At 39.5% G+C, this 60,948-nt stretch overlaps 9 protein-coding genes and 1 pseudogene across 9 annotated transcripts; 7 read left to right on the top strand and 3 right to left on the bottom strand.

Moving 5' to 3' along the window:
* The first annotated feature begins 255 nt into the window (after window positions 1-255).
* Window positions 256-888, top strand: LOC115228999. Its single transcript, XM_029799430.1, has one exon. The coding sequence runs from the start codon at window positions 256-258 to the stop codon at window positions 886-888; it is 633 nt and encodes a 210-aa protein (XP_029655290.1).
* A 7,581-nt stretch (window positions 889-8,469) lies between these two features.
* LOC115228998 lies at window positions 8,470-10,167 on the bottom strand. Its single transcript, XM_029799429.1, has one exon. It carries the CDS (start codon window positions 10,165-10,167, stop codon window positions 8,470-8,472), a length of 1,698 nt encoding a protein of 565 aa, XP_029655289.1.
* Window positions 10,168-17,183: 7,016 nt separating this feature from the next.
* Window positions 17,184-17,657, top strand: LOC115228996 (spliceosome RNA helicase DDX39B-like). The gene has a single exon (XM_036499070.1). It carries the CDS (start codon window positions 17,184-17,186, stop codon window positions 17,655-17,657), a length of 474 nt encoding a protein of 157 aa, XP_036354963.1.
* Window positions 17,658-19,778: 2,121 nt separating this feature from the next.
* Window positions 19,779-20,345, top strand: LOC115228995 (POU domain, class 3, transcription factor 3-like). The gene has a single exon (XM_036499069.1). It carries the CDS (start codon window positions 19,779-19,781, stop codon window positions 20,343-20,345), a length of 567 nt encoding a protein of 188 aa, XP_036354962.1.
* A 2,904-nt stretch (window positions 20,346-23,249) lies between these two features.
* On the bottom strand, window positions 23,250-23,983 carry LOC118761288 (DDRGK domain-containing protein 1-like). The gene is made up of 3 exons (XM_036499068.1): window positions 23,971-23,983; window positions 23,547-23,818; window positions 23,250-23,516 (listed from the first exon to the last, which is right to left on the bottom strand). The coding sequence occupies exons 1-3, from the start codon at window positions 23,981-23,983 to the stop codon at window positions 23,250-23,252; spliced, it is 552 nt and encodes a 183-aa protein (XP_036354961.1).
* A 43-nt stretch (window positions 23,984-24,026) lies between these two features.
* LOC115228994 (grpE protein homolog 1, mitochondrial-like) lies at window positions 24,027-24,664 on the bottom strand. The gene has a single exon (XM_036499067.1). It carries the CDS (start codon window positions 24,662-24,664, stop codon window positions 24,035-24,037), a length of 630 nt encoding a protein of 209 aa, XP_036354960.1. The 3' UTR covers window positions 24,027-24,034.
* A 265-nt stretch (window positions 24,665-24,929) lies between these two features.
* Window positions 24,930-28,867, top strand: LOC115228993 (H(+)/Cl(-) exchange transporter 7-like). The gene is given in 8 exon segments (XM_036499066.1): window positions 24,930-24,939; window positions 24,989-25,663; window positions 25,666-25,746; window positions 25,782-26,111; window positions 26,144-26,626; window positions 26,682-26,861; window positions 26,863-27,078; window positions 28,805-28,867. Coding segments are annotated over 7 exon segments (1,851 nt in total). The 5' UTR covers window positions 24,930-24,939; window positions 24,989-25,165.
* Window positions 28,868-43,494: 14,627 nt separating this feature from the next.
* LOC115229006 lies at window positions 43,495-43,640 on the top strand (annotated as a pseudogene).
* A 6,854-nt stretch (window positions 43,641-50,494) lies between these two features.
* On the top strand, window positions 50,495-51,506 carry LOC115228992 (alpha-soluble NSF attachment protein-like). The gene is made up of 2 exons (XM_029799427.1): window positions 50,495-50,813; window positions 51,067-51,506. Exons 1-2 carry the CDS (start codon window positions 50,495-50,497, stop codon window positions 51,504-51,506), a joined length of 759 nt encoding a protein of 252 aa, XP_029655287.1.
* Window positions 51,507-57,397: 5,891 nt separating this feature from the next.
* On the top strand, window positions 57,398-58,955 carry LOC115228991 (solute carrier family 2, facilitated glucose transporter member 5-like). The gene is given in 4 exon segments (XM_029799426.1): window positions 57,398-57,677; window positions 57,869-58,218; window positions 58,250-58,681; window positions 58,712-58,955. Coding segments are annotated over 4 exon segments (1,197 nt in total). The 5' UTR covers window positions 57,398-57,442; the 3' UTR covers window positions 58,892-58,955.
* The last annotated feature ends 1,993 nt before the right edge of the window (window positions 58,956-60,948 follow it).

The following is a 60,948-nucleotide window of genomic DNA, read 5'->3' as shown; positions in this document are numbered from 1 at the left end:
TCAAAAGTTTTGGAGAGATTCATTTTGAAACACATATATTCGCAAATCAACCTGTCTAGATCCCAACATGGTTTCCCCCCATCTCATTCCACCTCTACGCACCTAACAAAACTAATGGAACTTCATTGCGGATGGTTTTAACAACAAAAACCACCACTTCGCACAATTCTGGCTTTGATCGACATTGCAAAAGCTTTCGACAAGACTTCCCGCCATCTACTTTAAAACAAGATTAAAGCGACGAGTATTCCTCCAATGATTCAAAAATGGCTCAAGTCGTTCATATCCGGCAGACTGGGTCGCACTTTGTTCATGTCGAAGACGTCGCACGCGCGATACTTACCGAATAAAGTCCCGCAAAGATCGGCCCTCTCCCCGGCCTTGTTTAACTTCCACCTGAGCAGTTTACCTGAACTGGAAGACACTTTGATCCTGTTTTATGCTGATGATTTGATCTTGGCGGCTCGGGACAAGAACATTTCAATTGCTTGCACACGCCTACAAACCCATCTGGATTTATTGGAGTCTTGGTTTGTAACCAACCACCTCTCACCCTCTTTCTCCAAGTCCAGTGTTACGTTGTTCACCAGTGACCGTCGCCAACTAGACCAGCATCCAGAGTTGAAAATCTTTGAAGAACGCCTCCCCATCTCAAAAACTCCGAAAATCCTGGGAGTGATCTACGACCAATGTTTTACCTTCTCTTCTCATGTTGACCACATAATCAAAAAATTAAACAAAAAAAGGAATGCCCTCCGAGCAGTGGCCGGATCCTCTTTTGGTCAAGACAAAGAAAAGCTAAGAATAATCTATAAACAATACATCAGGATCTCCCTTAACTACACTAGCCCCGCTTGGGCCGCTTCTCTTTCATCCAGCAACATTTAAAAACTCCAAAGGATTCAAAATGGTGCTCTCCGAACAATTACCGGATGCATGTTATTCACTTCTTCCGACCATCTCCACTGAGAAACCACCATCCTCCCTGTGGAAGATCACCTTCGCATGCAAAACCTGCAATTGTTCAGTGCGGCCATGGAATCAGACCACCCATGTCATTTCCTCTCCCATACAAAAAACAGCCGTAGTACTCACCATTGCAAATCTAACCCGTGAACTGTCAAAAATTCCTGAGCCTTCCTCCAAGGACAAAGCAGATACACGATCATGTCTCCACCAAGGCTATTCGAAAACTTGCCTGGAACAAACTGGGATGCTCGATCCACTTCCTTCCGCCAGATTCATGGGCCGGAATACAGCGTCTGTATCTTTGACAGGTTCCTCTGATGTCTTGTGGTGGCTGCTTCCTTCACTTAGTCGTTAATTGATTGCATGCGTTGCCGTTGTAGGCAAGAGTTTGTACTCCGGGCGCATGCTCTCGAGTGTTTTTTTAATTGCGATCGTCTGAACATTAGGGACCATACAAATAATTAATTTTATTGCGTCTATTTATTAATTATTAAATATGGTGGAACAAGTTAAGTAAGGAATGAACAAAAAGGAATCTCCAAGGGGCTAAAGCACGCGCACTCCTGCGGAAAATACCGCATGCGTGTTGCCACGGAGAATGGCGATGGATATCCTCTGCAATAGCCACGAAACCTCGCGTGGCTCTTTCGTCCTATGGGCCAATTTCCTCCGGATGTCGCTGATAAAGGCCGAGGTTAGAGGCTCGGCGACGCTCGATGTCTCCAATGCGATTGGTGTAAATATAAAGCGGCGTCCAAGTTCTTGGTATTATTTATTTTGGCCGTCGCCGCCTTTTCCGCAGCGGACCCGAGAGATGTGGCAGATGACACGATTGCCCATGGATAGAATGAATCAATGCACTTAGCATCCCAGACGAGACACTGTGTCTATTCCCATGCATATTAAGGTATATTGTCAGTTCGAATATCTTCATTATGCTTATTAGGAAAAAACTTTTATTTTCTTTTTTAGTCGATAGATTGAAATTGTGGAGTCGAAATAATAGCTTTCAAAATTTTCTTACCAACCCGACAGTTACAGGTACTGGACAAATTAAGCTCTTTTCTATTTTGCAAAGGATTCTAGCTTTTATCGAACTCAGAGAGCATTCGCACTCAACGATTGCTCTTGAACAGATTTTACCAAAAGTGTATCTCAACAAATACTTAGAAACTACTGAATAACAAAATCAGAGTCTGCCTCTGCTCAAAGATTTTGGTGTAAATAAAATATTTTCTTTGGTGTGAAATCTGACAGTAAAAAATAAATCTAATTCAAAATGTTCTGATATGATTAAGAAATTTTAATTGAGGATTTTATCTGAATATGTTTTCTTTTAAATGTTATAATGAATATGAAGATAAACAACAGAATTAACGAAAGATTTTTTTATTTTGGGAGAACGAACACAAAAATAAATTGTCAAGAAATTAGTGAGTTATATATTTTGGATAATTAAAATTGGATGATATTGCCTTAAATCAGTACTTTAAAAAATTCTTAATAATTCGGCTTTCTCGCTAAAACGATAAACTGATTATTTATTACATTATATCCCGTATTATACTGCTAATATGTCCATCGCCTTCGAAGCAGACAAAGAAAATATTAAGCCCTCTGAATTCATTCAAATACCTGTAAAGAAACATGATTGTAATGTACTAATTTAACTTAAACCTGTCAGAATGAAGGATGGGAGGTTTCTTGCCCATTGTGCGGTATGTCTAAATTCGTAATTTGGGATATTAAAATGGTGAAATGTAATTATTGTAAACACATATTTTGCAAGTATTGCAAAAAAAGTTCGCACATGTTCTCGATTGAATGTTATCCGGCTTATCACAGTGAAGTAAGAAGGAAGTAATACGCTTGAATACTAACATGTATTAGTGAAATTCTTATAAAATATGACTAATAAATATATAAAACTAACAAATGGCCAAAAACATATTAGAACAAAAATATCAAATTAGAGACGGAATATCAACAATATTCTTTTTAATCGACACGAAAGGAGACAAGTCAGACAAATTGTCCGTATTCTCCACCAACTTAATAAAATCTGGAACTGACCCAGCTATAGACCCCCCAAGCCAGGACATACAGTTCGGAGGGACCGGAGGTCTATGGAATTTAAAATTGAGTTCCATTCTTCCAAGACGACATATCTCGGCCTGCAACTCCGAAACAAGTCGAGCAGAGAACCCTCTCAACATAGCTGATCCGCCAACCACTACGATATTCCCAGCCAAACAGGAGCGCACATCAATAGGGGACTATGGTCTCATCAATTAAACAACATTAATAATCGAATCAACAACATTCCAAGCCAGTTCGTCGAAAAGACACTCACACACAGTCTCCCTTTAAAATAGAACACACATTCACCACCTTAACAAACCAGAAATGACTACCCCGTGCTTATATGTAACATCGGGAGGGGGAATGATGTATTCACCCCTCTTTAGAGATTCTGCTCGACTGTAGGACGTCACAAAACAGGCCATTGCTTCCAAATAGTCAAAAACGTGAACCTTTGATATTTTCTGCATCCTCTTCGTCCAAACTGGGGACTAAAAGTATTAAATCTCATTAACTTTCCAAAGATGTGAGAATCTTTCTAAATACATAACTAAATTGATTAAACTCGTGTATGTTTAGAGACCCAGTAGGCAGAAAACGACAGGCGGTGACAATTGGAAAGTTTTCGTAAATCTATGGTTTGAAATTGAAATACTGGAATTATTCTACTCTCAGAGTAGCCCACGTCGATGACGAGTGCCGACTGTATGCCCAGACTAAGCGGACACAAACAGCAAGAAGATACCGCGACCACCGAGGATACCTGCAATAACAAGAAAAATCTTGCTTGAAATTCGTCGAATAATATTTTGGCTGCCAATTTGATCATTTTTTGGAAGGGAGTGGAAAAAATGAGAATCGCTTTATTTCCCGTCGTGGTTAGCAACTCACTGGAATTATTTTTGAAAAAAACCGCTTAAAAATTGAACGGACAAAGCAAGAAAATTTCTTTTTATTAAAGTGCTTAGAAATGTTGAGCTTTTCTTGAGTAATCTATTGATAAAATTAGTATTATAAGCTGTAAATTCGTATAAATGTTGGTGGATAATACTGAGAGGCGCCGTATCCTGAGCATAGCCGACTCTTTATTTTATTATATGAGGAGCACTTTGTATAGACACTGCCGAACTCGACCACAGCAGTGGAACAGCTGCCATGATGGCGCATCGATAACATTACTTATTATTTAAATTTTTGGTCGTTTAGTTAAATTACTTTTTTAATCTATACATTTATTTTATAGCAGCGTTAATTTTTTTTCAATTTATGCATATTTACCTCGTTTTTTAACTATTTGATCCACATAAATGACATTTTGAAATCCTCCACAATATCTATGTAGCGAGAAACAACTAGACAATCCAGATGTAGCAATTTGTCCACAAACCATTGTATTAAACCTCAAATTTCCCCATCAATGGGCAAAATAACCCCAAACTTCTACACAGTCAACTCTTATCACAAATTACACAACTCGTGTATATTCACAATATCATAACCGAATAGCATATTATAGCAATATAATAATCTTAAGATTAAATAAAATCAGTTTTTGAGTTGATCAATCATTTTTTTGTTTTGGTCGAGAAGAATGTCCAAATCAGCCATAATTCGTCTACTCTTCTCGGCAGTATTTTTTGATTCGAGTTTTTCAATCTACAATAACGGGGACTTGTACTTTATTGTCGATTGAATTAGTCAAATCCTTAATCTTCCTAAGACTTATTGCAACGTCTCGAATCCTCTCCCAAAACTACAACAAGTCAAAAGACCAACTCTGTGAATATGCAAAATGACCATCTTGGCATTAGGAATCACTTTTTTCACATTTCGCGGATCCTATCAATGACTAGAGGCCGCAACCGAATCCAACAAGACGAACAACTCAGACATTGTACGATTCAACTTGTGCGTCAACAGAGATATATGTTCTTCCTGTAGACGACACTCCTTCACAAGCTATAAATGAGTCGAGGAAGCATCCACCTCGGCATACTCGATTCTGTCCTGATTCAGCACTCTTTGAGTGGAAAAAATTCGATCAATGTAGATTTGACGTCTGGGAAAGGCCATTTCAGAACGAGCCTGATGATGTCATTCAAAGTAAGACCAAAGATCGATATCTCTTGTCCATTTCAGCAATCATTCGGCGTAGTCGATCACATTCGGTTATTAACTGGTTTGCCTGGTCAGCTTCGTCCTCCCCAAGTTGAATGACCTGTCCTTGTTCCTCCAATGAAACGTCCTTGTGGATTTCCCACTCGGTATGCATGGTTTCCAATCGAATCCTTCTTTTTTCGGCGATTTTCTACCGAGTTAAAGAAACAAGTACTTGGGCCTCATCCAACTCACTTGATGAAATATTTCCGGCTTCTCTCAGTCTTTTGAGAAGTGATAAACTGGAGGAATATTCTTTCTCCAGTGTTTCTAATGAGTTACCCATCTTAAAGTCATAAAAACCTTCCAACCTGGTTTTGTCTTTCCTCCAAAAGGAGAACTTGTGCCTTCAACTGGGCCATTTCCTGGAGTGTCTCCCCTCCCAAAACTGGTACATTCAAAGTATCTTTTGACATTTCATTCCCAGGCAGACATGACGGGGTTTTAGATTCCTGGACTGCCTTTTCTACCCCCCTCGTGGGAACCGTGGGCTGATTGAAAGTGAGTTGAGGATATCTGCTCCGCACGACATTTGTAAGAAGAGAACAACACAAATTGTCGTCGTAGCGACAAGTGCAGATTGGTGCAAGTACAGGAGACACGTGTTCCACCACAAAGGAAGAAACCCTTCCTTCAGAAAACTTTGAATGAGGGGGACGGAGTTGGTGGGGCAGATTTTGGAGTGCCAGCTGATCCCGCAATTCGTCCCTCAGTCTGAGGAAGAACGAGTTATTCTCTGGGGGGCTTAAATGGGATTATTACTCGTTGAAGGGACTTTACTAGAGCGATGAGAGACTTTCTGAAGTAGGAAAAGAAGAACATTGCGTAGTTGGAGGGTATTTCCGTAGAGGAATGTCTCGAATCCCAAATCTCCACGGAATCCCATGCCCTGTCAGTTCAGCAGATGAGCAGACCTGAACAATGTCGGATAATTCTTTGCACTGTTTGAATCGCTTTTCGAGATGTGGAGACAGACTCGAAGTCTGGTTGGATGAATCGATGAGGGAAAGGGCAAAATGAGTAAGACGGAATGCCTCCTCTATCGAAAGTCCTTTCACGCTCGCTTTGCTGTCGAAGGTGCTACCATTAGCCTAGTCCAGACAACCAGCCATATTCTGACAAGGACGTGAATATCAGTTCATCCGTGCTTTCCATTTGTCCCACGAGAATTAATGTCTTGAAAATTTATTATGATTTTTTAAATTAATATTGTTGCCAACGATGGTAGCTACGTTCAAAGAGCCAGCTTCAATTCAAGGCTTTCCAGCCCGTCCTCTGATCCGCCCGTCCGAATCAGGTAACTTGATTCTTACAAAAATTGACAAGATGGTGCTTGGCTGACAGTCTATAGATCTGAACTGCAGGAATTTATTAGCAGGAAAAAAGACAATCTGCATAAAACAAAACCCCATTCATCGCCCAACGTTGAACTGACCTGCGATTTCATAGTCCAATAACTAATACAAATCCACGTAGCTTTCACAACTCGAAACATTGGACCCATCAAGTGTGGAGACCCTTCGTCTTGTTTCTGCCACTTTGACTTGGAAGGATGACGAGGATTTCAGTATTTTTTCTTCCCTCGTGGAGATCGACGCCACGGACAACAGACTTGGGATTGGTTCCACCCAAACGGTTATTTTTAGAAACTTTTGCGTCGTTTCCAGTTCTCAGCAGCCTCAACCTTACTCTCAATAACATCAGTCACTTGGTTCTTCCATTTAAGCCAGGCTTTGGAAACCTCAAAGTTAGGAGCAGATATAACTCGGCAGATTCTTAATTTGTCGTACAATAATATAATCGACCCAAATCTGGTTAAGTTCTTGGCTGGACTTGTTGAACTAGCCGAACTTAATCTTGACGGAAATCCCAGACTTGATTGGAGTTGTCATTTGGAGCCAGATGGCAAGCAGCCTTGGTATGTAAAGTTGTGTATTGTAGTTGGTTTCCTAAGCTGACTTGTCTGTCGTTGGAGGAAAACCAGATCTCAGATTATGAAATATTCAATCGACTGGGACCTCTACAAAAGTAATCAAATCTATTTATTTAGTTTAAAAACTTTAAAGTTAAGACACAACAACATCAAACAGATTCCTCCCATTGAACAAATCGAGAATGCGACGAGGCAATACCTTTCTGAACAGTTTGAAGAAAATTTGTGTCTGAATGACAACTATTTAAGTTTTCTTGACCTGATAAGTAGTAGAGTTAAATCAGGGTGATTATTTCCTGTCCTACAACAACTTGCAAGTCATCGATCTCTCTGAAAATCAAGTTACTTTTAATAGCATTGGCAGATCGGAGATGAGGAAAGTGTTTTGTCTTTATCCTTGTGGCCAAAAATAAGAAAAATCATTTTTCTCGGAAACCCTTTTGAAAACTTGTCTAGTGAACACGGAATTGTCGCAGAAAAGTTTTTCAAGTCGAAGAATATCGACTTTGTTAGGTACCGAATAATACTATAAAATCAAGGAATGGGAAAGTTAAAAACACACAAATTAAGCTCAGAAATATCAGAAGAGTTTTGCCGGTGATGAAATGTTCATATTTGTTAGAACAAGTTTGATGTGTACCTGGAAAACTACAGAAACCAAAAAAGAGAGCTTCTAGACTCCAAAATATTGGCAATTTCCCAAAAGTGTGGTATTCGAAGTTATATCGGTAAATCCATGTCCCGAATGTCCGACGAACTTTGGGAGAATACACAAAAAAAAGTCGCCGAGCAAGTCGACACAATGTTAAATCAGGAATCTTACCAGGAGACAGGCACGTTCACTACACAAGTGAGGCACAGTTATGGTCACGATAGTTTGGAGACATCGAGGACGGAGTTGAGGGACTTGTCGATGTCACTCGAATCAAACACAAAATGAATAAACTTTTACGCACCTCAAAGTTTTCAATGGATCGTTCGATAGACGAAATGTATGAGTATGCTCACTCGAAGAAGGTGATTTATTGAAGAAATTGTGCCAGAATAAAGTCAGAGTGAACACAAAGTCCACAAAAGTTCCCCGAGAACAGAAAATTGCTTCAATGGTAAGGACTACTTTGAAGGTGGCGCTGGCTTCTGATCAGCCTCACTTTAAGAAAGCTAAATCTGATTTTGAAAAGGTGGTTTTGTCTATTCTCGTAAATTACAGTTCAAATTGACTTATAAGGCCCTAAAGAGTAATGAGATTGAATAAATAACTTAAACTTTCTGAATTTACCTTCGATGATTGAATTGTTAAAGCTTTTCTTGATCGAAATAATGAAATATTAATCCGACGACCCGTCCGCATCTGAAGTCTGGAGACCAGCCTCCTCTGCTTCTGGTCGAAGGAATAGCTCTGTGAGAGCATTTTCCAGCCGATAATTCTGCCCATGTGGCATTAGGGGGCTGGATCTGCGCGCATCAACAGATGCACTCTCTAGAGTTCTTTTCAGGACAGTGGACTGCATATAGGCCTGAATGTACCTATCGACTCCCAACTGCCTGAGATAACCCTTGTGGTACTTAGATACAATTCCTTCCCATGTCATCACGCAAGGAATGACAAAGACCTTGCATCCGTGCATCAACCCAAGCTCGTTTGCAAGAAGGTCGTACTTACGCTTCTTTTCCACTTCCACCGTGGTCAAACGATCTAGACATGTGATGCCAACTTCTATGATAGGTATCTCGCCAGAGACCTTATCTTGTACCACAATGTCCGGCTTATTGTGCTGGACAAGTATCGAGGTGTGAATACTAGTATTCACTTTAATGCATACTCTAGCATTCTCGACCACAGACTGCACCTTATGAGTTCGCAACTTTCTGGAACGTCTAATCCCATACTTATTGCACAGCATTAAGTGTAAACTACGTACAACCTCGTTATGCCTCCACGTATAGTCGTGGTAAAGCATACGACCGCATTTCGTGGCTATGTGGTCTACGGACAGGCACCTCAATTTACAATGAGGACAGACCTTAAATCGATTCCAGAAAAAGTTTCGATCTTGCAGATAGGTAAATAATTCTTCGGATCGAGGGGAATTATTTCCATATCTTAGCCAAGTCGTTGACGACTTAACGTCAACATGCGGATTGTCCAAAGCTTGGAAGAGGGTCTTGTGAAGGACTTTTAAGTTGATCTTTTTAATCAAAGACTCTTTTTGTACTTTGATCAACCCCTTCACATCTACCACTCGTTCACTCTCGAAACCGTACTTAGCCAACAAATAGGCCTTTATGGTTCCAAGGTGACTAGCTCGTGCCTTTTCCGTTTGCAAGATTGCGTACATCCTATCTGATACACTAGCACCAGACACCAGGTGGTCATGCATCTTCAGGAGAATACGCTCACTTAAATGGGCCACTCCACAAAGCCCCCTTCCGAATTGAGCACGTGGTAGATATAGCCTCTCCTTGTTGGCTGCCAGCACATAAACATGGTTTTCCCTCAGTACTCTACGGATCATACAATCCATATCATCGTACTCCTGTGGCTCAAACTCCACAATACCTACATAATAGTTAAGCAATGATATTGCATATTCATTCAACGCATGGAATAAATTCCTTGCATTTAAATGAGTTTTGCATAACATTGCTGCCCGCTTCCGAACTCCCTCTATTATTTGGATCTTGGTTTCTGGGAGTATGAGCGATTTGGGGCTTTCAGTGATCCCGAGGTACTTATATCCCTCGTGATCTTCCAAGACCTTGACTAGATCGCCATATAATTGCAAGTTAGTCGCCGACTTGGAAAAATTAAGTTCCAATCCTATTTTCCCCAGGAATTCGTTCACACATTCTCCCATAGAGCGGAGTTGGTTTGAGGACCGATCGAACAATTTAATGTCGTCAATAAGCACAAGGTGGTTCGTGTTAAACAAACGTCCCTCATGAGTTATTGACAATTGTTCGTGTCTTCCATTGAGGAGCCTACTCAATGGTTCGAGACAGAGCACAAAGAGTAGCGGCGACATGCTATTTCCTTGTAAAATCCCCCTCTCCAGTTTTACCTCACCGATTGTGTGTTTGTTATACTCGAGATGAACACTTCACATACTCATCACAGCTTTAACAAAACTAATGAACCACACAGGCAGACACAGCTTGTGTAGACATTCGATGAGATATGCATGATCAACGGAGTCAAATGCCTTCTTAACATCCACCCACATAGACATACAGTGCTCGTCAAAAAAAATTGCTCAGCCATTTTTTCATGCTTTTATTGACAAATTAATAAAAAATTTAATCTTACGCTTCATTTTTTATTCTAATTCTTAAATATAATAATTTATTAATGCGATTTTATTTCAATATAAGGAATTTAAAGCATAAAAATTTAAATCTCGTGACAAAAAACATTGCTCACTTTTTTTGTTATTGCATATGCCACGTTCTCCCAAGAAACAGTTAACTGAATTTAAAAAAGGGATGATTATTGCGTACTTTAAAGAGGGTAAATCAATCAGAGAAATCTCAAAAATACTTAATTTGCCGAATTCCACAATTTCATTTAATATTCGAAAATTTCGAGAATTTGGAACACTGCATCGGAGACCGGGCTCAGGACGTCTTCCGAAACTAAATTCCCCCCAAATACAATTTTTATGTAATGAAACCGAATCACATCCTACATTGTTGGCAGTGGATTTGTCCAACAAAACTAAAGAAACTTTCAATATTGATGTTTCCCCTAGGACAATTCTGAGAACTTTGAATAAAAATGGGGTATATTGTCGTGTAGCAAAAAGAAAGCCATTGCTTTCTCAAAAAATATCATTCGAGATGGTCTGCGTCACTACGATTTTTATCGATATCTGATAGTACATGGAAATCGGTGATATTCTCAGATGAGTCAATGTTCGATGTTTTTAACAAAAGAAAACATCAGCTTGTTACAGAAAAAATAAAACGGAGTTAAAAAATGCACATTTGCTGCCGACTGTTAAGTTCGGATTAGGGAGAGTTATGATTAGGGCTGTATATCGTATAGTGGTGTAGGCAATTTGGTTTTTATCGTAGAAACTATGAACTCTGGATATTATATAACTTTACTGTCTAATAATCTGGACCAATCAGCTGAAAAAATGGGCTTATCCTCGTTTATTTTTCAACAGGATAATGCTTCATGCCATACATCTCGTATGGTTAAGGCATATTTCGAGACCAAAAAATATATATTCTTGATTGGCCATCGCAATCACCGGATCTTAACCCAATAGAGCATGTATGGTGCTTTATGAAAAGAGAATTAGCTAAAAATCCCCCGAAAAGTAAAAAGGATCTAAAGACAAATATTATGAAAATTTGGCAGTCAATTCCTAAAAGTTTTTTACAAAACTTAGTAAATTCAATGAGAAAAAGGAGTTATTCTTTATATTTAGCAAGGGGAGGACATATTAATTACTGATAATGAGATTTCCAAATTTGTGCTAATGTTTTTTGTCTTGCAATTTTTTGTTTTGTTTAAGTTTGTAAATCAAAAAGAAAAATTTTATTATAAAAATTAAGGTATAATAATAAAATACTACTTAAAGATGTTTACAAAAAAAATAAATCAGAATAATGCTATATAAAGACATAAACATTGGTGAGCAATTTTTTTTGACGACCACTGTAAGTGAGTTTCCATAAGCGTTAGAAAGACACTTGTTGATCAATGCCTGCTTCTTTGCTCCCTGGCAATTCCTCACAGTTCCGAGCTGATTCTCGGATAGAATGCCATTAACCTCAACAAATCCTCTGACCTCATTAGCCACCAACTTGGTCATCAGCTTGTATAAGGTAGGCATGCAGGTTATCGGGCGATAATCTGTCGGAGACGCTGGACAGGACACTTTTGGTATCAAATAAGTAACACCAGTGCACAACCAGCTTGGGATACTATCCGGGGACGCTATACACTTCTCGATTATATTAAACATACAATCGTGCAATGAGGTACAGCGTTTTATAAAGAAATTAAATACTTTATCAATCCCAGTAGTTTTCCAATCTGGAAGGCAGGAAACTGCCTCATCGAACTTCTTGCGAATGTCAAAGACACCGCAAGACTCGGCCATCAAGGGTCTGGTGGACTCTAGGCTAAAGTCCACTTTTCCCTTGCGAGGTCGGACTTTCCACATACTCCCCCATGTGGCTAACATCTCCGAGTCTTGTTGGCTACCCTCCTTCACCCCATCATCGTGTAAACAACGATAAAACATCCTGCGATTAAACTCAAACAGGTTGTTCTCTCGATTATGTTTACACCTCGATTCATAGGTAGAGAGTTTCTTCTTGTAAACAAGAATAGACTCTTCTACCTCATTCTTTGCCCTAACGACTTCATTCAGGTCCCACTTAGCGGCCCTGTGTCGGTGAAGTACGCACCAAGGGGGGAGTCTTGCCTTTGACCCCGTTTCCCACAATGTGCCCAATCAGTGCTTCCAGCTCTACCTCACGCAAAGAAATCTTTGCAGCGATGTTGTCCTTCCACTTACTAGGTTGTCTGGGCTCAACCGTCAATTCCTCGTAGGTAACTTGAGCCACTAGCATTCTTGAAAACCTGCCCAACACCTGGGAGGTTGTCTGTCTTGCCCATGGCTGCTGCTCCGTGCACTCAAATTGGGTTGTAATCCCTACCAGGCATTAGTGACAGACATGAGATGGAAACGCATGCATTCCTAATATACCAAACTGAGTTCTCAGCTTTGCATTCTCTGTTGGACTTCAGGGACTGTTGATCTAGCGCTGATTCAAAGTGGTTGATGATTGACAGATGATGTGAGAACAAACAGTCTGGGAAAAAACAAGGATACCTAGTTCATTGGAGAATTCGACAGTGTATTGTTAAGAGTGTAGAGAGCCCAGTCAGAGTCGAACCTTCATAATTAATTCACAGCGAGCTTTAGGTATTGATCTTAAAACAGAAAGTTCCTAAAAAGAGGAACAAATTAAGGTCTGTAAGGAAACTGTAAACTGTGAGAAATATAATTTGTTAGTTTAAATATGTCACATGGGCGACTATGTCGCTATGGGCAGCCAGTCCTTTCACGTGTTTCTATGGAAACCGCAGAAAAGGTATTAAATATTGAATATAGCAATTTATATATGGAAGAGTGTAGATTAATCAATTATTCTAATTTAAAATTACATTTGAATTATCTTTTAAAAATGGCTTACCCAAAAGTATATTAATTTTAACAGCGTGGTTACTCACACTTTGTGATGTCTGGGTTTAAGGGTTACGTCAGAAATATTAACGAATACAATCAAATTAAAGAAGCGTTAATCGGGATATTCCCGGAGGATATGAATGCTCGAAGCAAACACCGGTTGGCCAAAAAGGCTTCCAATTTTTGTCAAAAATGTCTGAAGAATCGTCAGCAGAAACATCATTTAATTTCGAGTTAGGGTTACGTTAGGGCTTGGGTTAAGGTTAGGGTTAGATTTTGAATATTTATGTTGTCACTTGCCAACGTTAGGGTTAGGGTTAGATTTTGAATACATTTATGTTGTCACTTGCCAACGTTAGGGTTTGGGTTAAGGTTAGGGTTAGATTTTGAATATATTTATGTTGTCATTTGCCAACGTTAGGGTTTGGGTTAGGGTTAGATTTTGAATATTTATGTTGTCACTTGCCAACGTTAGGGTTAGATTTGAATATTTATGTTGTCACTTGCTAACGTTAGGGTTAGATTTTGAATATTTATGTTGTCACTTGCCAACGTTAGGGTTAGGGTTAGATTTGAATATTTATGTTGTCACTTGCTAACGTTAGGGTTAGATTTTGAATATTTATGTTGTCACTTGCCAACGTTAGGGTTAGGGTTAGATTTTGAATACATTTATGTTGTCACTTGCCAACGTTAGGGTTTGGGTTAAGGTTAGGGTTAGATTTTGAATATATTTATGTTGTCATTTGCCAACGTTAGGGTTTGGGTTAGGGTTAGATTTTGAATATTTATGTTGTCACTTGCCAACGTTAGGGTTAGATTTGAATATTTATGTTGTCACTTGCTAACGTTAGGGTTAGATTTTGAATATTTATGTTGTCACTTGCCAACGGTAGGGTTAGGGTTAGATTTGAATATTTATGTTGTCACTTGCTAACGTTAGGGTTAGATTTTGAATATTTATGTTGTCACTTGCCAACGTTAGGGTTAGGGTTAGATTTTGAATACATATGTTGTCACTGCCAACGTTAGGGTTTGGGTTAAGGTTAGGGTAGATTTTGAATATATTATGTTGTCATTTGCCAACGTTAGGGTTTGGGTTAGGGTTAGATTTTGAATATTTAGTTGTCACTTGCCAACGTTAGGGTTAGATTTGAATATTTATGTTGTCACTTGCTAACGTTAGGGTTAGATTTTGAATATTTATGTTGTCACTTGCCAACGTTAGGGTTAGGGTTAGATTTTGAATATTTATGTTGTCACTTGCCAACGTTAGGGTTAGATTTGATATTTATGTGTCACTTGCTAACGTTAGGGTTGGGTTAGATTTTGATTAGATTTTGAATATTTATGTTGTCACTTGCCAACGTTAGGGTTAGGGTAGATTTTGAATACATTTATGTTGTCACTTGCTAACGTTAGGGTTAGGGAGATTTTGGAATAATTTATGTTGTCACTGCCAAGTAGGGGTTGGGTTAAGGTTTCGGTTAGTTTTGAATATATTTATGTTGTCTTTGCCAACGTTAGGGTTTGGGTTAGGGTTTTTTTGAATGATTTATGTGTCACTGCCAACGTTAGGGTTAGATTTGAATATTTAGTTGTCACTTGCTAACGTTAGGGTTAGATTTTGAATATTTTGTTGTCACTTGCCAACGTTAGGGTTAGGGTTAGATTGAATATTTATGTTGTCACTTGCTAACGTTAGGGTTAGATTTTGAATATTTATGTTGTCACTTGCCAACGTTAGGGTTAGGGTTAGATTTTGAATACATTTATGTTGTCACTTGCCAACGTTAGGGTTTGGGTTAAGGTTAGGGTTAGATTTTGAATATTTATGTTGTCATTTGCCAACGTTAGGGTTGGGTTTAGGGTAGATTTTGAATATTTATGTTGTCACTTGCCAACGTTAGGGTTAGATTTGAATATTTATGTTGTCACTGCTAACGTTAGGGTTAGATTTTGAATATTTATGTTGTCACTTGCCAACGTAGGTTAGGTTTTTTTGTTAGATTTGAATATTTATGTTGTCACTTGCTAACGTTAGGGTTAGATTTTGAAATTTATTGTTGTCACTTGCAAACGTTAGGGTTGGGTTAGATTTTGAATACATTTATGTGTGTCACTTGCCAACGTTAGGGTTTGGGTTAAGGTTAGGTTAGATTTTGAATATTTATGTTGTCATTTGCCAACGTTAGGGTTGGGTTAGGTTAGATTTTGAATATTTATGTTGTCATTGCCAACGTTAGGGTTTGGGTTAGGGTTAGATTTTGAATATTTATGTTGTCACTGCCAACGTTAGGGTTAGATTTGAATATTTATGTGTTGTCACTTGCTAACGTTAGGGTTAGATTTTGAATATTTATGTTGTCACTTGCCAACGTGTAGGGTTAGGGTTAGATTTGAATATTTATGTTGTCACTTGCTAACGTTAGGGTTAGATTTTGAATATTTATGTTGTCACTTGCCAACGTTAGGGTTAGGTTAGATTTTGAATATTTATGTTGTCACTTGCCAACGTTTGGGTTAAGGTTAGGGTTAGATTTTGAATATTTATGTTGTCACTTGCCAACGTTAGGGTTAAGGTTAGGGTTAGATTTTGAATATTTATGTTGTCACTTGCCAACGTTAGGGTTAGATTTGAATATTTATGTTGTCACTTGCCAACGTTAGGGTTAGGGTTAGATTTTGAATATTTATGTTGTCACTTGCCAACGTTAGGGTTAGGGTTAGATTTTGAATATTTATGTTGTCACTTGCCAACGTTAGGGTTAAGGTTAGGGTTAGATTTTGAATATTTATGTTGTCACTTGCCAACGTTAGGGTTAGATTTGAATATTTATGTTGTCACTTGCTAACGTTAGGGTTAGGGTTAGATTTTGAATACATTTATGTTGTCACTTGCCAACGTTAGGGTTTGGGTTAAGGTTAGGGTTAGATTTTGAATATATTTATGTTGTCATTTGCCAACGTTAGGGTTTGGGTTAAGGTTAGAGTTAAAGTTGTTACAAACTTTGCAAAAAATTTGATGTAAATTATAATTTGCTAATGTTGCAATTTATATTATCAAAAATAAAAATAATTCACATTATAATTTGCTAATGTTGTAAATAATTTTACTATTTTAAAGCAAGCATGGTTCAAATATAAAACATCATTTCCTCAAAAATTTAAAGTTCAATCATTAGTTCGGATTGCTTGTTTTTATATTATTTGGCCTTTTAGTAAATATTTGCTATGTAGTTGCCATGGAAACACGTAAAGGCCAGGTTGCCCATAGGGGTCTGATCACCCATGTGACAAAATATATAATTGAAAAATTTAATATATTTAGATTATTATTATTAAATTTAAATAAAAATATTTTCGATTTTTTTGTAGCAGCTAACCAAGAAATGTAATAGTAGTTTCCTCTTTTTAAATCATTTCCTATTTTTGCAAGGTCTGTTATTTGTTCATTCCGTACTTTCTTCCTTTTGGTGAAGATGTTAACTCAAAATTATAATTATATATGGACTATTCTCATTATTGATCCATTCTCTCAGATATGTCCCTCGACAACGACAGCTATTTGTTGGACTACGAAGAAGAGAATGAAGTGACTGTCCCCACGAAGACAGAGAATAACTCCCTCAAGACTCAAGGATCTCATGTGGCCATTCACAGCTCGGGATTCCGTGATTTCCTACTCAAACCTGAACTACTACGAACAATCCAGGAATGTGGATTTGAACACCCCTCGGAAGGTACTTGCATGTGCTAATCCGCCAGTTCAACATCAGTGCATCCCGCAAGCAATTCTGTCAATGGATATTGTGTGTCAGGCCAAGTCTGGGATGGGGAAGACAGCAGTGTACGTCCTGTCCACTCTGCACCAATTGGAGAATTCGTGCACAGATGTGAACACTCTTGTGTTGTGTCACACTCGGGAATTGGCCTTCCAAATATCCAAGGAATATCAGCGATTCTCCAAGTATTTGCCGAATGTGAGAGTGGCCGTGTGTTTCGGAGGGATTCCAATCCAGTCGGACATAAAAAATTTGAAGAAAAAGCCGCAAGTGGTGGTCGGCACTCCTGGAAGGATTCTGCAGTTGGTGGTGGAAAAACACCTCAATTTGAAAAAATGTCAGCACTTTGTGGTGGACGAATGTGACAAAGTCTTGGGCAAGACGGACATGCGATCAGACGTCCAGGACATATTCCGAAAGACTCCCCACGACAAGCAAGTGATTATGTTCAGTGCTACTCTCCCCAAATCAATCCGACCTGTGTGTCTCAAGTTCATGCAAGACGTGAGTGTGTCTAACTAATCCATAGCCATTGGAGATTTACATTGACGACGAGTCCAAACTGACTCTTCACGGACTCCAGCAGTACTATGTAAAGCTGGAAGAACGAGTCAAGACCAAAATGCTGTTCAAACTGTTGGAGTCTCTGAGTGTCAACCAAACCATCATTTTCGTCAGTTCTGTTAATCGATGTGTTGCTCTCACCGAGCTACTGTTTGCTGGGAATTTTGAAGTGATTTGTATCCACCGAGGAATGCAACAGGAAGAGAGACTCAAGAGATACCAACTCTTTAAAGACTTTGAGAAGAGAATACTTGTGGCCACGGATTTATTTGGCAGAGGAATAGACATTGAGAGAGTCAATGTTGTCTTTAACTACGACATGCCTGATGATGCTGACAGTTTCCTCCACAGAGTGGCCAGAGCTGGTCGATTTGGGACAAAGGGGATTGCTGTGACTTTTGTGGCTAACAGCACTGATAATGGAGTACTCAACGATGTGCAGAAGCGGTTTGAAGTGACTATCAATGAGTTGCCCGAAAAGATTGATCCCGACAACTATGGTTTATCACACAATAATATTTCTAGACCGACTACAATAATAGTTAATCATTTTTTATATCTTGTTCTGGTTTATTTCTTTGTGTCAATGATTAGTTCAATAGTAGTTAAATTACCAATTAGTTAAATCACCAAAAAAGACACTATTTACAAATTAGTAGCAGATTATCGAAATGCGTTCCACGAGAGCAGAGAGGGAGTTCCACGACTTGTAATGCCCCTTTTATAAACCAGGAAAATGGACTTTAAATGCGAACTCTCCAGAAGGCATAGCGAGAATTAGGTAATGACTTACCTGCATTTGGTCGACGTGGACAGAAAGAGAGTAGGCCCCGTGAACTGTCGTTGATTTCCGTATCAAAAAGTCTCCAACGTTTTGCTTTAAAAGTTTCTTTATGGCAGCATGTCTTAGAATTAAATTGTAAGACTTTTTACTTTGATATGTCAGGAAAAAACCACTCGCATGCTGATTTGTAGAATATTTTAGATTCTTCCCGTTCGAAGGAAAAATCGTGCCTTTGGATTTAGAAAGTTTAGGACCCTAGATTTGATCCTCCGAATATTCTCATGACGTAACATCCGGGGTTACTGTTGTCGTTTTCATTACAATTCGAGATGCAGTCAGAATCAAATATTTTGTTTCCATTTTCCTAAAATGTTAGGGGTTTAATACAAAAGTATCTGGTTTGACAAATTCAAACGATTTCGATGTTTCGACGAATATTTGGTTTGTCTTCCTTTCAGACTTTGAAATGGGATTTTTTGGACTAAAAATTTTGTTGATTATGCCATTTCTGGGAAGTAATAATTAAGGTTAATAAGTTACATGTCACTCAGTTTTCTAGACTGGAGAATTGTCGAAACTGGTCTGCTCTTCTTTTTTAGCATTTTGTTGCGTTTAATTACAAAGTCAAGCACACTGTTTACCATTTGAGTGGCACTCAATTGAAATGACGACGAATGCAACAACCTATTTCTTTATTATTCTGTTACGGCGTCGCAATCAAGTCAATTCATTAATAACAAGACTTATTGCCAGGTTCTCTTTTGACCTCATCCTAATCAACAAGTAATCTTGTTTTTGGTTGTTTCCCGTGTCATTATACAAATAAGGAAGTACTGGCTATTACTTGCTAAGCATGCGTCATCATTGTGCTATTTTCATGTTGCTAGCCCCTAATTTTGTACATTCTAATAAATCGCATTATTCACCATTCGGAATTTTCTTCCCCATATATTTTTTTAATATGAACTGAAACATAAGTATAAACAAGTCGAGTTTCTCTGCTGACAATATTTCTGAAGTTTCGTTTTTTTAAAATGAATTTTTTAATTGAGCAAAAGCAAACCTTTGACAGTTTGGTGTAAAATAACTAGAATCGATATAAATAAATGAATTGGAACATTTTCCGCTTTATTTGTGAAGGATTATAGCCAATAAAGTATAATCAATCAATTGTACTGTCTGGAATATAGTACAGTTCTATTCTAATTCATTCAACTAATTTATTGCCTTTCGTTAAAATAATAAATTATAAATTTATTATTCCGTCTACAGCAATGAACCACGCAAATTACCAAATGACGAGTCCTGAGAGACGGAAAGGGCCAAACTTTTACAATCCGTGTGATCACAATAATCAAAATCCATTCCAAACTATAAACAAACCAACAAAAAACTTAAAATCAACCGAGTGTATGTTCAAAAGTGCAAATTTCGAACCATTCATAAAATACTTTAAACAAGAACGAATCAAACTTGGCTACACTCAGTCGGATATCAGTCAATTGATGGAGGAAAAAGGGATCTCCATATCACAGACCACTGTGTGCCGTTTCGAGTCAAACCAACTGTCATTCTCAACTCAAAACAAACTGATAAACATTTTTAGAAAGTGGTTGCTGTCCTTAAGATCGTCAGACCAGAAAACCGCTTTAATATACTCATTCGAGGAAATCAAAAAACGAAAAAAGCGAACTTCGTTTGACTGTGCTGAAAAAACATTTCTTGAAAATTGGTTTCGCGAGGATCAAAGACCTTCCCCCAGATCGTTAACCGACATTGCCGAGTTGCTGTCCATTGAGGAGGACGTCGTCAGAATTTGGTTTTGTAATAGACGTCAGAGACTAAAAAAATATCATATATAAATTTCTTAATTATTACAAATTTCATGAAAGAAAAATATAGTTTGTCTAACTAATTCACTAAATATGGGGGAAGGTCGAGGATTCAAACAACAATCAGATCAGTTTGGTAGTAGAGTACTAAAACGAGAATTACTTCACTGTAGACTTCTTGAATTGGGTCCGCCAAAATAAGTGGAATAAACTATACCGTGAGTCCTTCATCAAATCCTGACTTGTTTACGGGATAAATTCTCAGTTCTACGATGTGTTGATAGTTTCCGAAGAGTTAAGCTTCTTGAACTTGCTAGCATTGTTGAGTATTTTAGGTAACAGTGTTGCAAGTTGTGCAATCGGTTTTCTCCGGTCATTACTGGTCGTCTGAGACGAATTCCCGTAAGACTGACTCCAACTGAGGATGGCAGTCTCACGCAAGATCATCGTGTTGTCTTGAATCGGTCTGAAATAAATTCAGGAGCAGTCGTTGGGTCAAATCCCGGTTGTCTACCTCGGCTAATAATTCTCAAATGATGATTATTGAGTCACGAAAAGTGAGAATTTGTTGTATTATTGAATATTAAAAGTTGCTCAATGAATTAATTTTTAAATAAATCAATTCTCAGATGTTGGGACATGTAGTGTCAAGGATGGTTTTCAATTCGTTTTCGAGAAAAGTGTCTATGATGCCTTATATAATCGAAAATGTCGGGGTTGGGGAGAGAGTGTACGACATTGGCACCAAACTGCTAAAAGACCGAATTGTGTGTCTGATGGGACCAGTTTGTAGCATAAATAACTAAAAGGTGAACGACGAACTCTCATTCAGCATAGTGGCCCAGCTGTTGTACCTCCACTCCGAAAATTCCTCTAAACCAGTCCACATTTACATAAACAGTCCAGGTACTGTCTGTAGTCCAGTTCAGGGGGGTCGATATCTGCCGGGTTGGCCATCTACGACACAATGCAGTTCATTTCTCCCCCAATTGCAACGTGGTGTGTCGGGCAGGCGTGTTCGATGGGCTCCCTACTGCTTGCTGCCGGGACTCGAGGAATGCGACATGCACTGCCCTCCTCCAGAATTATGGTCCACCAGCCCAGTGGATCCTTCCAAGTACTGTACACTCGGACTTATCCACGAGGGCCAAGCAACTGACATTCTTATCCAGGCTGACCAGATTCAGAAGGCCAAGGATCAGATTTCGAACATTTATGCTTCCCATTGTGACCAGACACCACAAGTCATTGGTTTTTTTGTCGGACTGATTTTTAAGCAAATTGGTTGGAGAGAGACACGTTTATGACCCCCTCGGAAGCAATGCAGTCGAGACTTATCGATTCTGTTATTAAACCATCCAAAATTAACAGTAAATAAATCTATCTTCCTGCTAATTTAACTAATAGTCAAAATGTTGTTTTAATCGTTTAAGTTCTGGAATGCCAATTAATTACAGATAGAAAAACATAATTTTGTAAATACACTAGGTGCAAAAAAAAACCGTTTTTTTAAATACGGCATATTTTGCAGAGATAACCGTGATTTTTCTTTGTCGATATCGAAAGGGATCATTAAATTAACCCTAAATCAATTTTGTTATATTTTTTTTGCATTGTGTTATATGTCTAAATTGAAAATTTTAATTACACGAGCGCAATAAAAAACCGTTTATTCTGGTGAGTGTGACATTTTTTACTTTTTTTAGAATTTTAATCCTCGATAAAATTACGAATGCTTGATGTAATAAAAAAAGGAAAGATTCTAAGCTTGAATGCGTTAAATTGGACCACTAAAAAAATATCTGACGAGCTTAATATCCTGCGATCAACTATCGCTGACTTCATCCGAAAATTCATTAAATATGGTACGACTGAAAGAATGAAAGGTTCGGGGAGACCAAAAATTCTTAATAAGGACGACGAATGCAGTTTCGAAGTTTTTAGTATTAAAGAACGGCAATATTGTTATCGGAAAAACAATACAGGCCTTCAAAAAAGCAACCTTTCGCCTACTGTAAAAATTGGTGGGGGGAAAGTTATGGTCTGGGGCTGTTTTTCCTATTACGGAATGGGCTCGCTTGCTTTTATACACGGGAATATGAATTCCGCACTTTATATCAACACACTATGTAACCATTTATGGGAATCTGCAAAAAAATGGAGCTTAGTGAATTTATTTTCCAACAAGACATGGCACCATGTCATACTTCCAAGATGACTATGCGATTTTTTCAAAAAAAGAAAGTAAACCTTTTACCATGGGCACCTCAATCACCGGATTTAAATCCGATCGAACATATATGGGCTCATATGAAGAGGGAATTAAACACCTTTCATCCAAAGAATGTTTCGGAATTGAAAGAAAAAATCGAAAATATTTGGAACGAAATACCGATTAGTTTTATAAAAAAAATTAATCGAAAGCATGCCGAATAGAGCACAAAAGCTTTTTAAGGCAAAAGGGGACCATATTGAATACTAACTTTAAATAATCAAAAATAAAACGGTTTTTTATTGCGCTCGTGTAATTAAAATTTTTAATTTAGACATATAACACAATACAAAAAAAATATAACAAAATTGATTTAGGGTTAATTTAATGATCCCTTTCGATATCGACAAAGAAAAATCACGGTTATCTTTGCAAAATATGCCGTATTTAAAAAACGGTTTTTTTTTGCACCTAGTGTAGGCATGTCACTTTGTGTAGAAACATTATCTATTTTCTAAACGACTGCATTATAAAAATCTGTCCGAATAAAATTTGTTCGGAGTACAAAATAATTAGTCCCTAATGAAATAAAACTCAACCGAGTCCCTACTATAGTGCCCTGGATAGATTAGTAGCTACACGAGCTACGAAAGATGGTCTTGCTGGTTAAAAGTCTGATGACGAATGTTCATTAAAAATAACTGTGACAACTAAAAAATATTTCAAAATATTTCAAAATCGTCTATCAAGTCAGTTATTTTCACAATTCCCTTGTCTTTGATGAAGGCAGCGATCCGTTCCAGCATCTCTGAAGAAACCCGGACAAACATTCCTGCCTCATTCACCACCCCGGAAACAAGACCTTCACCCAACAAGGACTCCACTGCAATGTTAACTCTTCTGAGGTCAAGTCCCAACTCCCCAGCAATCACCGACAAGTCAGCCACCGACTTTCCTTCCAACAACTCCAAGACTCGTTCATTCGCAGAATTATACTACACTCAATAGATGAGGACTACTTTCTCGAGCTCAAATCCCTCCTCCTCCACCGAAATGACGTGTTTGAAGCAATTAAATAGTTCTTCCTCTTGGTTCTCCACAATCTCCCCTCCCACGCTTTCATTCGAGTCACTCTCAGAAGATGGGTCAGGTGGTCGGGCATTGCATTCCAGTTTCTTCTCCCGAGCTTCGATTTGGGCCCTTCGCTGCGCTTTTAGTTGCCTTTTTTGTTCGATCCTCCTTTGCTTTTTTGTCCCAATTTTTTTGGAGGGGTTATTTAATGGGTGGTCCCCTAAGAGTAAGTCAGTCTATCCTTGCCAATTTCATCAACCAACTGATGAGGCTGACGGACCGGCTCACTAACAGTCGCCAGCACATTACTGATCTTGCAAAACAAAAAAATGAGGAATATCAAGGAAAATAAAAGGGCACAAAGAAGTGTACCCACATCGAACATATTTATTAATAAAAGAATATTTAAAAAAAATAAAGCCAAAAAAGTTAGATATCAAATATTTTTGAACACTCCAACAACGGCAGGTCGTAGAGTGCGAGAGTGGAGCAAATAGCCAACCTTGGCCACCTCAGCCACAGTCCCGTCCTCCTGGTCCTCAGTAATAGGCACCTGGTACTGGGCAAAGTGGAGGGAGGGATCGAACTTATCCCCAACAGCAGTATCCATGGAAACCACTCCATGGCGGGAAAGAATGTGCTTGAATTGTTCACTGGACATTTCTAGTCCCTCAAAAAGGTTCTTCAAGTGAAGGTTGTCGGGCAGGGAGGACTGTGGGACAGAAAGGAGGGCCTTTTGGAGGACGTCGGTCACTTCCAGGAGGTCATGAGAAAATTTTTGTATGGCAAATATTTTGGACTCTTCGATTTGTTTGACAAGTCGTTTTCGCATGTTTTCCTGTTCTGCGAGAGAGCGGATGTACTTGTCCTGCCATTGGAGGGGGTGACCAACCTTCAGTTCCTCCAGTGATTCCTTCAGTTTGCTATTTTCTTCCTTTATTTGTTCCAGAGGGTCAGTCGGCTCGTTGGGAGTACAGAAATGTCTTATTCCGAGGTAGTCACGTTGCCCATTTAATAGTCGCACGTGTCTGGAGAGGGTTGAATGACGCAAAAGAGATATCCACATGGACCACGTTAATTAATAAAAATATTTATTGATTTACTGCTTATTAATAAATAACTCGGACAAAAATAAACAAGGTGCTCTAGAGGTGTATCCAACCTGAATATCGAAAGTGAGTACTGGTCTCCTCAACTGGGTCTGTTTCAGATAGTACGACATATATTTATGTATAGATAGATTTTCAAAATAATTGTTATTTATAAAGCTGATATATAGTGTTTGAGTAATGACAATATTTCAAATTTGGAATAAAATTAGTTTGGATCAACAAAATGGCAGTATGTGGTCTATTATTAAAAACCGCAATTTGATTACCCATATTTCCAGCACATAATTGACCATGGGGGAGACATCCTGTGCGACAACAACCAGCACTCAATGGAGTACGAACAGGTCTCCGAACTCCACAAAACCCCCATATCCGCGAGATTCGAAGTACAAGCACACACAACCACTTAGTGCCTTGACTACGAGGAGTGCGAGAACTTGGTGTACCGGCGGGAAATGTCAGCAATGAGTGCTCAGGTGTGTTGTACGAATGACTCCCAGCGCTACTGGAAGATGAACATAATGCGATGGGGGATAAGTCTGCTGATCGGGATGTGCACGGGCGTGGTGGCCTTCGTCATCGACTATTTCATCAGCCTCATGTCCAACTACAAGTTCAGTCTCCTCATTAATCGTCCTCCCCTCCTCACATTCTCAGAAATGAACGAGGCCTTCCGAACGGGCACGTTTGCCATCCCCTACTTCACGTGGATATTCTTCTCCCTCTTCCTCGTGTCCATCCCCGCACTCCTGGCCGTCTGGGCGGTTGGTGTGAGTGTTCTACCCCAGCCGGCCTCCACCGGGAGTGGCATCCCCCAAATCAAGTGTTTCCTCAACGGAATCAAGATCCCCCAGGTCGTCCGAATCAAGACTTTCATCGCCAAGTTTGTGGGAGTCATTTTCTCCGTCTGTGCTGGTCTCCCAATCGGGAAGGTAGGCGTGTCCCCTCACTGTAGGAAGGGCCCATGATCCACTCGGGGGCCATCATTTCCGGTCTTTCCCAAGGCAGGAGTTCCTCCCTCAACCTTGACTTGAAGGTGAGGCTCGTCCTGATTCTCAGATTTTCAACGAGTTCAGACTGACGACCGAACAGCGGGACTTTGTGTCCATTGGAGCAGCCGCAGGGGCCTCCGCTGCCTTCGGAGCTCCCATTGGGGGACTCATGTTCAGTCTGGAGGAAGGCTCCAGTTTTTGGAACCTGTCTCTGATTTGGCGGACCTTTTTCGCGGCAGTAATGTCGACGTTTACTCTGAATATTCTGCGGAACATAGTCGACCCCCGCTACGGGTTCTCGTCAGTGGGACTGATCGACTTTGGGACATTCGATGTAGAGTATAGGGTGACTGGCAGGTGGTGGAGTACGGCATTCTGGAGATATTCATGTTCGCCATTGTGGGCATCATAGGTATGTCTGTCACCTCACCACAGGCGGACTACTCGGGGCATTGTTTGTCCAAATCAACTACTGGCTTACTGTTTTCCGATTCAAGTGATTTCTACTATAATTCCAGACATTTCCGATACTCGGCACTCAAAGTCCTGGAAGTCCTGCTTGTGGTGGGAGTCCTCTCTATCCTGTCCTTCCTGTGTGTTGCCACCTTTGATGAGTGCTACATTGGCAATCCGGACACCAAATTCGACTCCCTGGCCACGTGTTCAGGTGGGGAAAACAGTGTGGCCGCGGACTATATTTTCACTACTCCTGCCAACCTCGTCAAAAAGCTGTTTCACAACCCCGATGGTGTGCCTTTCCTTTATATCAGACTACTACTCGATCGGATTCTCATCAAAGTGTGCATTCCCTACTTCCTGGCATCCTGCTGGACATATGGCATCAACGTGCCCAGTGGACTGTTCCTCCCTTCCATGGTCATTGGGGGGACCTGGGGACGCCTATTCGCACAGATATTCAACGCCGTCGACCCCTCCTCTGTTTCCCTGTTGTTTGATGTTGCAGAACTTGGACGTCCAGTTGTTCGCACTGGTGGGGGCAGCCGCTCAGTTGGGAGGGAATCTGCGGATTGTGATCACACTGGCGGTCATCATCATCGAGGCCACTGCCACGGCCTCACTTGCATTGCCTGTCATCATCGCCCTAATCATGTCCAAGTGTGTGGGGGATTACTTCAATGAGGTAATATCCACGTCATTCCCAGGGCATTTTCGACATGCATATTCACGTCATGGAGATTCCACTCTTGGACTGGGAGCCGCCTGCCTTGACAGCCCACATTGATGCCTCGAAGGTGATGGCTCACCCAGTCAAGACCATTCGTGCCGTCACCCCAGTCTGGCAAGTTTGCGACCTCCTCAAGCAGAGTTGCCACCATGGCTTCCCAGTAGTCAAGACTCACGACTCCTCTGTCTTGGTACTGTGTGTACTCCTCAGAGTTAGATGGACAGTATTGAGAGACACGCCTTCCAGGGGATAATCCTGAGACACCAGTTACTCAGTCTTCTCAAACATAAGGTACATTCTTTGCACATTGGAGGCATTTGTCGAGCGAGGATATGACTGCAGCAATAGTCTGGGACTGGCCGAAATAGACGACAACTACTTTAAGCTGCGGGACTTTGAGGTCACCCAACCATTCATTTCAGAGTTGTGGTCTCGTGGACAGCGACTTTAACTGCACCATCGACCTCCGGCCCTATGTCAACCCGACTCCCTACACGGTCGACGTGGTATGTCTCCCCATCTCACTGCAGAACACGTCCTTCTCCAAAATATTCCGACTTGTGCGCAATTTGGGACTCAGACATGTGCTGGTGACGGACGACCACCACAGAGTCCCTCCTTTGCCTGTACTGTAGATTGTCGGGATTATCAGTCGTAAGGACATTGCTCAGTTCAGAAACTTCCGTCATGACGGGAAAATTAATTTGCTAAGAGTGCCTGTTGTTACGTAATATAATTTGTGTTAATTAGCCTGTTCCACTGACAGTCCCAGTGAAGCGGTCAAAAAAGTTACCAAAAATGTGTGAGAGTTGTTGTGTGTGCATTCTGTAATCGAAGGTCGTGGCGTTGGGGGTGTTTTGTATCCACGCCTTCTTCTCCGCACAGGCATTCTGACATGTGAGCTAGCAAGTATTAATAGTCACATGCCTTCTCGTCTTTGGCCAGTAATTTGACTTTGTCTGGTTGGGTTAGATAGCCTGCCATTCGGGCGATTATGCTTTCCAAGTCGTGTTTGGACTCTGTCGTGCGACAACGTGTTAACCTTGCCAATCGAGATAGGCAACGCAGTCCTCATGACCGTAGCGGGAAGCGAGGTCTCGGGGTCTCTCGTGTTTTAAGGTTTTGCGAAAAATGTCCCCTCCCATGTCAACGAGGTTCCTGACCGTCTGCGTGTCTCCCCAAACGGCCGCATAGTGAAGGGCAGTATAGTCTTGCGGTCAGTGAATAAAAGGACTTGAGAATGAGGCTGTGTTTGGATCAACTCCCAGATCTGCGACCACTTTGATCAGCGAGTGTTTTCCGAATATGGAAATATAATCCAGCAGATTTTTGCCATATTGGTCGTGATGTGCAAATATGTCGCTCACGCTGACTTGCTTTTCCATGTTTTGTAGAGCATTCGTCTGTCCATTTATTCATGATAACATTACAAAACTCGCAGAATTATTTTTGGTTATTATTCCTAAAAGAATAGAAAAGTTTTTTTGGAGTAAATCTTGATATTCACTTTCTTCCATTTTCAAATGTCATGGAAACATTATTAGAAATGTCTCAAAACATTATTGAGTTACATTATCTTCCATTCAAATTAATCTCCTCGCAAATAAATGATATGTTTCTAAATTTTTTTTTTAAAACGTTAATTTTTTTTTAAACAAGAAAGAAATTAAAGATAGCTAAGTTAATTAAAGGCCTCACGAGACACCCGGCCAGCCTCGCGAATGGCAAAGCCGTTCCCTCGGATCACAGCAATCGACAGACGTTCCAGGAGCCAAGAAAACTCTCTTGGATCGTGACTAGTCCTTGAAATCCGTCGACCGAGCGAGCGAAGGAAGCGGAGTGTCTTGGGGTCGAAGATCCCGGAGGACTCCACGGCAATTGGAGTAAAGGTTTCTAAAATTATTTTTATTTTTTAGGTAAGATTCGAACTAAAAATTATAAATGAGTGTGGTATGGATGTTAAGGCCGATCTGACTTAAACGTTACTAGTCAGCTTAGGCGATTTTCTTTTTGAACTTACTCTAACGCTCCGTAGACAAAATTCCAAGGTCCCTATTTGCTTTTTACCGAGGAAGCATCATCGAATCTCTTTTTAGAGGTTATTTAAATTTTGGAAAAAGAGCTTTTTGGGTACTTATCATTTTTTTCGTCAAAGCCACGTACCAGAAGGTTGGAAAATCAAAAATTATCAAAACAGTGAATTTTCAATCCTTAAAGAATAAAATTTAAAAAATTCGACTACTTGTGTTGCGAAAAGTAGCATTCAGAATAATTGATCTGATGATATTCCATATCCTCATTGCAGACGTTGAGGGGAATTAGTTTAGACCAGCGGTTCTCAAATGCGGCCCCCAGGATTTTTTTGCGGCCCCTCTAGAGCAGTGGTTCCCAACCTTAAGGTGCTCGCGGAACCCTTTTGGGCTAAGTTATTTTTTGCGGAACCCCTCCAATTCAATTATTATAATTTCACTTAAAACATAATAGTAATAACCAAAAACAATTTTAATGTGAACATTGAGGTAATTTTTTATCATAGCATAGTTGTGTAACGTTAGGAGTTATTGTTGACAACTGTATCCTCATATCAGCGGAAGCATTAAGTTTATTTCTATATTTTGTTTTGGTGGATGTATATATTGAAAACCTTGGTACAAATCCAGAAATTTTTCCGATCATACATTTAGCTCCATCGCTACAAACATCCACACATTTATTCCAATTTATGTTTTTTGCAAAAAAATAATTTTTAATAGTGTTGAAAATATTTTCCCCAGTACAATTACTCTCCAACGATTCGCTCATTAACATGTCTTCTTCAACAATATCGTCAAAAGGGTATCGAACGAAAACCAATAAAACTGCCAATCCTTCAACATCAGTAGATTCATCAATTTGAATAGCGAAACCATTCGAATTATTCAAACGAATTAGTAACTGTGTTTCAATATTTTTCGAAAGTTCCTGAATTCGCCTTGAAATAGTATTATTTGACAAAGGAACAAGATCCAGTTTCTTAGACATTTGTTCGCCATATGATTTTTTTGAACATGGCTTTATAAGATTTTCGGCAATTGTATGTGCCTCTCCACAAACGTGCTACAAGATAACTCACCTGTTTGATTAAAATAATTATATACTTCATAAAATGTTCTGGTCGATTTTAAATTGTCGTCTTTCGCAAAATTGGACATTTCCAACTTGCACCTTGTAGATGCATTTAATTTGTTTTAAAAAAAAGAAATATCTTTATCCTTTAAATGAGGATGCTTCATCAATAAATGTCTTGATAGTTTGGCAAGAACAAGAGATGTGTTAGGCATTATATGATGGCATATTACGCATTCTGCCGTATGTGGTAAATCAGATCCATTCTGAGAAAACACATATGAGACGTAGCTTTCATCATATTTTCTTTTCTAAAATTATAATTATAAAAAAACCTTTTTTTGAATATTTTTTGGAATCTCTTATGCAATTATTGTTTCTCATTAATCTTATAAAATTAACCAACTAACTCAAAAGAGAAACAAGATATGAGCGTGGATGTTTAATATATTTTAATAATTAAAAACTATTATTAAATAAATATAATAAATTTCGCGGAACCCCAAAACTGGCTCTGCGGAACCCCAGGGTTCCGCGGACCCCAGGTTGGGAACCACTGCTCTAGAGTAACTAACTTTTTTAATTTTTTAATAATGTTTAAATTTAATTATTCATTCTTAAGGTTAAACATATCCATAATTGGTGATTTCATTAATCAATTTGAAGCACGTTTTGGGGTACATTTATATAAATTTAATTTTTAGAATTTTAAAGAATTCCTTCCTTTAATGAAAATATTTGCAACTCCATTCAGCGTGGAAATTAAGGATGCGCCTGCAAAGTTTCAACTAGAACTCATTAATTTACAACATGATATCGAACTGGCGGCATTGTTCAAAAATGCGTCCATTATTAATTTTTACGAATTAATTCCTCAAGACAAATTCAAAAATATAACACACAATGTATATATGAATCTACATACATTCCTCGACATTAAAATTCGAACACTTAATTTTAAGCAAATTTTTAATCATTTTCAATAAAATAATTTATTTGAGCTTCTTTATTTGTATTATTATAACTATTTTAATATTTAAATATTTATTGAAACATATAATTTTAAAGAATAAAGCAAAAAACGATAATTTCATGACAAAAAAACCGAACAAAATTTAATTAGTAGCTTGAATGCCTTCCTTTTCTGTTATAAACTTCTAAATTACGATTTTTCATTGAGCTAACAAGTTTTCTGATGAATTCCGTTGGGATATTTCCCCAAATTTCCGATATTTTTTGCTTTAGATCAATTTTTTACTTTTTTTTAATTAATATTATTTATACTAATAGAGAAAGTGAAAAGGGTTAAAATGCGCAGCGGATCGACTGGCAATTCCCGCGCATCTTGTACTTGTTCTGCTTTCTGACGTATCATTTGAAAGAACGTTTTTAATGTGAGCCCAAATGTGTTCGATTGGGTTCATGTCAGGTGACTGAGGTGGCCAGTCGAGCAAATTAATATTTTGAGACGACATATATTCTTTAGTTGCCTTAGATGTGTGGCAAGGCGCATTATCTTGTTGGAATATATAGTCGCTCAATCCCATTTTATTCGCTGAATCTTCAAGATTATTTGCCAGAATATTAATATATTCCCCAGAGTTCATTTTTCCATCAATAAAAACTAATTTCCCCATTCCGAAATACGAAAAACAGCCCCAAACAAGAACTTTCCCTCCACCAAACTTAAAACTAGGTATTATCTTCGCATATCTCAATTTATTTCCTTTTTTTCTGTATTGATACATTCGTCTTGAATGGGAAAAAAGTTCAAAACTACATTCGTCGGAGAAAATAACTTTCCTCCATCCGCTGTCGGAAATTGCAATAAATTTTTTAGATATTCCATATCTGAGAGCAATATTTTTTGAACTTAGAAATGGTCGTTTCTTTACAACTCGTCCATACAAACCTTTTGAGTTTAGAATTCTTGTTATTGTGCGTGCTGAGACTTTTTTTGTGTAATTTTTTCCATTTCTGAAGACAAGGTAGCTGCGGTTCGAAAATTATTAGTTGATAATGATAAAAGAATCCTAATTTCATCTTGACTGAACTTGGGTGGCCTTCCAGATCCAGCCTTTCTGGACGTAATCCCGGTTTTTAGATATTTTTTAACAAAGTCCCAAACAGTTGTCTTCGGTATATTTACGATGTCCGAAATCATTTTATAGGAGAAATTTTTATTATATAAAGATATAATTTGTCCTTTTTTGAAATTATTCATTTTTGTCTAATAAAAATTGTATTCTGCGAGTTGAACAAAATACCGTTCGGAATTCTTTGTCACTAGAAAACACGTTTCTGCTTTAATTTTGAAAATTATATGTTCGAATATATATTTAAATATATAAATAGTTAAAATAATACAAATAAAGAAGCGCAAATAAATTATTTTATTAAAAATGATTAGAAATTTGCTAAAAATTAAGTATTCGGATTTTAATGTCGAGGGGTGTATTTATGCGAATCAATATTTAGTAAAATGGAAAATATAAAAATATATAAAATATTTTTGTGCGGCCCGCGAAGCTAATCTTAATTATCGATTTGGCCCTTGAGCTAAAAAGATTGAGAACCCCTGGTTTAGACTATTGTATTTATCAATGAATTCTGCCTGTCGTTCGTTTAAGAGAATTGGAAATTTTATTTAAAAAATAACAAAAACTAATCTGTTGAACGAAATTAATTTTGTTTTGACACGCCTTTAAATTTTGAAACTATAGTTGTTGATTCGTTTTTGTGACAATATTTCACAAAGTCAATAAATTCCATTTTTTTAGAACTGACTTTAAATTTTGAAATATTATTTATCAGTTCATCTTCTGGACAATTCTTACCAACATTAGCTCTTTTAACGAGCAGTTTTTTTATTTCGTCGAAATCCATTTCCTCTGCGAAATTACATATTAGACACGACTGGTTATGTCATGTGGTAACAAAATCGAGCTATACGTATATCCGTTAATTTTGAAGTTAAAATACAACCCAAAACCTTCCTCCTATTTCTGATCAAAAATTATTAACATAAGTGTATTCGCTCAGTTTAGTAATGTCGTATGGAATAGACATAACGCACGTGCTCCAAGACAAATCTGCTGCCGTTACATTCTTGTACCGATAGTCCACGAGTCTGCACAAGTAAATTAACGACCTCAATTTTATACGCAATCTCCGTCGCTGTATTGATGAGATCAGCCATATTGTCTATTTCTCGAAATGTGCCAGCTGAGCCACGCACCTTGCCAAATTTGTCTAAAAGTGTCACAAAACCGCGACTACATAAATGTATTCGAATTAAACCTGTTGATTCTTTTAAGGTGATTTTTCACAACGGGGCTAAATTCACCATTTGGTTTCAACAAGTCAAGTTTTTTCATCAGTTTTTGGAAAATGTAAATACACATATCAATGTTAGCACCGTATTCAATACCCATTTTAATAAACGGCATTAATGCAGAATATATAGTCGCATTTATTGCGTAAAATATTACAATTTTTCAAATAGTTGGATTTAAATTCTTAAATAGAGGTATGAGACGGGGAGTAAATTAGTCTTACAAACAATTGGGTCTTTAATGGACTGCACCAACTATCCTGCAAGATGAGTGCAGGCCATTTTTGGTACATGAAAATTTTATGGCCAATTTGAGAAAAATATTGTCTATCAAGTGGAAATGTGATTTTTGTATCTCCGTCGCTACTTTCAGGCTCTTGATCCTCTTGTAAACAAATTTCGTCTATATTTTGATCTCTGTATTCGGTATCGAAAAAGTCTGCTCCTTAAACGATTGAAAATATCATTCCTTCAACTTTAGTACATATTATTAAACTAGCTCAGCAGTTCGCTTCGCTCACTGCGAGCTAGCTCCTGCGGAGGCCCTGCTCGCTACGCTCGCAGTTTCCTTAAATAACTATAAATTATGTAGATATATAAATGCGACCTGCTTTGATATAACCTATTCTAAGGCCTGTTTAAACGATGTTTGCAGTCCGTCCATCCTTGGCAAATATAAATAAATTTCTCTTCTACCTACCCTTGAGCACCCCACATACAGCTGGCCATGTGAAAAGCACTCGTTCTCTAAAAATAAGCCTACTACCTTTAAAGACTGTCCCTGGGCCTTGTTTATTGTCATAGCAAAACTTATCTTCAGCGGAAATTGTAGTCTCTTAAATCTATCGCAGGCCCTTTCATGGTCCATAATAACGTCGACCGATTTATATATTCTTTCTCTGCCAGGGATTTTCATTAATAATCTAAATTTATATTAAGTACCTCATCATTAAGTGGAGCTAATATAGCTCGTTCACGCAGCCAGTCGAAATTCACGTAGTGTTCAGATAGTTCGGAATAGACGGCATTCAATAATTCTTCTGCTGTTTCTACGAAAATACATAATTCTTCCGGTAGCCTAATTTTCTGGTCGTGCATTTCTGAAGTGATTGCCCCATTTCCAATATCTAGAAGGATTTGTGGGAATATGCTATTAACGCCTTGTAAATGTGCATGTACATTTACATCTAAGCTTACCTTTTTCACGTGTGTCCACAAATATGACGATTTGAGGCAGGCATTCAATTCATCCGCAGGCGTCCCTCTTTGAATAATTGGCAGCGTCTGTCTAAAATCACCTGCCAATACAACTAATGCTCCCCCAAACAAATGGTCGCTACAATTCTTGATATCTCTATATGTTCGGTCAACTGCTTGAATGCGCCTTTATGAGCCATCGTACATTCATCCCAAACAATTAACCTAGAATGCATAATTCTATTACCCGTAGTTGAGTCTACAGCAGTCCTGACCTTGTTCAGCTGTTGTCTAAGTTCCCTCACCATTTAAGCACATCTTCCTCGTTTCTCTTTTTTTGTTATATGGTTCATATTCTCTTGTTTGTTAACATTCTCAGATCTCTCTTTATAGGACATTCTTATGATTTTGTAAACGCGAATCAGTAATTTATATTAAATTTTCTACGTAAATTTATTTAGTGAAATTTATGTAAAGTGTATTATCCAATCAAAGCCATTATACTTAATTGCCTCTATGTTTAAAGGAATTGAAACTTTAGCATAATCGAACTTGTCTGTTTCGGTAAAGAAAATGATAATCAGCTTCATCTTTGTAGTATTATAAGGAAAAAAATTAAAGCCTGTTAAATCAAGGAGATTTAAATATAGGCAAATTGAAATTTACATGACTAATTTAAATTTTATTTGCCTCTATCTTTTAAGAAATCTAAACAGTAGCATAATCGAATTTGTCAGTTTCGGCAGTTAAAAAGAATCAATTATGTAAATCTCTAATAATTTTTGCTTTTTCCTTTTTAGTGGTTTTCAAAATCTGATAATTGCACAGTCTATTCATGGTCGATAACAATTAGAGCTTTTATTTTATTTTTTTAACGAAAATTTAACAAAAAAGAATTTATGTCATCGAAAAAGATAGCTAAGCTAATTAATGGCCTCACGAGGCTTGAAGGTTGTGGAGGACCTCATCATGTGAGTCGAGGACTTTCTTGTCGTTCATTTTAACAAAAACGCAGAAAATATTTTTTTTTAATTTTTGGCTTGAAGGTTTTGGGGGACCACATCATGTGAGTCGAGGACTTTCTTGTTGTTCATTTAACAAAAACGCAGAAAATAATTTTTTTTAATTTTTGGCTTGAAGGTTTTGAGGGACCACATCATGTGAGTCGAGGACTTTCTTGTTGTTCATTTTAACAAAAACGCAGAAAATAATTTTTTTTAATTTTTTGGCTTGAAGGTTTTGGGGGACCACATCATGTGAGTCGAGGACTTTCTTGTTGTTCATTTTAACAAAAACGCAGAAAATAATTTTTTTAATTTTTACTTGAAGGTTTTGGGGGACCACATCATGTGAGTCGAGGACTTTCTTGTTGTTCATTTAACAAAAACGCAGAAAATAATTTTTTTTAATTTTTTAGCTTGAAGGTTTTGGGGGACCACATCATGTGAGTCGAGGACTTTCTTGTTGTTCATTTTAACAAAAACGCAGAAAATAATTTTTTTAATTTTTTGGCTTGAAGGTTTTGGGGGACCACATCATGTGAGTCGAGGACTTTCTTGTTGTTCATTTTAACAAAAACGCAGAAAATAATTTTTTTAATTTTTTGGCTTGAAGGTTTTGGGGGACCACATCATGTGAGTCGAGGACTTTCTTGTTGTTCATTTAACAAAACGCAGAAAATAATTTTTTAATTTTTGGATTGAAGTTTTGGGGGACCACATCATGTGAGTCGAGGACTTTCTTGTTGTTCATTTTAACAAAAACGCAGAAAATAATTTTTTTTAATTTTTTACCTTGAAGGTTTTGGGGGACCACATCATGTGAGTCGAGGACTTTCTTGTTGTTCATTTTAACAAAAACGCAGAAAATAATTTTTTTAATTTTTTACCTTGAAGGTTTTGGGGGACCACATCATGTGAGTCGAGGACTTTCTTGTTGTTGTTCATTTTAACAAAAACGCAGAAAATAATTTTTTTAATTTTTTAGCTTGAAGGTTTTGGGGAACCACATCATGTGAGTCGAGGACTTTCTTGTTGTTCATTTAACAAAAACGCAGAAAATAATTTTTTTAATTTTTTGGCTTGAAGGTTTTGAGGGACCACATCATGTGAGTCGAGGACTTTCTTGTTGTTCATTTTAACAAAAACGCAGAAAATAATTTTTTTTAATTTTTTGGCTTGAAGGTTTTGGGGGACCACATCATGTGAGTCGAGGACTTTCTTGTTGTTCATTTTAACAAAAACGCAGAAAATAATTTTTTAATTTTTTACCTTGAAGGTTTTGGGGGACCACATCATGTGAGTCGAGGACTTTCTTGTTGTTCATTTTAACAAAAACGCAGAAGAAAATAATTTTTTAATTTTTTAGCTTGAAGGTTTTGGGGGAACCACATCATGTGAGTCGAGGACTTTCTTGTTGTTCATTTTAACAAAAACGCAGAAAATAATTTTTTTTAATTTTTTGGCTTGAAGGTTTTGGGGGACCACATCATGTGAGTCGAGGACTTTCTTGTTGTTCATTTTAACAAAACGCAGAAAATAATTTTTTTAATTTTTTGGCTTGAAGGTTTTGGGGGACCACATCATGTGAGTCGAGGACTTTCTTGTTGGTCATTTTAACAAAAACGCAGAAAATAATTTTTTTAATTTTTTAGCTTGAAGGTTTGGGGGACCACATCATGTGAGTCGAGGACTTTCTTGTTGTTCATTTTAACAAAAACGCAGAAAATAATTTTTTTTAATTTTTTGGCTTGAAGGTTTGGGGGACCACATCATGTGAGTCGAGGACTTTCTTGTTGTTCATTTAACAAAAACGCAGAAAATAATTTTTTTAATTTTTTGGCTTGAAGGTTTGGGGGACCACATCATGTGAGTCGAGGACTTTCTTGTTGTTCATTTTAACAAAAACGCAGAAAATAATTTTTTTAATTTTTTGGCTTGAAGGTTTGGGGGACCACATCGTGTGAGTCGAGGACTTTCTTTTGTTCATTTTAACAAAAACGCAGAAAATAATTTTTTAATTTTTTGGCTTGAAGGTTTTGGGGGACCACATCATGTGAGTCGAGGACTTTCTTGTTGTTCATTTTAACAAAAACGCAGAAAATAATTTTTTTTATTTTTTGGCTTGAAGGTTTTGGGGGACCACATCATGTGAGTCGAGGACTTTCTTGTTGTTCATTTTAACAAAAACGCAGAAAATTGACTTGAAGGTTTTGGGGGACCTCATCATCGAGGATATTCTTTCTTATTAAAATTTTTTGACAGGAAGGTTCTTAGAGGATATCAACCTTTTATTGTGCCTCATTATCGAATAACTACAAAAGGGAAGGTTTTGACAATTTGATCTGGTTTGTAACAATTTGAATGTGGGTGTGCACAGACAGACAGACAGACACACAGACAGACAGACAGACACACACCATACCATTTTATTATTAAGATTTTGTGATTAGATTCATCTAAAATCTTTAAACAATTTTGAATGGTTTCAGTAGATACGTGACCCCAATCCAAATTAACTTTCTGGAAAGAATTGTATACAAAAACATTTTCAGTTTCGAACAAATTTTTCCGAGCAAATCAGTTAAATATTGTAGCTTTCTTATCATGAATGTTTTGAATGTTTTTATAATTCTAATATCCATTCGTTGTAGTAATTACTTCTGGTAATATTTGAACAAAGCATAATAGACGCATGGTCTTTAAAATTTTGATATCCTTGGAGTCGGTTTTTGCATATGTTTTTTGGTAGAATAAGCTTTTAGTATAATGCAGTTTCATCCAGATTATAAATTTGTTCAGGCTTATACAATTTAGAAATCTCCACTCTTCTTGACGATGAAGCGGTAAGGATCGGAGTCTCTCTGAGCCTCGGACTAAGACAATGTGTCCCGCACACGTGCCGCTGTGGCTGCACTGTTGACCCTTTCGGTCTGCACCCTTTATCGTGCAGGAGGAGTGCCGGACGTTTCCCGAGGCACTCTGCTATGAATGACATCATACGGAGGGCCCTCGACTTGGCGGGAATTCCTTCGGTCCTCAAACCACCGGGTCTTGACCGCGGCGACGGGAAACGTCCTGACGGGATGACCCTTTTCCCCTTTGAAGGCGGAAAAGGCCTCGTATGGGATGCAACCTGCTGGGACACCTTTTCTGCTTCTCACTTAACTTCGTGTGCTCTGGAGGCTAAATCTGCAGCTAAGAAAGCTGAAGATTTAAAGCTATCAAAATATTCTGCCCTCTCGGAGGAGTTTTCCGTGATGCCGATCGCGGCGGAGACGTCGGGTGCTCTCAGTTCAAAAACTGAAAAGTTTCTTCGCAAGCTCGGAGCCAAAATCTCAATGCGCACCCATGATCCTCGGGAGGCGGACTGGCTAATGCAACGGTTCTCGATCGCCATTATCCGGGGAAACAGTTTGGCAATCCGCCAGGCTACATATCTATCATAAACATAATACTAACTTGTTCTAAATTATCTGAAATATTTAGAAATTTCTTTAAATTCTTGACAAAAGAATTCTTTAAATTCTCAACGAAAAGAGCAACATTGTAAAATCATGTCTCTTTTTGAATTTTGCCAGAAATCCGTTAGAATTTTTAAAGTTATTAAGTTGTAACTCTTCGGCAAAATGAGCAGCCTAACACGATATTAAAGAATAATTCAAAAAACCGCCTAAAAACTAATTTTCAATTAATACCTTTAGACTTAATTGTATTCATTCATTTTATTAATACCTGAGGATTTACCAAAAAATTTTGTCGCTGGATTCCTTTTACAGAAAACAGTTAAGAAGAATCGTTAGCATATATTGTCCAAGATTTTAATATCATCACAAACTAATACGACCGTTTAGAAAATGCAATCATTATTATTAAGGAAGCTGAGATCCTTGCCCAAAACTCCCGGGAAGGTGAATCTCGGTCTTCCACGATATTTTTTGCCATACTCCATAAAGTATTTGTGCATGAAGAGATTAGCGGGAGTGGCTGGGCTCAGTCTCAAAATGTGCCCGAATAGTTTCCAGCGACCTGCCTCAATTCCTGCAGACAGCGGTGTAGTGTTTGCAAACTCAAGAACTGTCGGGTTACTGAACCAGATCACATCAATGCAGAGCTGATTAAGTATGGTCCCAAGTCGCTTATGGACAAAATTGCGACTATATTCAAAGGACGCATGCGCAATAAAAGAAAAATGTTAGAAATTGAACAGTTTTCTCTTGTCTGCTTGGCTCTTTCTTCGGATTAATTAGAAATAACTGTTCTTTCTCTTAAAAATAAAGTGTGTTGTCCTGCGCAAGCAAAGCCCACTGCAAAAGCTTTGGGCAACGCGAATGTGCATTAAAAAAAAATTCAATGACATGTTCACGACCCACTCCCGCTAGGGACTGGCACCCTAATCCCTATACAAAAAGCCAACAAAATCCCGCCCTGTCATACTTCTGAATACCCGAGAAAACTCCTTTCGCTAGTTGTACTGAGCCGCATAAATGCAAGAGTCTGGTTGCAAGAGTCGTGTCGCTTGCCTCCGTGCAGGTCGCTGCGAAGGCAGCGGTGTCTGGTTGAAGGCTCTCCCTCTCCCTTCCATCGGGAACCTGGTGGACAAGGAATGCCTAAGAATGGCAATTTCCCTCCGTGTCGGGCTGAAAATCTGCCAGTCGCACAAATGCCGTTGCGGGGGAACTGTTGACGAGTACGGTTTGCACCCCCTCGCATGCCGGCGAAGTGCTGGTCGCGCCCTCCGTCACAGTGAACTCAACTCGATCATACAGAGAGCCCTCGCTTCAGCTGGCATCCCGTCAATCCTTGAACCTGTTGGACTGGATAGAGGGGACGGCAAACGCCCAGACGGGTTGTCCACCTTCCCATACGAGCAGGGGAAATCCCTTATTTGGGATTCTACCTGTTCGGACACGTTCTCGCTTGGAAATCTCGCTCAGTCCGCCGCCAATCCTATGCACGCTTCGAGGCAGGCCGAGGACCGAAAGATTCTCAAGTACGGCCATCTTTCCAACTCGCTGTTCTTTACTCCAATTGCCGTGGAGTCCTCCGGGATTTTCGGCCCCAAGACACTCCGCTTCCTTCGCTCGCTCGGCCGACGAATTTCAAGGACTAGCCACGATCCAAGAGAGTATTCTTGGCTCCTGGAACGTCTGTCGATTGCTGTGATCCGAGGGAACGGCTTCGCCATTCGCGAGGCTGGCCGGGTGTCTCGTGAGGCCTTTAATTAGCTTAGCTATCTTTTTACTTTTAGATATCGTTATTTACAAAAAAAAAGTTTCTGAAAGTTTTAAATTCGAGTCTGGAAAATCGCTGATATGGGATGCAACTTGCTCAGATACTTTTTCCGAACAAAATCTTCCTCCTCAGCTGTCGCAGCTGGCTCTGGTTCTCGCAGAGCAGAAAAATTAAAGATTTCAAAGTACACCAATTTCTCGGAACGCTATCTGTTTACCCCGATCGCCGTGGAGACCTCTGGCGTAATCGGTGACAGGTCACTCATTTTCCTCAAAAAGCTGGGTCGTCTGATTTCTCGCAAGAGAAACGACTCGCGCGAGTGTGGATGGATCTTTCAGAGGATTTCCCTTGCCATTGTACGTGGAAACTGTTTCTCCATCTACGAGGCGGGGAAGTCCTCTTGTTAACTCTCTTTTCTCTCTGTTTCCTTTTAAGAAAAATTGTCATTTCAAAAAAAGTCTTAAATTTATTTTCAGTGAATTCTTTATTAAATCTGTATGACTGTGTTTTCCTGCAACAGGGGGAAGCCTCTTACCTAGGATGCCACCTGTGTTCTTGACATACGTCAAGACCCACACGTTTTGTAACACCGATTATCTCACAATCGTCGTCCATAAAAGTACCGAATGAACTGTATGGAAATGCGTGGAGCCATGCACCCTTCCCGTGTTGTGGCCCAGAAAGCAAACAGACAAAACAGTGTTAGTTCAACCCCCGCTTTAGGTCATCAACAATAGCTTTGCACGATATTGCGTCTTAACAATTCTGTCTCGAGACATCATCCTGGATCGAAAGTTCAGCTTCCTTCTACTGCAAGCAAGCCTCGTCAAATACTGTGTCCAAGGATAGTAGTGTGAGTTTGGACTTTCTGGACGAGATGACTGCAGCTTAAAAGCGATAACAGATATGCCGGAAGTGCGAAATCCAGCGCCGACCTGATACCCGTGCCTCCGGTGCGTGTAGAAAATGTGTAAAAATATTTTTTTTCTGAGCCACAAAGAAACTCTTAATTATTGATTTAATTCTTGAAGGTTGAGAATTGCTTTTCTAATCTATAAAAATTCAGCAAAGTTTGCATGAAGATTATTCAGAACATTACTTACTTTATTACAGAAGAAAAAAAACTTATTCCATATCAGTATTCTGTTCTTTTTAACAGTAAGGAGAATGAAGATGTTGAATCTTCTCAATAGCTTCCCACGAGAAATAACAGCCTAAATACAAAGCTATATAGTGTTTAGGATAGAAATTAATTTTTTGATCCAAAAGAATCAACATGTAATTACTGTAAAAAAGCCAAGAAATCCGTTGATCATTTAATCAGAATGTTGAACAGTTACTACATGAGAAAACATAACGAAGTTGTAGGATGCATATATCTGTACATATGAACAATGTGTGGCATTGAAAAATCTAAATGTATCAACACAAATTCAGTTCGATCGATATTTACGACACTGAAGTGAAAATCTGGGTGAACACTTCAATTGTGATTGACATTCAAGTGAAACACAATTTTTGTTTATTGAAAAGTAAAATCGTGATTTTCCCAACTGTGGAAAGACCTCAGTCATTAAAATTTTATGTATTCTGGAGTCGATACAATTATCTAAGCGGTATCGAGTCCTGAAGAGGGAGCCTACCCAATTCCTGTTTGGGAGGGGAAGTATGAGGACTTTTCAAGCTTCGAAGGAGAGCTGGAAACATTCAAGTTATAAGGCTTCCAAAGAACTCAACTGCTCATCTTTAACCAATGGATGCAGGAATAATAAAAAATCTAAAGCATCATTACAGAAAAAATGTTAGTGGTTGATTATATGAACTCGCTTAATCAATCATTAGATTTTTTTGTTAATCTTAGACACGCTATGTTGTTACTTCACGAAGCTTGGGCAAGTGTGAAACAAGAAACTATTAGTAATTGTTTCAAAAAAGTTGGAATTATTCAAGGTATTGATGAGTCTTATGCTGAAGAAGAGTTGTCCCCATATCCAATTATTGAGGCACACAGTAATCAGCTAGACCAAATTATGATTGAAGAAGATATGCTTCAAATACAAAAAGTCATTGATGACGATGAAATCATTGCACTGTTTCAAGAAGAATATACTGTTGAAGATATCATGCTTAATGCAGAAGATGGCCAAATCGATGAGAGCTACGATATTAGCCCAATCACTTTATTTGATGGAATTTAAATTGTCATAAATTAAGTTCTTGTTCGAATTGCTTTTCTCAAAATATAACAAACAATACTGTAAAAAATTCGAAACACATTTCGAATGATTTACAAAAATTAATTATAAAAACTATACAAATAACTTTATTCAATTTTTTCAATAAATAATTGTGTTTATAAACCATCCATATGACAAATAAAAATCTTTATAAGAACTGACTTACCTAAAAGCACGTTGATACGGAGGTTATTAAAAAATTAATAAATAATGGTTAACTAATGTAAATGTCATAACTAATGTAAATGTCATAAACACAGTCATAAATACAGTCGAATGGAGAATATAAACATTTAAGCGATCAAGGATTAAACAAGTAGTGTTTAAAAATCACCTTTTTATAAATTTAATAAATTTGTAATTACTTAATTTGTCATTTATTTTAAAACTCAATAAAAAATTGGATAATCTATTTAAATGTATATACCTCAAAGCTAATTAAAAATCCATACATTTTAATAATTTAGTTGTATCTATTTCCTAATGTGTGCATATGCTAAGTACTTACCTGGTCGTGCATGTTTGTTATCAATTAGGCAAATGTGCCATTCGCTGGCCATCCATTGCACTTTGGGTCGCCTTCGAGTGTGGTCGGTTCCATACGGGCTGTCCTACGGCGTATTTTTTTCGTGTACTTTGGTACATTTTTATTTTGTAAATTTGAAAATATTCTTAAATGTCTCCAATCAACACCGTGTCTGGTCGCGCCCCCCGTCACAGTGAACTCAACTCGATCATACAGAGAGCCCTCGCTTCAGCTGGCATTCCGTCAATCCTTGAACCTGTTGGACTGGATAGAGGGGATGGCAAACGCCCTGACGGCATGTCCACCTTCCCATACGAGCAGGGGAAATCCCTTATTTGGGATTAAAAATTTCACGGTTCATCCATGTCTTATTGGAATGGGTGTAGGTAACATATTTTCCAATGTTGAAATTTTTAAAACATCTTGGACTTTTAAATCTTCCTATCATTACAGGCCTTCTTTTATCGGAACCAGAACAATTTGCGCATAATAGTAAAGAAAATCGATCCTTCAATAACTCTATTCCAGGCCTTGATTTAGTGCACACATGTTTAGAAGAAATCGCCTTGTAAAAAACACCACTTTCATCTGAATTATAGACATTGTCCAATCCATATTGTTCAGTTTTTAAACTGATTGTTTCATTAAAATCAGCAATAGATTTTTCATCATGATTTACTGACCCAGTGTCTCCATGAAATTTTCTGACTTGATACCATTTCGTAATTTAAACTTTACTCCAATTGCCGTGGAGTCCTCCGGGATTTTCGGCCCCAAGACACTCCGCTTCCTTCGCTCGCTCGGTCGACGGATTTCAAAGACTAGCCACGATCCAAGAAAGTATTCTTGGCTCCTGGAACGTCTGTCGATTGCAGTGATCCGAGGGAACGGCTTCGCCATTCGCAAAGCTGGCCGGGTGTCTCGTGAGGCCAGTAATTAGCTTAGCTATCTTTTCACCTCCTTATTGTTTTATTTAAAAAAAATAATAAAAAATGCAAGAGTTAATGAATATCTGGCGCCGAGTCAGTTCGGATTCAGAGCGGAAAGATTCACCGCGGGCATTGTCTGGAGTCACAGATGGCGATGCCCTATCCAACAGAAATTCAAAAGAGCCACGACCATCTTCGGAATCGACATGTCGAAAGCTTTTGACTGTCTCCGTTGTGATTTACTCATCTGCATCCTACAAAGTTTCCTGGCTGAGAACAAAGTCAGAATGATACGGGTACTGCTTGCTAGGACAGAATTGTCAGTTCTTGTTAAATCGTCTCACTCAGGCCGTTCGAAACAAATATGGGCAGATTCTCTCTCCTACTGTTTGTCATCTACCTGGAAGCCGCCCTGAGAGATCTAAGAGCTTTCTACGACGACTTTATCACCGAAATTGTCTATGCTGACGATGTTAACTTCGTTTTAGACAACAAAGACGCTCTAATCGATCTTCTAAACCAGGGTTTCCCAAAGTGGGAGATACAAAATTTAAAGGGGGCGTTTATGACTAAATCGTTTACTGGGGGCGATATAAATTTAAAGGGAGCGATGAAAAACAACACGTACCAACTGTACTGACTATTCATTGTGTGATTCATCGCCAGCATTTAGTTGCTAAAAACACAACTGCTCGATTATATTCTTCTCCTAATACAGTTATTTCTTCTATTAACAAAATTAAATCAAACTCGCTAAATTCACGTCTTTTTACCAGCCTTGTGTCGATAATGATAAAGATTTTGTACGACTTTTAATGCATACAGAAGTAAGGTGGCTATCAAAGAGTGACTGTTTGGGATGTATATTTTTTCTCTTCGACACTGTGGTTGAATTCCTAAAATCTTTGAACTCTCACCTTGGTCCAGAACTAGAATCTATTATACATGATGTTGCTTATTTAGCAGACATTTTTGCCAAGTTCAATGTACTTAACGTACAACTACAATTCGTCGATATTAACTTAATAAAGGTATTCGTTAATTTTTCTCATATTATTTTAATTTAGGCAAAGTCACTCATTACTGCTTTTATTTTAATGCTATCCTTGTTTTGTAGAAATATTGGTAGAAAGGAGTTAAGCCAATTTCCACGTCTCGACAATCTTAAAAACCTATTTTCTGAAGACGATCTCGAAAATTATGTTGAACATTTAATCACTTTTGAAAATGATATGAAGCACCGCTTCAAAGATTTGTGCGAACTAGAAGTTCCGGGATGGATCATATATCCTTTTCAAGATATTGACTACGTCGAATCTTGTCAACTGGAATTAATTGTATTGAAAAATGATTGAGAATTGAAACCAACATTCAAACGAAAGTCCTATCAAGATTTTTGGCTACAGGCGGATATTCCTGAAAGATATCCTGTGTTATGGGAGAAGGCTAAATTATTTTTTATCGTTTTTCCTACTTCTTACTTCGTTGAGAGAAGCTTTAGCGTTGTATCTCAACTCGTTGCTAAAAGTCGAAACGCTTAGACGTTGCTGAGAGAGGAGATCTACGGCTTCGTCTTACGAACATAAAGCCAAATGTAGAAGAACTTGTTTCTAAATTCATACAACGTCATTGTTCTCATTGATTGTTGTTATAAATAAATTAATTTTTTTCTTTTTGTTTCCATGTACATTTTCATGGTAGGCGATATTGCTAAAAAGTTTGTTAAAGGGGGCGACAACAAGAAAAAGTTTGGGAATCACTGTTCTAAACAATGACACTCATCAAGTGGTACCTCATAATCAACACTTCTAAAACCGAATTCACAGAGATCAAACGCATGGACACCAAAGTTGGTGAAAACCGGAGGAATGTGAAGAAACTCGGCTCGTAGAAAGTTGCTGGCTACCTTGACACTGAGCAGAATACGCGAAACATGGCTCCAAACCCGGCTTGTCAATCGGCAACTCAGGCCAAAGATTTGAAACACGTCTCCACAGTTGATACCTTGGGAATCACAAACACACAATCTTGAAATGTTGGGGTGTCGAATATAAGCCTATAACTTGCGCTCTATGCCGAAAAACGCAATTAACTTGCTAAATAAAGAATACATAAGCAGAGACTTTACTGTTGCACTTTTGTCCCTGGTTTATTTTTCTCTGATTCATGCTTTTAGTACACACATAAAATATTTATTCAGAACAGTGGTCAGAATATAGGAATAAAATGGCCCAGTCACGATTCACAGTGTGTTCTACAGCGCATTGTCTAAGAGGTCGGGGGTCCCAAACATGGACTTTTTTTCTGAAGTCTCCGCCGTTTTCTTTCACGATTTCTTCTAGTTCCTTTGGTTGAATTTTGTTTTTCGTGACATTCGCTAGGAGGTTTAAAATCTCCATTTGAATATTGTTGATTTTTTTGACATTTGTATATGCTAGATTGCTTCCCCATACTGTATATTCGTAACCAATTGTCGGTTTAATTCATTGGGTGTATAGAGACTCTAATCCGTTAGTTCCTTGCGCGTCTTCAAGTTTCCAAGAAATGCTCTAAGAAACACGTTTTCCGTATCAAAAGTAAAGGTTAGAAATGTGTCAAAGGTGATCCCTAGTATCTTTAAAGTTTTATTTTGGGGAATTGATTTCCCTTCCATGGTCACATTTATCGACAAATTCCCCAGTCTTTTGTTAGTTGTGAAAAAGGTTAGCTCAGACTTTTCCGGGCTTGCTTTACAGGATTGGCATATACACAAGTTATTTATATTTTTCTGTAATCTTCTTGTAGCTTCTCTGACTATATCCCTCGATGCAACGATTATATCATCCGCATATGATAGTAAAATATCATTCTTGTTTTCAGGAAGAGGCATATCGTTCAACATTAGGTTGAATAATACGGGGGATAGGGAGAACCTTGTGGCACTCCATTCGGTAGTAGCCTCGATGCAAATCTTCGATTGCCCTTGTAGACTCTACCCCGACGTCCATTCAAAAAATTGGCGAGCCATAGTTTTAAATTTGGTTCCATATTCAACTAGTAAATTTTCTGCGTAATAATTTTTCGGGAGACCGTGTCAAAAGCCTTGTGAATATCAATTGGGCATACAATCGTTTTTTCCTGTTTAGGTCTCCTTTCCAACCCTTTTGTAATAAACTGTTTCAGGAACAGTAAATGAAATGTAGTTGACAGTCCTTTCTCGAAGCCATGTTGAAAGGCTGCTTCCGGGATAAAATTTCAAATACGGTCAAGAATCCAACTTTTAGCTATCGCTGATCTTTCTATTTTTAATTGAAGAACCGAGTTTTATAAAATTAAAATGAGGCAAATAAGACCAAATATAATAAAAGCAACAATTAAATCTGTAAATGATAGATATTAGTAGTAATTTGAATATACTCAATTAACGTTTATATCTCCAGACGTCTCCCTCACCCAACTCAAAGTACTACCACCTCAACAAAGCATGCCACCTTGGGGACATGAGTGATATTGTTCTCCTGTCGATGTCTGCTCTCCATTCGCTGCTTCTCCTCCAACTCACGCTTATGGACAGTAGCCTTCACCACGTCATTCCGAAACAGGTTTCGAGTCACTTCCAACCAGAGACTACGTCAAGTCAGTCCAACAAACTCCACCGCCGGGACTCATTGGGTTCCTGATTTTTGACCGGCTTGACGACTTTGCTAATAACCATGGACTTGTCTGCATCGAAGAAAAGGTAGGGCTCCTACGAATTAAATTGAGTCAAAACAGGGTTGGTCGAATCAGTGGCCATCATCAGTCCATTCCAACATCCCTTGACTGTGCAGAACGGAGACTTGTCTCCTGGGGAATATATTTCTGCAGTGATCTCATTTCTCGTATTTTTGTACATTGGCTTGGACATTGAGGAGTGAAGACAACCTTTGTGTGGAACTGGACAGTGGCCGAATACCCTGAGGAGGACGACAGGACAACCTTCCCACCCATTTCGAACCAGGGAACTGTGAGGATAGATCGGGCATATCCGGACGGGAATGTGAGGGAGTACGACTCGTCGTGTTCGCCCAGACGTATCTTGGTAACTCCCACCATGTCCACTCCCACGGAAAACCCGAGGAAGCGAGACTTGGTCCAAATTTGTCCCTCAAAGGAAAACTTGCGCCTCCTGTTTTCGGCATAGAAGGCACTGACTAAGAAATCAAGTACTGACAGCACTGGGAGGGTGGTGAGACACTTGCTCGGCCAGAAAGGTCAAGTCGCCCTGATTGGCCCACGGGACAGCCCCCTCCCCCAAACATTTCGTCTCCTCTCCCAAACGCCAAAAGCAGCGGAAAGTCTCCCCCAAAATCGGGTTGTACGGTTTTTTGGCAACGTCAGGATTCCTTCCCGCGTGGAGACAACTGAGGTATGCCCGGACGACCTGGACCATCCGTTCTCTCGGAGTTTTGAAGGTGGTGATACTGCCATCGACCCGCACACCAAACTTGGAAAAGATGTCTCCATGTGACAAAAAGTCAGCCAGCATCTCCAGAAAAGAGCGGCGTTCGAGGATGAAGGTCGGGAGAGTTATTTTGGTGAGGTCCATTCCAATCCTCACTTGTTTCAGAAGATGTTTGATCACACTCTGATTCCCGGAGAGGTTGAGACTCTCCTCTTCCTCCACACAGTACAGTTCGTCGTCCTCCATTCCGTCATCCTGCAAACTGAGGGCCACACAACACCGATTGGGCACAGTCGTAGAATTCCGCGCTGAAGGAATCCCCGGGTTCCTCGTCCAAGGATTTCTGGGCTGAGGGAAAGGGGGTACCACGGTCTTCTCAATGTCGTCGAAGGCCCCGGAGAGTAGTTTCAGGTTGTCGTCGAGTCCGCAGAGGATTTGCTGACAGTCCTCCACGTTGGTGATCGAGTCGCGGAGTTTCTAGGCCAATGAGGAGGAACACACGGTTGTCTGGTCATGGAGTAGTCCAACGAAGGACTTTGCTGTCCTCACTACTGAGAGGAGGTGGTCGGGTGGCCCTGGGGAGGACGTGGTCTGCACAAGTCAGGGAATGTCACGAACTGGATATCCAGCAGAAATTACATTCTCCAGTTCGGTGACCCAATTCATTCGTTCGGACGAGTCCTTGGCTGTCGATGAGTGAGGAGGACATGCCTTGGAAGTAAAAGACCTTATTATCCCCAGCACATGTCAGTGTGAATGTGCAGTCATCGGCATCGTCGATTCCCACCACGGCGTCGTCCAGGTTGAATCGTCCTCGGGGTAGTTTTTTATTCATTTTGTCTTTTGACTGTTTCGTATGACTTGAGGAGTACTAACTGTGTAGTAGACAAGTTCTGTCTTGTTTCTGTCCAGAACAAACCACCGGTATTGCCATCCGTGCACGACATTCGTCCATTTGCTCAGAACCCCGTCCATTTCTCCTAGTGCCACATTGCTCGATATTTATTAATTATATTTATTAATATATTCAAAATAGTTTTATCGTGTATATTTTTGAAATTTTTTATACGGTTATTATTTTATATTATCGAGTCATTTTCATCCTAAAAATTTATTTTCTAAATATAGAAAAAAAATCGGGTGGACTCCCAATCTATTTTTGTCAAATATTGCGATTCAATTTTGACGGAATCTGACTTAATGTTTTTCGCAAAATCAATTTAAATCTTCTTACCGCAACCAAACAGCCATTCAATACAAATTCTTTGTCCAATAAATGTTTGTGCAATACTTCAAACACGTCTGCTTTATTAGTGAGAGAAATTGGTTTAATTACTGACGAACTAATTGTCAAGTGTCATTAATTGATCCACAACTGAAATTAGAATCGTATAATCATTAAAGCAGGAATTAGTTTGTAGAAAATTTTCTGCAAAAAATGTCGTGAATTCCTGACCTCTCAGGAATTGTATCGATGACTTATTTCCTAAATAGGAATTATTGAGAAAATTATGCTTATAACGGAAAACGTCGACAAAAAGTGTTTTGAATAAAATTATTATATTGTTCGATTAAATTTTGTTAAGTATAGATAACTGATTTTATAATTCTTGTAAGTGCAAATGTCGAAAGGTGAAAAACTGTCAGCAGAAGCAGAGGAGAAGCTGAATAAACGAGATGGCATACTTTCCACTCTGTTTGGGTATGACAGTCCTCGTCCAATTCATAGGACGTCTAATAAGTCCCAGCGCATGGAGGAGGCGGCCGAGCTGTATTCAGCCGCAGGGAATGCATTCCGTCTGGAGAATAACGCAGAAGCATCAGGAAAGGCATACACTCAAGCGGGTGTCCTCTTTGAAAAGTTGAATCGAGGCTTTGATGCTGCCGATCGTTACGTAACGGCCAGTTCTTCTCTAAGAAAATTACCCTGTCAAATCAATGGTTGGAAAAGTGCAATAATTGTTAGAATCCATTCGACTCCTTCAGTTGGCAGTTGATCTATTAAAGGACATGGGCAAGCTGTCCATAGCTGCTCGCCATTTGGAGACCATTGCGGAGATCTACGAGAAAACAGTGTCTGACCCCAACAAGGTGCTCACTATCTGTTTAGTATGACAGGCCTCCCAATTCTACGAGCTGTCGGCTGAGCTATTCCTCCATGAGAACCAAAAAGCGTAAATTACTATTTATTAAGCATATAGCACTGCAAAGAGATGCCTACTCAACGTGGCCACCATCTCCGCCAATTTTGAGGACTATCCCAAAGCTATCGAAATCTACGAGAAGGTCAGTCACCAATTTGACTCGCAGTATGCCCGAGAAACGGCGAATGATGCCCTACTGAAATACGGTGCCCCGGAATACGCATTCAAAGCATGTTTGTGCCACCTGTGTTTTGGGGATATCACCAACGCCCGCATTGCCTGCGACCGACTGGCCCTCGATGTGCCTGCCTTCTGTGATACGCGGGATTATACTCTCCTCTGTGCTCTTATGGAGGCCGTGGATCAGGAGGACGAAGAGGGGTTCGGGGATGCCATCGCAGAATACGACAAAATCAAAAGAGTTGATCCCTGGACTACTCGACTTATTTCCAAATTCAAGTCCTCTGCCTTCCAAGTCGACTTGAGATAAATTGACTAACATAATTTATTCATTATTTGACATAAATCAGGCAAGGGCAGAGTAGCCCGAGTGGATGAACTGTCCACATCGAATAAAGCACTGCAATGTCGGGACTACATACAACTCCTCCAAGTTACGACAAATGAAAAAAGTATCCACATACTTCGAGGGTTCCGACAACACGGTCGGCCCAAGCGCACAGCCGAATAGCCCACTACTCCTATTTGCTTTCAAATGCTTTAGAGAGACACACCCAATGATTGACAACACCTGCAGATGGCAGAATAGGCCTACCTGTACAAGATCAACAACATCTCCCATGCTTAGGAACGGGTCGAACATCTTTACCAACGTGGTCAGTGACACCATTCCCAAACCAACCAACTTGGTGACAAACCCTTCCATGAAATGCCTTAATGGAGGCAACATCAACTTGCCGTTGAGCGTGCGCCATGGACGAGGGACAAAGTAGTGTTCTCCACAACGCACCATCCAATTCCCAGCCATTGCCACGTCTACAAATCGCAACTCGTCGTAGCAGACTCCGAATATCTAAAGTACTTTCATGCACCATACATTATTATGACTGAGTAACGTCTCCACCACGGAAATATTATCAGCAGTCCATTCCACGTCACTCAGTGCGAGTCCCTCCCCTCCCTTCGCCACAATCCTCTCACAAAATTCGGTCTTGGAGGACACTCGGGAAGGACACACAAAATCCTCTCCTCTGTAAATTTTCTGAATAATTGGTGAGGATTACTAGAAGGAAGGAATATGCGGAGGACACATCCCCTTGAGGACTGAGATGTGTGTTTGTATGTTTTGAGATCTGGAATTCCAATTCAGGAGGGAAGAGTTGAAAGTATTCGCAGCCATCGTCGGTGTTGGTCATAAATCGAGTGACACTCTCTTTCAGTCGACCCCTTTTGGAACTAGCGCTGAGAATGTCCAAATTGGCGAATTGTACACACTTGGTTCCATACTCGACAGGCATTGTTGGTTTCTTGTCGTACATTTTATTGGGAGAAAAGAACACTCCATAATCGTGGCCAGTCCAGTCATCAGCAGCAGTCCACAGTGGGTGGGGAATTGTGTGCTCGTTAGTTAGACAGGCAGTCGAGTCCATTATTATATCGAATGTGTTGGGAGTGTTATATGACTCAAAGGGTAGGGTTGATAAGACCTGATCTCGCCCCGCCTTGTACACATTGGTGGGGATGGTTACATCATACACCACCTAACACTCAGCATGTGGTCTTACTGAGTTGTAGGCCGTGAGGACAGTCAGAGTATCCAAGCATATTGTATCACAGTCGACACCACGCAAAAGATTGTCCGAGTAATCCTGACCACTCACCTTGTGGAGGTAGTGGACGGAATGCTGGCACAGCAGAGAGGAGTAATTGGAGGTGAAACAAGAGAGATAACTACGGGTTACTGTTTTGAGTACTTTTGGGTAAAAAAATTAAATCTCTTCATATGACCCCCAAACAAATTCTAGAATATGCCACCCACTTACCGCACACTTGTTGATAGTCCCATGTTCCACCATCTTGTTGACCACTCCCTGTAAAAGGTGATTACTCAACTCGGCGGGGGTGGCCTCCTCCACTCGCATGACCCTCATGTATACCAATCCCTGCCATGATATGAACAAACCAACGTGAAGTAGTTCCAATAACTTGACAGTCTCATTTTGAGTGCTTATATTACGGACACGTGTGTTTGTGAAATACTTTCCGCGCTCACTTAAAGCAGGAATGTGGAGGACATTGTCATAGTGGGCCAACTTGGACAAATTACAAGACCTGCCAGTAAGACAAAAGAGAACCTGTCCATAACCAGGGCCAGAAGGGAGTCAAAGACCGATTCGAGTTTGTCTCGGTGATGCCTGCTCATGACCAAGGGCGAGTCGTTCAATCCCCTGATCTACGACTCAAACACTCGACAAACGTCTTTGGAAATTATTCTGGCTGCAAAAGCACGGACTTTGTCATGAAAGGGACGCCGTCTGTGACTCAGCACTTTGTAACGCCGTTCACACGCGTTGTGGTTCTTGGTTGTCCTGAACTCCTAGATATGTGGGGGGTGGTCCAACGGGCGAATACTTCTTCATGTGGGCGTACAGACTCTTCCAAGTAAACCTGATGTGTCTGTTACTCAGTGACGAGATGGACGACTCGATTGCCTTGCAGACTAAAAGCTGCCATTTCACTCTAAGGAGTACCAATACGTCGTCCTTCTTTGACCAGGTCGTCCTTACTCCCCCCAGACAACAGTCTTTGCTCCCCGAACTATCTGAACTGGAGACCTTCTTGCACACTTTTTTCGGACGTTTTTTCGAATCGCTCATATTTAGCGACATCCTCTTGTTCCGTTTTTTATTGATCTAAAATGCCCCCGACAAACAACCCTGTCCCGGTAGTTGAGCCAATGGCAGTTCCGGTGCCTTGAAATGAGTGGGCAATAAGACTGACATTAACATTTGGGAAGGAAATCCCCCCGCGCCCTTCCCATCCCCCGACACCACTGCCATCTCGCCTACATTCTCCACGGATGACAAAAACGAGGACCGAAATAGACGCTCCAACACTCCGTCGATTCTCTGATCTTCCATTTCTGCCAATAACTCACAAACTTACCCACAACTTCCACTCGACTCGATAAACAAATATTTTTTAGTTCTGCCCAAAAATCACGTGTTTGATCAACTCCTACAAGACTGTACTTCCGCTCTTTCCGAAATGAGTCCATCACACGAACTTTGGAATGGACGTAGATAAGCAGCTGGCCAATCAGAATACCAGTCTAACCGTTTTTACAAAGACAATATCCGCAGTCTTGGCGACGGAGATGAGTCCAAGGACGGTCATATATTTCAAATATTTCCGGATTCGTTCGAGGAGTGAATTCTGCACTGCCAGGAGCCTGAAGACCTCGTCGGGGAGATGGCACAACGGAATGTTCACTGCCTCCTCGTCTTTCGTGATTAGGGAATTAATTAGTGGTGGCTGTCCTCATTATAACTGCTCATACAATCTCCTGGAGGTGGAGGACCATCAAGACCAGTTTGAGTGGGAGGTGGTGAATCACGTCTATTCCGAGCACCCACCTCCCGTGAAGGTCAGGTTCGTAGGAAGAGACAGGAGGGACATACTTGGGCCAACCAGTCTCGGTGGAGTACACAGGAATGTCCGTGGAATCATATTCTAAAATTCACGTGTTTTTACAACTGTAGTAAGTGAGGACATCGAGGTCGACCTTCCTAACCAGCCAGACCAAATACTCGTGGAGGAGTCCGATAACTCGATTCCTCGGGGCAGTGAATGGACTATCCAACGACTAGAATACTCCACTCGCCACAACCTTCAACACAAGGCGCTGCTTTTTGGCCGAGGACACGTCCTTCCCTCCACTCCTTGACTCAAACTCGGCCAATTTCAAATGGGCCTCTGACATTCCTCGAGAATATCCCCCCAAAACGTCACTCTCCTTCTTTTTAGGTTCAGGTTTTAGCGGAGAAGCAATACTCAGACCCAAGTCGACTCGAACAGTCGGCTTGTACTTGTCACTCAGGCGGTATTTGCTAGGATAATAACCAAAAAACAACCAATCGTCGTCTTTGCTGTCCAGCTTGTCCACCACATTCTCAGACACGAGAAATTTGAGGTACGCCCGCACTTCGTACATCCGCAGAGTGCTGAGCATCCGAAGGTCTCCAATCGTGCAGTACTCAGGGTAAAACGACTTGAGCAAGTTGAGCAAATGTTCAAATCCAGACAACCCCACGTCGTAGTACCTGTTTTCACATGTAAATGAGTCTAGTTGTACATATCACTGCATTACTCGACTCGACCGTCTCCTTGTGGCACATTGTCCCCTGATCTGCCTGCACGAGTCTCACGAAGATTCCATTGGTGGAAGACCTCAAATAAGTCTTGGAAACTCACTCGGACTTGGAAGGACTGTTTTTTCGTTTCTGTGCGCCTGGAAGTCTCTCCACGAGATTAACCAACTCCATGTGATTGACAAACTTGACAGCGGATGATCGGGAAACGTGGAACTCCTCCATCTGGAAATGAGGGGTGGTTATATTACAATGTGCGAGGACAAAACTCTGTAGAGACATGTACAGTCATGGCAGGTCTTTAAGTAGGCAGTCACCTTCTCGACCATAATTTCCTTGCGGACATTTTGGATACCGAAGAATCGACTGAGATAGAGGACACGTATGTTGGTTAGATTGCCGAATCCCAACTTCTGAAAGGAGAGAGGAGACAGGGACGTTTGCTACCATGTGCTAAACATCCAAACCTTTTCTCGGATGAGTTTCTTCTCCAAAAGCATTTTCTTGAGACGGAACATATTTTTGGAGTCATTGTTGACTATTTCCATGAGGCCTGTGCTACTGGCGGTGTAGACTCCGTAGTGCCTCGCTCTACACTCAGTCACACACACTCACCGGCCTATTCTCTCCAACAGACAGTACATGGTTAGGGACACCTTCCCTTCGCAGTCGCCGAGTAAGCACTTCTCCCTCTCCTTTTGACTCGACACAAAAACAAGTCTTTTCCCCCATCTTTGATAAGTTAATTTCAAAATATAAATAAATTGGCGGGCGTTTACTTTTCAATTGCCGCGCTGTGGGTCAATATTGGGGACAAATCAGACTTTGGTAGTAATTCACGTTCAAAGTAGGCAGAACAGGATCCACGGACTTGGCCTTGGTCGATCAGAGCAAATGGATATATTTTGTCCTCCTGTGGTTGTAGGGTCACGTGATACCTCGAGTATTCGCCGAAATGCTTCTGTGGTGTCATCGGGTGACTGGCTATCGTCTGACTTTACCACGGATGATGTGAAATCTGCTCGATTTTGGGGCAATATGTAAAATTGGAGTGACTTGCAGTTTTTTAGTAGTCTCCAAATTTGGTCTTTGATTGCTTCGTCGAGGACTGGGAAGTTTTCCGAACCTTTTCTTTCTTCCAGTCTCAGCCATAACATGTTTAGGGTTATTCCTTTGGTTATATTCACTGTAATGATACCTTCGAGTCCTTCTAGGCTGATTTCCTCCACTAAAATGTTTTGATCAATGTCCATTTTTGTATTTTTAATACAATCCCGCTCGGTACCACTTAAAAATAAATAATATTTTATTTATTTTGTCGTTTAAATTTACAAGATTTATTCTCTTATAAATTAATTTAAATTAATAATTCCATTTCATAAAAACGAATCATTTATTTTTTTGTACTGGAGTACAAAGTTCCGACCGGGTTTGAAAAGTAACGCCATCGTGGATATCTTATCACATACGGACTCCGCATGGGAATGGATTCTCCAGATAGGATATTGAGCTACTTAGCATTTATTTGACCGCGCTACAATAAAAAGAAACTATAAGACAAGAGTAACTAAAAGACTTCCCAACTCGGATTTTATTCAAAAATAATTAACTTTCTTGTTCTCTCTCTTAAAAATTGTGTGGCTGGCACAAAGAATGTCCCTGGGTGCCCATGTCTGTCGGTAGTGCCGCTAAAGTCAAATAAATTCGAAAGGTTTTCTCTTAGAATCAAAGTTAAAAGATTTGTTAATGTACACAGCCACTATTTTTGAACTGAGCTGAGATGGTTTCGTGAAATAAGGTGTGAAATGTTCTCGAACAAAAGCACTATTGAACTTACTGTGGTTGTGGTAGGAATGTGGCTATAAATATATTTGTCTCGGTCTAATGTAATGGGAAAATTCGTCGTCTTTGAAAAATTGACACATAGATACATATTGGGAGTCATTCTATCCGTGTCGGGAACCTCCCTGATCTACGGATACGGCAACGGAGTGCTCGACGGTATCGAGGCGGTTGATTCCGAATATTATAATACTCATAGCCCGCCAGAATATTCACTCAAAACATTCTAAGGGAGCGCTACAATAAGTATTACATGGATGGGACGGAATGGGGACTCATCTGGTCGGGGATTGCGAGCATCTACCTAATCGGGGCCACGATCGGAGCCTTCGTTTCACCCATATTGGCTGACTCTGTCGGAAGGAAGCATGGACTTCTCTACAACAGCATCATAGTCATCGTGGCTGCCGTTTTGGGGGCAATCAGCAAGAGCATTAACTCGTTCGAAATTCTCTTTGTAGCTCGGTTGATATCCGGACTGAGTGTGGGTTGGCGGCATTTAGTAGTGCTTAGGCATTCTTGTTCCGATCGTCAGCATGTACGTCAGCGAGATCAGTCCTAAGGAGATCCGTGGGACTGTTATTGCCATACACCAGTTTGCAATAACCTTCGGGATCTTTCTTTCCGAAGTCGTCAACCTGGATTCAATATTTGGTGTTCTTGTGGTGTTTAATCACAGGGAATGCGAAAAACTGGCCTATTTCTCTTCTCATTCCGGGAATCATTGCCGGGGTGTTTATTTGTCTTTTTTACTTCTTCCCGGAAAGTCCCCGCTACCTTTTGCTGTCACGGAATAACGAAGCCGAAGCCAGAAAAGGTTGGTGCAGACTGATCAGTGCAGCCATGAGTGAATACAGGACCTCGAATCTCATCGTCGAGGAGGAAATAGAGGAAATGATCGTCGAGTCAAAAAATATTTCCTCCAACAACATTTCCTGGGGAGAACTCGTCAGACAAAAAAATCTCCAAAAATCGCTTGCAATCGTAATCGTCTGTTTCATCGTCGCTCAACTCACCGGAATTAATGTGGTAGTCCTCCTCATGCCAAATGGTCTGTCAGATCTTCACCTTTTCGCGGAATATATACAAAAGTGCCAAAATCCCCGACGACAAGATCCAATACGCCTCCATGGGAACGGGAATCATCAACTGCGTCGCCACCATCATCGCTGTTTGAGAAACTGATTTGATTTAGACCCCATTCGTGGACATTGTGGGTCGAAGACCACTACTCATATGGCCTCTGCTATCTATCATCATTAGCCTTATCCTGGAAGTCATTTCCCTGGTTTACTCAGTCCCCATTCTCTCTGTTCTGGCGGTCTACCTTTTTGTCATTTCATTTGCCATTTCCTTTGGGATTGTCCCTCAGGCTATCATGGTCGAGTACTTCAGACAGGATGTCAGAGCAAAGGCTGCTGCGGCGGGAATTCTCATTGCAAACGCGGCCAACTTTCTTGCTTTTTGGATATTCAAACCTGCAATTGAAAATGTAAATGTCAGTGCTTTATTCTGCTTATAGGAATCAGTCAAAAATTATATTTTGCTTGTATTTGCGGCTTTTTGCTCCCTTGGCTTTATTTTCATATTTCTCTTTACTCCAGAAACAATGGGAAAAACATACAACGAAAATTCAATTGCACTTGCTAACTGGAACACCGTTTTCTCTCGACAAAAACCCAGTTCAGTTACTGACTTTTAGTATCCCTTCTAAATTCGGCTAATTATTATTCTCACTAAACTAATTTTTGTGACCAATTTTAATATTACCCCCATTAAACCTTTTATTTCTAGGGTGTGTTTACTTAAATGACTCCCATTAAAATAGATAATGAGTGACCAGTATTTCCACGGATTCGCCAATAAATAAATGACAATTGGATCTTGTTTTATTGTCAAAAATTAAGATCATTTTTATCAGAAATTCTCTAATAGATTTGTGAGCTTACATGAATTGATATGATAGGATGTTATCCAGTCATTTACAAAAACAACAAAAAGCACACCGCAAAGTAGGTGACTAAGGTTTTGTTTATGCCAGCCATACAATTTTTCAATAACAAATAAGATAGTTATTCTACTTAATTTCGAATTGAGACATGAATTAGTTTCTCTTGATTTATACGTTTTATTTTTAGTGGAATGCGACTGTTGAATACTAATAACATCCCATCTGGAAATCCATTCATATTTTGAATACGTATGTGATAAGATGTCTATACGACGTAACTCGTCAAACTTGACCGAAACTTCTAGCAAGGAGTCGGCAACCTTTTTGTGGCAAAAAGCCACTTTTTACTTAAACAGCAATTAAGCATAATTAAAGAGCCACCGTATAATAATATTTTGTAAAGAAAACATGAAAGAAAATTTAAACATAGAAAGTATAAAATAATTAATGCGACGATTGTCCCTGTAATTCCAGCAATAATCACATGATTTAAATAAGACAACGAAAATCGTTAAGTCCCAGCGGCCAGGACGCAGTGTGCGTTGCCCCGAACAATGGCCAGGCCGATGCGCTGGCGGAACCAGAGGCCCTCTCTCGTGTCCTTGAGCCTCCTCCCGATGGACTGCCCGACCTCGTTGAGGAACGAGTCAGTCTCCTTTCCCGCCGTAACGCGGTAGCGGTTCGCGAGCGAAGAATATTTTTGTATTTTCGACGTGGTTTGCAGCCGAACAAGGGTTTGCGGCGGAAGAAAGGATCCTCTAGCAACAGATTCTCGACCATCCAGTCATTTACAATTATTTAAATTGCTTCTTGTTTACAATTTTTTTTGAATTGCACTTCAAATACAAAAATTAAATATTTCCATTTATTTTGAGCACCTTTTCTTCAAGTACTGTTAAAACTAATTCAAATTATCTCATACCGTCATTTCTCAATTTTATTGTACCCCACTTTGAACAAATCTTAAAATGTATTTGTTCATTTTCATATAATTTGATAGTAAAAATGTGAAAAATGCAATTTATTGTATTAAAATAGAATTAATGAGTATGTTGCTTCTCAGCATTTGTTTTTTCAACAATGTATTAGAACAACGATTATATTTTATTAGTTGATTAGGTTAGGGTAGATTATTATTTAACGTTTGAGTTATCGATCAAGTCCCGATAGAAAAGCGAATAATTTACCAAATCTTGTGTGTTTTTCTCAGTGCAGATGGATTGAGTTACGTTTGGGGTTTTCCAGTCAAGCACATTCACTAAATTTTTGTAATCGATTTTCTGATCTTCGTCACAAAATCTGCCAATTATAGCAACCACATTTTACCTCCCGATCAACATCTTTAACAATTCGGGACGGATAGGAATTCTGATGGACTTTAGAGCGTTTGAGGTATTCTGCAAACTCAATGACCCAGTCCTAACCACTATAAATCGCATTTATACCTGTCGACATCCAGATGTTCGAAAAGTAACAGTAATTCCTTAAAATCAGTCCACAAATTTTTTCTCAAAGATTCTATCGCAACATTGATCAAGCAGTCGGTGGAGATCTCCGCCTGTTCTTCACAGGAGTATTTCCTTTTGGTATTGGGGAATGCCAAACCTGGCCACTGTCATGATTTCCTGGAGAACGAGAGAAGGAAAGGCACGACTTAAAACTTCCCTGAACTGGTTGTATTCCATGGGTTTGTCTCGATCGACCAAATCTAACATTTCTTTGATTTGACTATTTTCTTTCAGTTCTGAATTGATTTTTTTGGAAATCAAATCAAAGTCGGAATAAGGGAACTTTATGAGTCAAAGATG

The sequence above is a fragment of the Octopus sinensis genome, unplaced genomic scaffold (genome assembly GCF_006345805.1).
Source record: "Octopus sinensis unplaced genomic scaffold, ASM634580v1 Contig11546, whole genome shotgun sequence".
NCBI lineage: Eukaryota > Metazoa > Mollusca > Cephalopoda > Octopoda > Octopodidae > Octopus > Octopus sinensis.
The sequence above is the reverse complement of the archived record's forward strand: the minus strand, read 5'-3'. Positions and strand labels throughout refer to the sequence as shown.

Coding starts and splice junctions, on each gene's coding strand:
- LOC115228995 (XM_036499069.1), top strand. CDS start 19,779: ATGACGAGTCCTGAGAGACGGAAAGGGCCAAACTTTTACAATCCGTGT.
- LOC115228996 (XM_036499070.1), top strand. CDS start 17,184: ATGGGGAAGACAGCAGTGTACGTCCTGTCCACTCTGCACCAATTGGAG.
- LOC115228992 (XM_029799427.1), top strand. CDS start 50,495: ATGTCGAAAGGTGAAAAACTGTCAGCAGAAGCAGAGGAGAAGCTGAAT. Junction 50,814..51,066: donor ATTACCCTGTCAAATCAATG/GTTGGAAAAGTG, acceptor CTATTTATTAAG/CATATAGCACTGCAAAGAGA.
- LOC118761288 (XM_036499068.1), bottom strand. Junction 23,517..23,546: donor AGGGATTTGAGCTCGAGAAA/GTAGTCCTCATC, acceptor GTGTAGTATAAT/TCTGCGAATGAACGAGTCTT.
- LOC115228994 (XM_036499067.1), bottom strand. CDS start 24,664: ATGTGGATATCTCTTTTGCGTCATTCAACCCTCTCCAGACACGTGCGA.
- LOC115228999 (XM_029799430.1), top strand. CDS start 256: ATGATTCAAAAATGGCTCAAGTCGTTCATATCCGGCAGACTGGGTCGC.
- LOC115228998 (XM_029799429.1), bottom strand. CDS start 10,167: ATGTCGCCGCTACTCTTTGTGCTCTGTCTCGAACCATTGAGTAGGCTC.